The sequence below is a fragment of the Thunnus albacares genome, chromosome 17 (genome assembly GCF_914725855.1).
Source record: "Thunnus albacares chromosome 17, fThuAlb1.1, whole genome shotgun sequence".
Classification (NCBI taxonomy): domain Eukaryota; kingdom Metazoa; phylum Chordata; class Actinopteri; order Scombriformes; family Scombridae; genus Thunnus; species Thunnus albacares.
Genome location: NC_058122.1, coordinates 6,725,452 through 6,790,008, shown reverse-complemented (window position 1 = coordinate 6,790,008; position 64,557 = coordinate 6,725,452). Strand labels below are relative to the sequence as shown.

Below are 64,557 nucleotides of genomic sequence, written 5' to 3'. Positions count from 1 at the left end.
ATCTCTCTAGCTGTTGTTTATCCTCCAGTATGACTTGCTTTAGCTCTAGTTTATCAGGAGGATCTACCAGAGAACACTTTATGGAAAGGTTTGCTGGACCAAAACGACATTGTTTATAATTGCAGACATTGGGAAGATATTAGAAAGTGAAAACATGAGCATTTATTAATGGATTACCAAAATGTATGGCTGTATTATTACTAAAAAGTAATATAACAGATCTATAAAGTATTAGTCAATTATTTATTAACCATTAATCATGCCACTAGTGACTATTTTAAACCCTTTATAACTGGTGCCTATTACAAAGATGTACCATGTATCCAGAAAGTGAAGCGTTCTGTTTTGTTTCTTTGTTGTTTTTTACAAAACCTAATGAGAATTGTTTCACCATATTACATGTACAGTGCATATTACTGTATATGATAAAAACCCCAGAAAATATTGTCACTTAATGATTCATTTTTGCTTGTGGACATGATGATACAAGTCAGACCGGTCCAGTCTCTGTGTTATAGTGTCCTTGCATGAGCAACCACACCAAAGACAAAGACAGTAACTTTTTTTTACACTTAAACATATCCCTAAAAACAGAGAAAAGTGCAAAAGAAAATTGCTATTGCACTAAGAAGAGCATTTATTGTTTTTTAAGTTGCAGTTATAGGTCAAATTCTCTACTTTGGTTGTTGCTCTGCTTTCATACCCTGCAATTACTGCTTAGAATAGAATAACATGTTTTCAAGCAGAGTGGAAAATTGACTTTCCCTCACTAAATCATAAAAGCAAGACAACATGCAACATATACAAGTAACACAAGAACACGTGGTAACAAGATACCACTGAGACCGTATGAAGTACATTACAGTACACAAGTACAAAGACAAGAAAAAAGACATAATACTTAAATCAAAGCATAAAACAGTTGAACGTAATATAAAATACAATGGAGAGTTAGCACTATCCTCAGGATTAAAGGCTCATTCATATAACTATAAAGACAGCTGGGGGAAAGTGCTTGTTGATGAATAATGATCTTAACAAATTGAAAATTAAAAAATAAGCGTGACATTGATTTAACCTTGACCAGCCCAAGCTGAGAGAAAAGAGGCCTGTCATTCAGTGTCACAGCAAGACTAGACTAGACTCTGACACACTGTTAGTTTGGAAGTTTTAATGCACTTGTGTTGTCAGTTTTCTACTAAAATAATTTGAATCAATAGAAAATTAATTGATGACAGTTTTATATAGTGGATTTAATGTCAGTTATCAATTAAACACAGCAAACACATGGTCACAGCTTCTCAAATATGGAGTTCTGCTTTTTGGAGATAGATTTATCAATATTTAAAAAATATGTTAGTTATAGTTATCCATGTACAAAATTCAAATAAAGGGGCAAAGTGTCTTTTTAGCACACAATATATGGATCCTCATCATGGCATTTCTAGCGCTGAACAATAAAATTATTGCTATAGTCACATTTTGATACACATTGTAACAACTGCAGAGATAACTTAGCATGCAGACTCTCCTCTGTTTTATCTTTTCCTGATCCAACTTTCATCTCATTCCTTCATATGTGAAGACTGTGCTTGTGTCACGGTGTTTTCAAGTTCATCAATAGCTTTTCAATTTATTCATTCATGCATTTTTCCATGAAATTCAAAGCTTGATTTAATTAACCATTCGACATTTGGGGTCAAATGTTTAAAATAAAATATCCCAGCTAGTAAGTCAAATCTTTAATGTCCAATATCTCAGAAATAAATATATATTTTTTAAGTTATGCAATGGTGTATTTTACGTACGGGTACTTTTTAAGATGCTTCCTCTTCGCCAACTGTTCAATCACTCATGGACTTAACTCAAGCTCCTATGAATCTTAGTCCTCTGATCAGCAAGGAGTATGTCCTTTTATAAACGCATACTGTTCTTAAACCAGTACTGTATGCCAAGTTGCACACAGCAACATGTATATGGTTTATCAAGTGTCGTGACACAAAAGTTAGCAGCAGCTCTAACAGTGTGATGGCTGCCAGTCTAAGCAAACCCTCAAGACTCCATTTACTGGTTCCACCTGGATAAAAGGTAAAGCCAAACGTTCCTCATGTTATGTCGTTACACATACACCATTTTAACCAGTAAATATTTTAATTACCTTTTAATCAGGGTATATTAAAGGCTTTGCATGTATGTTCTCTGCTTCATGCAGTTGCAATGTTTATTTACAGGATCAGTATTTATATATTGTCTCTAGACATTCCACTGGTTTTAATAAGTGTAGTGTTGCATTTGAAGTTGAGTTAGAGGCACATTACAGCAGACAGTGATCTTAATATCAAATGAATAGTCATAAGTCAATGTGTACAAAACACTTTTATTGTTGCCACAGTCAATATTTTAAGACCAATCAGAAGTGGCACCACCCCAGTCAGAAGCCTGAGCAGTGGGAGCAGTGGACCAGTCCTCCGTGGCAGGCTGAGTGCTCCAGTCCTCTGCAAGGAAAAAACATTCAATTTAGCAAAGAGTGAGGAAAGCAACACTAAATACATCTTCATTTCATTTGTCATTTCATCTAAACTCACCTGAAAAGACTTCACCGGTCTTCACAGGCTGAGCAGCTGTAACGAAGATCAAAGTTGTTTTTTTGAAAAAGTTAAAATGTACAACATTCTAAATTAAAAAAGCAAACATACTGCAGTATTATATGGGTTGAAGATGAAGTTTGGTCAAAAAGGAAAAAAGTTCTTACCTGCAGGGAACTGCTGGATGGGCACTGATGGCACAGCAACACCCTCAGACCAGTCAGCAACCTCAGGCTGGGCAAACTCAGCTGCAGGAGCGGTCCATTCACCCTGGAACTCCTCCTTTCCAACAGCCTTCTCAGCTGCAGCCTGCTCCTCCTTCTCGATCTGCATCAAAAATATGTGCGTTAGCAAGTGTGTAAGCAGAATGTGCCAAAAAAAAAAACCCCGCACATGTAAACCCTTAACCTAAGGCCATTGTACATATGACATTGTACACTTTTTTTTACCTCTTCAGGATCCCTGTAGAAGTACAGATCAGGCATGACCTCCCATGGGTGCTCCCTGGAGATGGTTCCCCTCATCCTGAGAACCTCCCTGGCCAGCATCCACCACATCAGACCCACAGAGTGGTGACCCTGTAACAGTCAGATAGGCCATGGATCACCACTGAGTTAAACTCATACCTGCTGAACTTTCATAGTATCTACAAAGGCAGAAAGATCAAGATGTAGAAATTTGTCTGTGGCAAGACCTTTACCCCTTCCCCTCTGTGTGGTTCAGAGAGGAGGTTAAAAGGCCAAGCATTATTTTAGCACACATCCTACACCCAGCACTGCACAGACAGGACAGCGCCGGGCTCTAACAGTGTGCAACATGTGAAGTATCCAGAGAAGATTTCTGGGGTCAGAATTAGTCAATATGATTGCTTTTCCTGATTGTCTCACCTTGTTGTTACAGGGGATGGAAATGTCCACATATCTAAGTGGGGAGTCTGTGTTGCACAGAGCGATGGTGGGGATGTTCACATAGGAAGCCTCAGTCAGTGGCTGATGGTCAGCACGAGGATCTGTCACGATCAGGAGGCGGGGCTCCCTGAAAGCTGCCTGGATCTGATTGGTGAATGTTCCAGGGGTGAAGCGACCATGGAAGGTGGTGGCGCCGGTGGCAGAGGCAAACTTCAGCACAGCTCTCTACAGTGGGCAGAACCAACAAATCACAGTCAGTACTCAATTTAATTCTGTAGACTGCTTTAATTCAACTTCAGAAAGCAACAAATAGACATTGTGGCTCAGGTCACTATCAAACCCCAGTCATGGGACGACAGTCCTCATGGTGTTAGCGAAAACCCGGCCTGGTTTCTCTTGCACACTTCCGACACCTGAACACTGACAACAGTGCCCGGCTTTAACAGAGTGCATAACAAAAATTTATTAGTGATGTAGACATTACAGCATTTTACTTTACCTGTCCAGTGTTTCTGGAGGAGATGACACACACATCAGCTGGGTTCTCAATGGCAACAATGGCCCTGGCTGCCAGCAGCAGCTTCTCCCAGGTCTTCTTCAGGTTAATGATATACACACCTGGTGATTGAAGCAAGCATGTAGGGAAATTCTTAGTTTATATTTTGTGCATTAGTGGTAAGTTGCATGTCACACAGAAGTGAACTGATAAAGATGAGTATCTTAGTTTCCTGCTTAATTTGTCTATCATGATCATGTCAGTGTACGTCAAAGTACAATTGTTCCAACACTCACCGTCGCTTTTTCTCTTGTAGACGTACTGCTCCATCTGGAAGTCCAAGTTGGTGCCTCCCAGGTGGGTTCCTGCAGCCAGGAACTTCAGCACATCCTCCTCCTTCATTTGAAGGACATCCAGACCTCCGGACATCGTGACCGCTTTCCCTGCGTTACGATTAGATGGGAGAGCTGGGAAAAGGATTAAAAACGCATTGGTCAAATAGATTTAAAAAAAAGGCAAGTTTGTCATAATGTCAGCTTGCAGAGTGAATCCGACACCAACGTGATCTTCCGATTTGGGGTTAATGGGAAAGTTAAAGGAAACAAATGATATAAACAACTGATTTGTGAAATCTTTATAATGCTCATGAAAACCGAACACAACCACTATAGAACTTATATTAATATACAACTATATTAAGATTTGACAAGTCTGAATAGTGGTTCTTGATCGGTATCTGGATGGGGAAAATCACTTTTTTCTGTTAAGTAAAAAGGAGGTTTCATCTGAAGAGTGGGTTTTAACAGCGGTAAGGCTTTTGCTACGATGTCCAACACTTTCTCACAAGTGGTGAAAAAAGGAGAATCAGCCGCTAAATATCAATATTTACGTTTCCCTTCACTCGGAATTAAATAAACTCAGCTTGCAAAGTGAAATCAGTTAATGTATGCTATTGGCTCAATATTTGCAACGACAGCATAAAGTTACATAATGTATTTCACTGTTCAAGCATCACACGTTTTACTGAATTGATCTTTCAGACAATTTTAGTCAATCTAGAGTTTAGAGGGTATAATCTGCTAGAAGATGTGAAGCTAATGAGACTTCAGTCTCCTGCTAGAAGCACCCGGTTGACACGCGGCCTGTCTAAATGTGAAACCACACTAGCAATCAAATGTGCGCCCACTTTACGTTATTTTCACTTTGAATTCCAGATTCATAACACTTAATGAGTTTAAAATGACTTAAGATTAAGTCTTTAGACTCAGGCGCCAGAGGGAACATTGAAACGACCGCATGTCAGTGGCTAGCAAGTTAGCTACAGACGTTAGCATTAATTGTTACAGCGAAATTTAAGACGATAAAGACGTGACAGGTAGGGTTTATACAGCCCCGTCGGGTGCTTTTAGCTTAAGTTGCCGTTACTTTTCGTTCTCATCGATATTTATGTGTTTGTTAAGATAATATAACAGTTTTAAACTCACCACGAAACAACGCCGTATGGAAATCTGACCACACGGTGAAAAAGAGGGCGCTGGGAGGAAATGACGTAGTATTTATACCAATTTTCCAAGCGTGTGATTGGCTGATTTTTTTGCGAACGGAACGACTGTAGTTTTGCAATTTCACCACTAAGTGGAGTTGTATCCACATGCTGTGGTGACAGGATCAGGGAGGTAACTGCAGGTCGGATCACGGGTCGGATGGGGATCCCATATTAAGACAATGGCGATGGAAAGACCATATTAAGACAATGCTGAGACGCTGACTTCTCGGTGAAGGACCGACCTTGTGTTGCAAGTGTGTTTGCTGATGATAAAGAGTTCTAGGCCAAGGGACAACAATATGTACCCAATGTCAGGGAGCATATTGAGAAATAATTGAAATGAGAGTATGATGTTTAAGAATACATTTTACTTGGTCTTGCTTGCATACAAAATAAAATAAATGTATTGCTGACCATATCTACCCTCAGTTTTTATTACTTTGGAAAAATGTTTGGATTCCCTGAATATGACAGGAATCTCTGCTTGCAGTTCTATTTGACTAATTTGTTTTTACTATTTTGACCAAATTTTATATTCAAAATCAAAATTCTTAAGCACAAAGCCAAACTTTTCAGAGTTGACTGTACATTTCAAACAATACGTTTCTTCAAACTTGTTGTATACTTGTTTGAATAAATCTGTTTGATAAAAATTAAGAATACATGTTGCTAAGCATGTAAGGACTCTGTTGGCATAAATGACCCTAAAGGCCATTGTGGAGGGATACTGACCAGACACTCTGGCAGATTTTAATTGGTACTGATTATATAAAACTTTGGATGAATGTCAAGGACTTTAGAGATGATAGGACATACAAATAAGGCTACAGAAGGAGTGGGGTGCTGTGTGACACCCAAGCAGCATGTTCTGGAGTTGTGTTCTGGGAAAAGCAAGGGGAAACAACAATAAATGGAAAAAGCAATCTGGGTTGTCAACATATTCAAAGTCTGTTGCTTTGGACAGTAAGGAAACTACCTCATAATTCATGTATGAATTGTTCACTACCAATAAATGCATGGATAGCTTGTAATTTTGTAATTTTCACAGTAAATTCCATAATTCTGACACAAACTACTATTACTGCTTGATGAGAGAAACTACTAGTTCGGTTGGTGTCATATGAAGTTTAAAAGACATCCCAATTCATGTGTGTAAGCCACTGAGGCCTGTGCCATTTAATACCTAACATAACAGAGATATTCATTTTTAACAGACCGAAGTATCTGGTGTTTAATGAATAACCAAGTCACTTATTTCAGTGAAGACCACCCAAATTGGCTTAATTTCTCACCATGCTACTCTCCTTGTCCTTATTTCCTATTTGATGTTATGCCACCACTCCCCCTCTCCTGCTTATCTCTGTGTCACAGCACTGTGATAAGTCTCTGGCCTTCGTGTGTTCTCAGTCTGCTGCAATATGCTGAGCAACATGGCTTTCTAATCTCTTCAAAGTTTTACGCCACAGCTGAATCATCCAGTCAGCCATCGTTTAATATCGTATTTATTTAATGAGAGAAAAGGAACAAAGTACAGTTCATCAAGAGGAACTTAAACTTGAGTTTTTAAGACGAAATGTTTATTTTGTTGAGGGAGAGGTTATCCATTCTGGTATCAGTCCTCTTAATTTAATAAATAAAGATTAGAAAACAGATCCAAATAACATAATCCAGCATATTATTTCTGGTTCTGCACAAAGTAGGACACAGATGGAACGCTGGGTCGTGACATAAATGCATGACAGCCTTTCAGAGGTCAGGGGTTAATGTGAAGCTGTCACTTTCTTCTGTTGAATCATTTACAGTCAAGAAGGAAAGCAGTGAGATTCATGTTCCACATACTGTAGATACATCGTTTTATTTTATTAAAATCTGTAAGAAAACATCATTAAAACGTAAATACGTTAATAATGGTAAATGTATTTTTATTAAAATACAAACAAACATCAAAACAAAACAATATTCAATTTTAAGGCAGATTAATCAGAGAGTAAAATTAATACAAGGGCATATTACTTTATTTTACATAAAACATCACATTTTAACAGCATTAAAAAGGCACGTAGACATTAACACCTTTAAGAGACTCAGGTTTTAAACTATGCCAAGAGCCAAGACAGCGCTGCTGAGGTTAAAGTGCATTACAGAAGTCTGAGCTTTATCTGGGACACTGTCTTGAGTAATAATGTGTCAGTGCAGTCTTTCTGAGATCACATGGATGTGTTCCACAACTTTGAAAAACAGATGCAGGAATTCCCACTGAAGCATTTCTAAAACGTGCAAAATCTCATTTAATGTCTGAGTCCACATACTCATTAGGGAGCAGAAATTATGTACAACTTGTAGTGCAAACAGAACATCACAGCATCGCTGTGTTATTTTGAAATACTTTTCCCGAGGTCACGTAGTGCGGACAACAGCAAACAAAATTTGGGGCAGAAATCTGATTTCCAAACTTGAGCCCAGTAAAACACTTCATAGAGCCAACTCTCCACATATCTGTCTTGTAATGTCATGTCAGTCAGTTAGATAACAAGTGGAAAGTTTCTTTGCTCATCAGTCTGCATCACTTGTTTCCAAGAAATATTATAAGTCATCAAAGGTTTTTGAGCAACTCCACTGGAGCATTTTCTCCTTGTTCACTCACTCCTCTCGTCATTCAGTGACTTGACTACATGTCTTCTTTCTTTCACAAGCTTCTCAACAACTTTCCTCTTCAGGACTTCAGTCCCATATGTGCCATCATCTGCTCATACACTGTCCACGCCATGGCGGCCATCATGGTCCTCCTAAGCGACCGTGGAACTGCCCCTCTGAAGAACCCCTGGAGTCCATGTTCCTGAGAGAGAGAGAGGACGGGATGGAAGAACAAGGACAGACGTCAGATCATTACTGTTATTAATAGTATCATGCAGCCATTAACTGTGCTGTTAAATCTTATTTCTGTTCATGATGTGTTTAAGGTGGTTTTCCATGTTTTGCCATGTTGGAAATATCTTAACTGAATTCATGATGTTGGTCAAACATCCTAAAATCTAACATCTCCTACATACAAATCAAGTCAAATGCATCACACATCACACTGTTACAGCTGGTCTTTCCCCTAACAGAGCAAAGCTACTGCTCGTCTTAAATTCATAAATAACAAGATAATAAAGTATAAAACATTTGCCGTTGCTACCACCTGACCTGACAAACTGAGCGAAAGATGAGGACTTACCATATAGACGTATCTGATAGCCTCTGCTGTCCTCAGCTGAGGATTGACTTGGACGTGTGTTTTGACCACATCAGCAGGCTGAGTGATCAGAGAGGCCAACACACCAGCCAGGACCCCACAGCTGAAGTTAGCCAGGGGAGCGTAAGCAGACATGCTAATCTCTGAAAAGGAAAAAGACACGGTATAATTTGAATTTAAACATCAAAAACAATGCATCTGTTTAGCTCATGTTTGAATTTGAGTTTTCCAAGCGCCTTGTGCATCAACTCATGTACAAAAAAAATATATAATCTAAAAAAGAACAGCTTCAGCTATGATGATTTGAAATAATTACATGCTGCTGGTCATTACTGAATGACTCCTCTGTACTTACCCTTTGGCAACGAGGTCTTGGTCTGGCTGTAGAACATGACGTAGATACCAGAGAAAGGAACGTCTCTGAGGAGTGTGGCCATCAGGCCTGAGAACAGAGCTGCAGGACCCTCAGTCTGACACACACTGCGCAGAGCCCCGGTCACACTCCCGTAACTATACCTGCCACACTGAAGCACAATGACAAAAACACTTTGTTTAGTTACATACTCACATAACACAGTTGTCCAAATGTAGAAAAAACTCAAACTACGCTCTTCTGAATATAAGGCCAATAAAAATGTGATTTCTGGCATTTTGAGGTTTGTCTGGTTTAAACTCAATCACACAGTGGAAACATTTTACTATCGTCTCTTTCATAGGCACTCATCATACTGCATGTCCCTACATGCAGTTTGAAGTGAGATTAGCTTATTTCAGCTCAACTCATGGATATTAATGGGATCATTAAAGACTGTATTACCTTTAAACTTCTTCACACACACATACTGCTGTTAAGCTTTTAAGTATCTACAAGGTTTCTAATAAATATCTTTGTATCTATGACCTGCATATAATTTCACTCTGCAGCTCTGTGGTCTGTTTTTTGCCTTGCACCCTTATTATTTTCTGATCCTAACCCCTCCCACAGCAGACCCAACCACTGGAAGACCACAGTGCCCGTATGACCAACAGCTGTGGCCAATTAGTTTAACGTCACAGTTTTGGGGGCAAATGTTTGATTAGAGGACCCATTCAGGGAATTTTGATCTATTTCCCATTTGCTCTTCTTATCATGCTTCAAACGGGATACCACAGCCAACACCTCCTCCACACACACACACACACACACACACACACAAGCAGCTTACTTCAAAGCGAGTCTTGATGACAGTGACCGGCAGCATGAAGATCCCTGCCACCGTCCTGGCCCCGCCTCCCAGCAGCACAGCCTCCATGGCCCCCGGGCTCTTCTCCTGGAAGAAGTGCTGCTTTAGAGAGAAGTAGGTGCTGAAGTAAAGCCCCACACCTGGGATGGTCCGTGCAAAAGACTGGAGGAGCAGACGGATGAGAGAACAGAGTCACACGTGCATTCTGGCTCAGATATGAAAAAAACAGAAGGAGACTTTCAATAAGACAGGAGTGAGAGGAAGTAGTATGACTTTCTAACCGGTGAAACTCCTTTCCACAGTCCCAGCAGCTTCTCTGTCCGCACCACGTTCAGGAGCACCGTCACCATCCCCACTCTGCCCGAACTGAAAGAACGAGAGGAATATTCAGATATGCTGACAGAAAGATAATCACCGGTAAATAATCAATACTGTTCTTGTATGTGCTGCGTGTGTGATGTAAGGCAAGGTCAAACTCTCTATTATGTTCACTCAGTCAATAAAGCAATATTTGGAGGTCATAAGGCAAGAAAACAGGCGATGCAGTTACACAAACTGATGGTTAGCTACTTAATGATGATAATGCATGCTAGTGATACTGATAACTGTGTGTGTTTAGAGTGCACACTCACCCAGGCTGCATGCCGTTCTGCAGCGTCTGCAGACGGGTCTTGACGAGGTCGAGAGGCTGGAAAAGCAGCGTGGAGCAAGTTCCACTGAAGGAGCCACACATGAAGGCTTTGATAGCTGGGTGAGCCTGAGGGGTAGAAACAAGGAGAGAGGGAGTATAGCGTATGGAGGTGAAGAAGTGCGAGAAGAGAAAGAGAGAGGGAGGAAACAGTGAAAGCAAGACAAGAGGTGAAAAGAGGGGTAAGGAAGAGGGGATGCAGAGAGGAGGAGGTGGAAAGATCATTTTAATTTCAAATCAGAAAAAGGAACATAGTGAACCTGATTAAACACATTCTAAGGCTGATACTCTGGAAGCAAAAAGCACAGAGAAAACACAAGTGATAATGCTTGCTCTCTGCTTTTCTCTTTACTGAGATATTTTCCCCGCTGTATCTCCTTGATTATCTGTATTAAACGCCTTGAGTCATACAGAGATAGTGTGTACAGTTCATACATACACAGTAGTATTTTTACACCACACATGCAGCATTATCATGATTCTGTTCTTCAGGTCTTGCAAACCAAGACCATACAGCTACTGATTAGACACCAAGACATTACACAACACTATTCAATCTGAATGAGATAAGCAAATAAGTACATTTTTATTCTAATGTTGTGTCTTTAATTCTAAATAATTAAGACCGTTTTGTATTTCCCCAGAAAGGCATTAAGTGATAAATATAAATAATAATAATAAATAATAATATATAAATAAAATTAAATTGAATGTAAAAACACTGTAGTACTTTGCCACAGTGAACTTAATAATCCAGCAGCCTTTCACCTGCTCTCTCTTTTTTTGATTTGAATCTGCAGCCCTGCCAACACCTTCGGACTCCCCGTGTGTCCCAACAGGGAAAGGAGGCTGAACGTTATCAGTATGTCAGAATGATGTTATCAGTTAGTAGAAAGTTTTTTACGGAGTCAGACAGGATGCCCTGACCTCCAGTTAGTAACAAAAGGAGCAACGACAAGAATGTCCCTTCTGCTCAAACTCCCCCCAAAAAGTAAAAAAAAACCCCCATCACTAATAACTAATGACTTGAAAGGAAAAGGTTGCAGTTCCACCATAATATCAAGTACATGAATGAGTATTTTAATTGCACATCAGTCTCAACTGTGCACAACTGTTCCAGCTTTAAAACTTACCAGTGACAGCTCCATAGTCCTTCAGGATGATGAGAGATATAGAGAAGTTTTTTCAGCACACAAAATGTTCTGCTTCTCTTCCCCTCGTCAGTCTTCACTGCGCTTCTGTCCACTCTGCAACGTCTGCAAATCACTCCTGCCAAGAAGAGAAAGAAAGTAGTTACAGACTGTGTTTTTCAGTAATGGGGTTAGATGATTAAACCACACAGCTTAATTATTTTTTCAATGCAGATGCTGAAAGCCACAGCGTTGACCTACAGAGATGCTGGAACATGTGCACAGTTGCAGTGTCTGCACCAAGCTGCTGCTGCTCACTCACACAGAGCAGCCTAAATACACACATCACCTGACCGACGCTGTGTTTCCTATTTGCAACCACCTGACACAACACACAGCTACTCATTAACTAACCAAAGATCACTGCGCGACATATTAGGATGAGCATGGATCTGGTGCATATCACCCTACTGCCTGTTTTACACGTGAGACTGAGTTTGAACACATTATGTACTAATGCAATGTGTGTGTTATTTTCTATTTCACTTGGTTGAGTGAGTGAGTGATGTTTTTGTTTATTGTAATTTATCTCCAAATGGATGCTTGTGGGTTTAAACAGAACACAAGCAGTCTTAGTGTTATTTTATAAGGCTCCAGATCATTTAAACACTCTGCCAAATAGGTGCATAAGGAAATGAAAGGTGTGGAGAGACCAACAGACTAAGTCCATCATCTTAACAACCTAATAACCCCAATATTATTTGATAATACATTAATTGGATACAGGTCAACCGTATAAAAAGACAGAACCAAAGCTCAGGTGTTCTGTATTTGCTTTCTTATCACAATACTGTAAGTTTATGGACGATATGTGTGGTTATGGGGCTGCTGAAAGGTCACTGTGTGGTACCTAGGTGTGGTGCCATAATCATTAAATATTAAAAACACAAATTACATAATTACAGCAGGTCTGTTCTTCTGTGGCTTACCCTCAGTAGCCTCTCCTCGAAATGTCTGCAGTATGAGGAGACTGTTGCAGAGACGAATACTACAAGTCTGAATACATCGCTACGCTAATTGCATAATTAATCACAACACTGGTTAATAAGGTTCAATAAACGCAAACATGATGATTTCCGCGGCTTCGGCGTGTCTTCTTCATCTAACAGGCCACCTTGATATTTTGTCGCAGTGAAGTTTTCCTTTCCACCACCGAGGAGGTTAAATCTCTGCGTAAATCCCTCAGACCGACTGGAATAACTACTGAACAGACAAACTTGGACCCTACAGTAGACACAAGAGGTCTGCGTTATAACATAAAGGGCGATAACGTGCTGTCTCGCTGACATGTTAAACCGGCCGGTTCGAGATATTTTTTTCCTAGGAAGGCGAGGTCATTCCCCGCCCTGCTCTGCCTCTGATTGGCCCCTGATAGTCTTGCCCTAATCTTAACCAATCTCAGTCCTCATACCTAAATCTTACGGCTGTGAACCAAGAGCTGTAAAACCAACCCACCCAACGGGTATTAGCCAATCAGAGGCAGAGCAGGGCGGGTCACGACTTCGCCATCCTAGGAAATAAAATTGACGGCCGGTTCCTGTTTAACGACGAGGCAGACGTAACTACGAGGAAGTCGCGCCCACCCTGCGGCTGCTGCCTTCTGATTGGTTCTCCAGCTGACCGTAACGTTCTTGATGAAAGAGCACTACAAGGCTTTCACACTTGATTGATCTCTTAACTGGGGAAATAAGCACATACTGACCCAGAAATTAGTCAACATCATCTCAAAATACACCTTGTAGACAGAAGACATTTGTATTTAGTGAAATACAAAACTGCACCCAGAAAGTGTGGGTGCACTCAGTGTATAAGAGGAATTTAAAATGTTTTTTTCCTCTGACAAAACATGAAAATATCTCAAACTTCCTCGAAACCGTCGCCTGGTCGCCAGTTCAAACACTTGAGGTAAAGCTACTTAGTAAAAACCACCGAAAACTATTTCTAATATACTACATTAAACAATACCAGTAGCATGTATATGTATATTTGGATCACAAACGTAGTTCTAACACAAATTCTAATACTTATATCTTTTTGTTTCAATTAGTCTGTCATTTCTTGACTAGAAGTGTTCAACTAAAAGCTGCAAAATAACAGTAACATAAAAAATACAAAATACTTAGAAAAACAGCATTCTCACCCAAATTTTCTTGTTTACTATATTTTACTCCATACAGTCAGTGGGTGAAACCGGTTCTGACTTGCTATGCTCCGTTTGTCTCTTTGGAGTGAAAAAGTCCTGACTGCCCTCTGCTGGTGATCATGCATCATTTCAATAAAAAACAACTTTGTCCTCAGGAGGAGTCAAGTTTTGGACTTTTAGAACTCTTAACCCCTGCTCTCCGGACTTTAAAAAACCCAGCAAACAGACATCAGTGTGAAATTATTATAAAGACACAGGTGGGAAACATGTAGCAGTTTAGAAAGCTTCTTTAATTTGCAATACCAAAGACCAACATTGTCACAACATTGTTTCCATTCCAGAGGTACAGAGACAAACATTACAAAATAATTGAGGAGATGCAGTTTCTCTTGCTTTTTTTTTCAAATTTCCGTTCTTTTTAAGTGCGAAAGAGAATGATCCTTTTAATTGTGAGCTGTTATTCTTTAGTAACAACATGTTTCTCTCACTTCCCAGCAGTGTGAGCCCAAAGCCGCCCCTGAGCACAGCCTGTGAGGGGTTTACATCATCGTGACATAAAAAAAAAGAGCTGATCATCTGGTACATCTTCTCAATTAAACTCTCTAAGTCTATATTGAGCCCTATCCGCCAGTCAGAATATAGCGTACGTAGGTTACAGTGATGAAATATGTCCCCAGATCCGTGCAGTCCACCTTTGTTTTGCAGCCTCAGCTCTCTCTCCCTCCACAAGCTGTGCCCTGAGAATACAGTGTGTGCTGCGAGTAATAAACTACCCCACCACCCCGTTTAAACTTTACCCTGAACATGACCAAAAACACTGATAGTGATAAACATAAAAATCAATGATGTCCAGAAAAAAGAAAGCCATCAGCCCTGCTCAGTAGAATTCAGCGCTGCATTTAAGGCCTTAGTGTGTGTTGGCATTCAGTGCACTAAGTACATGAACATGTGCGAAGGCTTTCAAAAACTTCTGGGCTTCTCCATCAATGTTTCAATGAAACACACAAATGCAGTGGTTTATAATGTTTAGGCTAAAGTGTTTTTTGTTTTTTTTCCCTCAGTGCAAAATTAAGAAATTTCCGCACAGTCACAATCAAATGCCTTCAGTATACTTCATTGACTCTCCAATTGTTTTACTTGAAATCTGCCTCCAAAGTTCCACATGAAACGTGCGTATATCAAATTATTAAGCCCAAAAGCGTAGTCACGTGTCGAGTACTAACTGCAGCTAAATCGTTGGATACATTTCAGCATATAAACCTTCATTATAAAGGCGAGAGCGCGAGCAAGAGCTGTAATAAAAAGGTAGTACTTCCATTTTTAACCATTATAAAAACTTCTGCATAAAATACAATTCTATAGATGAGAATTACTTTGGTCCCCTTCCAGTAATCTGTCTTCATTTATGTATACTTCTTTCTTTTTCTCGTTCTTCAATTAGAAAAATAGATCCTACACCAGGACTATTACAACTGGAATGTTTCCTTATAAAAATATTTTCTTTTTTCTTTTTCCCAGAGACTGAAAAATGAAGCAAAAGAAAGTTTTGGCCCAAAGGTAATGTGTGTATTTGTCAGCATGGTGATTGTCCGAGTTTACTTGTTTTGTGTCAAAGTGTATTAAGAATGCATAGATTGTCAGTGTTAAAGAGATCAGACTGTCACAGGACTATACTTGGTCTCCGTCTCTAGCTTCGACAACATTCTTTTGTTTATGTTTCTCTGTTCAGTAGGTACAGTAATGTGTGGTCATGTGTGTGTTTGGGTCGGTCTATTTATGATGCAGTTCAATTGTCTAAGGAGTCAGGTGGCACTGTGGCTGTTCATTCAGGTTTGGGCTCGGGGGTCTCGCTCTTGGGCTCCCCCTCCTCGTCACTTTCAACGCCAGTGCGGGGGACAATGCGGCGCATGGTGAAGGGAAGATCGCCACGCCTAAAAAAGAAAGAAAAAAATTATTTGTTGGCACTTTAAAGAATACCATCTTGCACTTATTCTTGCTTAGAATTGCTAAATTCAAATAGGTTAAATAACAGATCTGTAGAGCTGCAGAAAAACTATGATATCTTTGCCCACCTGAGCTTGCTCTTGAGGCTGCTGACTTCACGGTTCATGGCGTCTGCCGACTCTGTGGCGTCCTCCAGCTCCCTCTGCAGTTTCCTTCGGTTGGCGTTGGCTCTCTGAGCCTCTTCCTCAGCCTCCTCCAGCTGACGCTTCAGCTGCTTCATACGAGAGTTTAATTTGTCCACCTAGAAAACACAAACGAGCACAGATAAAGTTAGATGTGCAAAAAGGTACCGATATTCTCTCTCCTAGATGTAAGTATGCAACACTGACGTCAATAAAACAGATATACAAATAGACAATGGTGATGGAAAACTGACCTGGTCTTTGTACTGCTCTGTGTTGCGTCTCTCGTCGTCCACCTGCAGGATGACTTCTTTCAGTTTCTTCTCTGTGCGTCTCACGAGCTTGGTGGCACCCTGCCTCTCCCTAAAATCAAGAGCACAACATTGGTCAGACTAAAGATGTTCTCCAGTATCACATACTGTAAGATAGTATAACCCGAACATCTGCACCATGAGAGTTTGAGCTTGGCAGTGAATCTTTGTCGAGCTAACAAAGTTTAGTTAGGTCTTACTTGAAGAATATTATAGAGCTCAAATACCTATCATACTTTTCTAAGCACTCGTGAAACAATTCATGAAATTGCTTTATTCGGTTAGCTCTGATTTCTATGGCTAAGGTTTTCACCTGGTCTCGATGTCCAGCTGTTCCTCCAGCTGAGCAATCTTTGCCTCCAGGGCGGCCATATTGGCCTTGTACTTGGACTTGACTGTTCCCTCCAGCTCCTGCAGCTTCAGTTTCAGCTCCTTGTTCTGACGCTCCAGCTGGGAACGAGCCCCTTCAAGGCGCTGAGAGGCACTGCGCTCTGCAGTCAGCTCCACGTTCATCTGGTCAGTCTAAAAAAGCGGGACAGGGACTCTTCAGTTTGTGCTCAACACTTCTCGATTGATATGTTGAGTCAGCATTTACTAACTTAAAAATGGTTCAACAACTTTTTAAAAGCTGCTTTCCCACAGTTGTGAGTCTACAGACCTGCAGCATTGCTTTCTTCAGCCTGTCGTTGACCAGCTCAGTGTTGCACTGCTCTTCCTCCAGCTCTTCCTCCAGCTGAGCAATACGAGCCTCAAGCCGTCTCCTCTCCTCTGCAATCTGAGCACTGAAATTAAATGTGGAAAGGGGAGAGGGAGAGGAGAAATGAAATAGGGTTACAGAAAAAAAGTGGGTCGATAACAGGTGATGTGAACGACTGACAGCGCTGGAGATTGACAGTCATCTTACTTCTTGGTGGCCTGGTTATTGATCTCATCCTGCAGTTCGTCTCTCTCCTGCTGGGCCTGTCTCTTTACTCGCTCTGCAGCTGCCAGCTCCTGCACAGGGATGAATGAGCTTGAATGAGTTCAGAGTTACAGCAAGTAAGTGTTTAAAAGACAAGGTTTGCTGCAACAGAGGCGGGGTAATAGAATAGAAAGTTGAAGAGGTGTGCATGCCGACCTCCTGCATCTGGAGCATATCAGCCTCCATGCCCTTCAACTTCTTCTCAGTCTCCTTGCTCTGGGCCAGAATCTCCTCTCTAGAGATGCGAGTGTCCTCCAGCTCCCTAACAAGGTCCTTCATCTGGGCCTGAGAAGAAAAAAAAAAGTGCAAAACGGATTCAGAAACTGGGAACAGACTATATGCTTGCTGGTCAAACACTCAGATGAACATTTTTGTTTATTTCAACAAATACTCACCTGGAGTTTCTTCAGCTGTTTGAGGGCTTCGTCACGGTTCTTGTTGGCCATGTCAATGCCTGCCTCCAGCTCCTTCAGGTCGAGCTCCAGCTTCTTGCGTGCTGCCACAGCTGCAGAACGCTGCTTCCTCTCATCCTCCAGCTCCATCTCCATCTCCCGGACCTGAAGGGCGCACACTTAATTTCAGCCAAGCAACTGAGCCTGTATGCTTACAACCTCTTAGCAGGGTTAAAATTTTTAGACAGTCATTCAAAGAATTTCATTTAGAAGTATCACTGATTTCAAATTAGTCAATTACCCAGTGACTAAATGGCATTTTAGTCTACAGCGATATTCTAGTCGATGACAGTACCTGTTTGACCAGAGCCCTCTTCTTCTCCTCGCCCATCTCATCTCGTCCTGCCAGGTCTCTCTCATACTGAGCCTTCATTGCCTGCATGTTGACCTCCAGACGCAGCTTGGCGTCCTCTGTGGCCTGCAGCTCGTCCTCCAGCTCCTCCAGCTGAGTCTTCATCTCTTCCAGCTGCTGCTCCATTGCACGTTTAGCCTTCTCAAGCTCGTGCACCTGTGGGACGAGGAAGATTTGTAATGACAGGAGGACAAAGACATGATTTTAAGTGCACAAACACCTCTGGAAGGAACTGTGTTGACTTACGTTCTTTCCAACATCATCCTTAGAGGAAACCAGGTCCTCCATTTCAGCCCGCAGCAGTTTGTTGTTGCGGTCCAGTTCATCCTTCATGTCCATCAGGGATTCCAGCTCGCGGGTTAAAGCCAGTGCCCTGGTCTCCTTCTCACGGGCCTCAGCTTCAGCTCGGTCACGCTCCTCTGCATAGCGTGCAGAGATGTTCTTCTCCTCTGCCAGCATCTGGAGAGAGCCAGGACGACAATGTTTAAATAAATGGTTTGTGGAGCAAAAAAAGAAGACAGACGTGACTGGAGCTCCCTCAAATCTTAATCATAATTTTTAAAGTCTATAAAAACTTAAAAGTGTGTCCTCACCTGGTCAAACTTCTTCTGCTTCTTCTCCAGGTTGGAGACGATCTGTCGGAGGTGGTCCTGGTCTACGAGCAGGTCATCCAACTCCTGCTGGAGACGTGTCTTGGTTTTGTCCAACTTCTCGTAGGCTGCACATTTCTCCTCCAGGCGCTGGTTGGTTGACTCTAGGTCCCTCTGAAACCTCTTCTTTCCTTCTTCAGCAGTCTCCAGACAACCTGCATCCTGCTCTAGCTTCTTCTTCATATCTGCGAGCTGTATGGAGAGAGGTGGTGTCACTCGAAAGTTGTTGCCAATTTTAATAATGAGCTAATCATAAAAAGTCATTTAACATAACTTTTGCTGTTAGCTGCACCTCCAAATGCTTTTTTTCTATTAGTTGTGACATTCTATAAACGTATTGATTTATCGAACAATAATTCATCTTTACTTGCAGCTAGTTGAAGTCTAACCTATTGGTCTGAACATCTAAGTTATCAGCAGACGATCTGTGTTTCTCCGTACCTGAGCCTGCACTGTTTGAAGCTGCTTCTCTACATTCCTCTTGGATTCTTCTTCTTCCTCCAGCTGTTCTTTCAAGTTATTCTGTTCGTCCTCCAGCTGGCGCAGACGTGTGCCCAGAGACAGTTTCTGGCGTGTCTCTTCCTGGAGTAGTTCCTGTTGTAAACAAAGACATGTAAAGCTGAATTATTAGAAGCAGACCATTTGATCAAGTAACAAGATGTTTGCAACAGAATAACGTTTTTAACATTAAAAATTTAAAGTACTTTTCCTTTACTGTTCATCTGACATTTGATGAATCTTTTACATCTTATGAAACAACAATGTGTGTTATTCCATGAATAAGACCATGTAACGACTAGAATGAGATATTTTTGCAACACTGATTTGAATGATAAATTAAAGTGAATGAATCCCTCTGTTCTGCCTCTCATTTCACAACAATTGGCCATATACATTTTTTAAAGATTAAACCTAATAATTCAGCAAAACTCAAATTAGATGAGATTTAAGTGCACTAAAAGAAAAGGGCTGTAACCTACAATATAACAATAAATGTTAGATAAAGAGCTGCGGGCGAGGGTTTAATCATTAATATCTCAAGTCAAATGGATATGGTCTGTGTGTCTCTTTTCCCTCTCCTGAGGGGAGGGAAAGTTTTATTTAGTTTTAGACCACAGCAGTGTCATTCCTGAACATATAGGAGGGTATAAAGTATGAAGTATGTATGTGTTTGCTCTGTGGCAGCGTACCTGAACATCCTGCAGCTGGGACTCCACAGCAGAGCAGTCTTTGGCTGCCTTGATGGACTTGCCCTCCACCTCACTCAGGACACCACTGACATTATCCAGTTCAGCCTGTGGACAAGAAAGGACCAACAAGTGAACCACTGAATAGAAAAGACTAATCTACTAAGTTTTCAGTTTGTGTGGACCTGTACATTTACAATGTGTGGAATAATCAGTCAGTTAAGGCTTACACTTATCATTTAGCACATAAAGTACCTGCACTTTGGAGAGTTTCTCAGCCAGCTCCACCCTCTGGCGTTCACTCTCTGAATGTTTGAGCTGCAGCTCCTGGACCTGGGCCTCAGCCTTCTTCCTGCGATGCTCTGAGTCTCCTTTACCCTGCATCAGCGACTGCAGCTCAATGGTGAGCTCGTTCCTCTCAGACTCCAGAGCCTGCTTGGCCTTCTCCATCGACACTTTGTTCTGCAGGGAGGGACAAGCAAAAAAATGAGGGGGAAAAAAGTCAAAGAAAGAAAGAAATTAAGGCGAATAGAAGGCTTACAAAACAAACAAACAAAAAAAAGATTTAAATTACCCTCTTAGCCTGCTCCAGCTGCTCATTCAGCTCGTCGAAGGCCTGACCGTGTTTCTGTCTCATCTCACCCAGCTGCTGTTCGTGGATTTTGGCTTCTTCGTCCAGGGTCTTTTTAAGATGTGCCACCTCTGTCTCACGTTTGCTCCTGAGCAGGGAGACGAGAGGTTAATTTACTTGTGTCAAGATGTAAAATGGCCTCAAATGGGAAACAGATTTATTAGTAATGCCACATAACATGATGGGCAGAAGTTTGTACAGTTCCAGCTATCAGAGTTATCCCTGTACAAACATGTCTACCTGAGTTCTTGCTGAGCAGCGGTGGAATCCAGAGTGTCCTCCAGCTCAGTCTTGAGGGCCTCAAGCTCCTCTCCCAGGTCCCGACGGTGTTTCTCTGCCTTGGTGCGGGCCTGCCTCTCCAGCTCCAAATCCTCCTGGAGTTCAGAGAGCTGAGCCTCCATCTCACGGATCTTTTTCTGGGCCAGGTTCTTCTGAGCTGCCTCCTCCTCAATCCTTCAGGGAGGAGTAGGTCAGAAAAAAATAAGTAATGGAGCAGAAGCTGGGGGAATCGCCATCAAACTACCATCCATCCATTATCCATTTCATTAAAATAATCTACAATACCACTACTGACTGATAACTGAGTATAGGACAACAAGTTCAAACACATACCCTTAAACTGTTTAAACCTCCAAATTACAACAAAACGATGAGTTGTAGAGTCCATACAGACCTGGCCAGAGCAGCCTGGAGCTCTTCCTCCTTCTTGGCTAGTTGGGCACGGAGCTCAGCAATCTGGGCCTGCAGCTCAGCAATCTGGTCGTGTATCTCAGTGAAGTCGCCCTCCAGCTTGCGCCGGTTCTTCTCCAGTTCCTGGCGCCCCTTCTCCTCCCTGCGCAGTCGGTCTGACAGAAAAGAAAAAGAACAAATATGAGATGAGAACATTAAAATCTGTGTAACAACTTCTCCTGTTAAAACCAGTGGGATCTATAGTGGCCATCATGTCCCCATTATGTAATCCTACCTTCCAGGTCGGTGATCATGGCCTCGTGTTTCGTCTTGAGTTTCTGCAGGCTCTTGGATTTCTCCTCCTCCTCAGCCAGGTTGGTTGTGAACTCAGAGATCCTCTCCTCCAACAGCTTCTTCTCCTGTATTCACAAATATGGTAAATGATAAGTATCCCCACAGGTGACACACACTTTTGTTATTCTCACAGAAAATTTGAAGAAGATTCAAATCAAGCACAGAAGTAGACACTAAGTCTGTAAAAAAGTGTAGCGTGTCACAATGCCCAGAAGCTGGGAAACCATAGTTATCGTTCTTTTCATTCTAACCTTGTTGAGTTTGCTGTTCTGGTCATCTAGAACCATGACATCGTCTTCAATCTTCTTCATCTTGGCTTCCAGGGTGACCTTCTCCAGCTGCAGCTTCTGTCTGGCTGCCTCCTCCTCATCCAGCTGCTGCTCCAAGTCCTATTTCCAGAAAAATGACAGCAGGGTTGGCAAGGCTGACAAATATGGATAGGATAATCTTACTCAAATCAAACAGTAACTATCCTATGAACTGTTCACAGTGTCTACTTAATTAGTGGGTGTATAGAAAGATTCATGTGTGTTTCGTTCTCACTCTCCCTACTTACTCCAATGTTTTGCTGCATCTTCTTTTTCTCTGCTGTCAGATGAGAGGCACGCTCTTCCTCCTCCTCCACACGGGCCTCCAGGTCGTGGAGGATCTCCTCCAGCTCCTGCTTCCTGGCAGCAAGACGGGCTCTCATCTCTTCAGCCTCAGCACACAGTTCTGTTTCTGCCTGGAGCTGCTCCTGCAGGGCCATCTTCTCAGCACTCAGCTGCAAGCAGAGCAAAATTATCAATATGGTATGGTGCTGAATACCTGACTCAGATGTAGAACATAGGTCAGAAGCGAAAAAGGATGACTTTAATGTTGTGCATAAGTTAGTTTAAGTCAAGAAAAGCATCTTCATTCAACATCTATCATTGAGTACAGTGTTTAGTCTAAACTCTACATTTCATATCAATTCCTGATATGGGACAGAAAACGAAATTAACCAAGAACGTGGTTTCTTAAAGTTTACCTGCTGCTGTTTCTCCTCCATCTCCTGAAGCTGCCGCTCAGCATACAGATGTTTCTCCTTCACCTTACTCAGCTCTTCATCCTTGGCCTGCATCTCCTCCTCCTGCCTGCTGACTTGCAGCAGGGGCTTCACCTAAGGACATAATGGTGACAAAAGACGGGGGTTAGAAAACACAAAAGGGATGAATGTGCAAAGAGGGGATAAGCTTGCGAAAAATACAGTAGCAAAGATGTTGGAGAAGATGTTATAGGAGGAAAAGACTGAGGTTCACCTTGGTGAAGAGCCTCCACCACTGCCAGTTCCTGAGTTTAAGATAGGCGGCACAGTTCCTCTGGATCACCTTCATGGCAGTCAGCTGCTGCTGTCTCTTGGCGAAAGCCCTATGGAGCAATATCAGATAAAGATTAATATGTGTTTCACAACAGACACAGTTTATAACAAATTTTCATTATATAATATCTATCAATACACAATTATTATTAATTAATTATGTTGATATTTTTGCTCAGCTGGATGTAGAAGGATTCACCGGGGTCAATTTCTTATAACAACCCTGAGCAAAATAAAGGCTGAAATGCAGGAAAAGTCTAGTTCCAGTTTGAATAAAAGTGTTTTGAAAATGTTGTCACTCAAATTATGCTCCAAATGATTTTGTCAGTAGCTACTGAACAGGATCGCAATAATGCTCGTCTCTTCCTACCTGCGGGCCACGTAGCCACGGCACCATGCCTGGAAACTGATGATGATGTCTGTGATCTTCATGTCCCTCTCCTCCTCCAGGTGAGCCAGGACTCCTGCTCTGAAGAAAACTTTACTCTGGCCAATCCGGTACAGGTTGGGATCCAGCTCCAGGCTTTTGATCTGACAGGACAGGAAACGTGCTGATCAATCCCACTGAACAGTGATGCATTTGGCTTTTCTAGGACTTGATATTGTGGAGCTTAGCCAGAATGTTGTACAGCCTTACCATGAGCACGCAGGCCTGCTTTCCATCCATGAAGCCTTTGGGGATGGCATTGGGAGTGAGGATTTCATATCTGGAGAGGGTAAGATGATAGGATTTTGTATTTTCTAACACATACCTGCCTGACAGCAAGCAGCAATGGGAACAATGCGCTCAACGTTCTGTTACCTCTGTCTGAACTCCTGGAAGACGATGCGGTTGGGGAAGCCCTGTCTGCAGATACGGATTCCCTCCAGCACACCATTACATCTCAGCTGGTCCAGAACCAGGTGGGGGTCCAGTTTACCAGCCTGGAGGAGGAGAAAAGAGAAGGGAGGAATATTTGCTGATCAGCAAACAGATACAGCACCAACTCAATTCAGCAGTATCATGAATGCCAGTATTTCTCTGATACCTTTTTCTCGTGGTTGGGGATGATGCAGCGGACAAAGTTGGGGTTTGTGTTCCTCAGAGTGGCCATGAGCTTGGACAGCTGCTCCTTGTACAGCTGACCCACTGTGCGGAACATGCCCTTGCGGGTCTTAAAAGCACCGGGCATCTCTGACATGCCAGACACCTTATCCAGACCCACAATGCGGTCCACTGAAAGAGGGAACAATAGAGAGAAATATAGAGAGGAGAGACTTGTTGTAAGAAGTCAGTGGGTTTCATTTAATGATTTGAATATTTAACCAGGCAAACTCAAACCAAATGCATGACCGCTGTCTCTCCACTTCCTCTTGGTAAACATACACCAGGAGAGAATAGAGGCAGTAATGTTCAAAAAACCAGAACCAGTGAGACAACACACAAACATTGAGTGAATGCGGAGGGAAACCAATGAGGAGGAGATGACGGAGGGGATTCACAAAATGCCAGTGAAGCGTGGGGAGATGACAGTCACACTATAATGAAAAAAATAAAAAATAGTGCTGTGAGTGGACTTAAACTGTTAACACTGCCAGTTTGTATTTCTGAGTGAAAATTATGTGTGGTGGTTCACTTAAATGTGTGTGTGTGTGTGTCGGAAAGGTGACAAACTTTGAGGGTTGCAGTGGGAATGTATTTTTGTGATGACAAAAAAAAAAAAAAAAAAAAAAAAAAAAAAAAAATTCAAATCAAACCAAGCCCATGCAGTATATACCCATCGCTGCAGTACCCATGACCAACACCAGGAGTCCCAAACAACACTATTACACAAGGGGAGAAAAGGAGAGTTCAATGACAGAGCTTCAAGTCCACCAGAAGATACGTTACTGCACACAAAAGCAGCTCACAAAATTTTACTGACATCTTTTGAAAGGAAGCTTAAAACCCAAACACAGCTTTGATCATTTAGGAGAAATGGATGGAAGCACCACGAACGGCAAAAAAGATTTAGGTGGAAATAAGCATGTTTAAACGTGACAAAGAGGCGGAGTAAAAGGGAAAGACTAAAGAAATGAAAAAGAAACCTTGTCACCTGAGTCTGAGTGTAGAATAGGAAAACGCTGATAAAAATAGGCTCTCTGACAATTCTGAACCTCTGAGACCCAGTAAAAGAAATTTGGAAAAGAACGACAGACAAAATGGGGCCGTACAGAGGAAGAAATGGATGGGATTTGAAAAAAGGTAAAAACAAAGGTCAACAAACCAGACAATAAAAAGAGAAAGAAAGCACTATGAAATGTAAAAACAGGAACAGGAAACCAACGTTAAACTATTCCCATATTAAGCACCACCCCAAGTGAAACAGTAGCTCCTTTTACACAGCCTGTTCAAAGCGGGAATGTTGTGCCGTTATTCTACCTCGCTGTTGTGTATAAAAAGGCATGAACATAGAATGGGGGGGGGGTATTGTTGTTCCGCCATTAAGTTGACAGGGGAGGTAGTTACATTGCCAGATTGACGTCTGTGTAAGAAGGTAGAGCTGGCATGACGGGATTACACACACTAAACACAGACGCTGCTGTGTTACATGTCACGCCTCTGATTCTGGAACGCTCGCATGCTATCTAAAAATCACACACAGGGGCAGCATTATGCCGGCTTTGTTTGGCAAATTTTCAGGATCTCTGTATAAAAGGGGCTAGTGATTCTTGGGTTACCACAACAAACTTTCATTTGCCTGAACTCACCGTCCTTCCACAGCTCAGAGACAAACTTGTCAGTGGACTGGTTGAGCAGTGTAGCAACGTTGTCATTCAAGGGGTCCATGTTCTTCATCAGCCACTCATCTGCTTTGTAGTCCACCTGAGGAGTAACAGGCAGAAATTGTTGTCTAGATGTCTTTACGACTTTTTTAGACTCTTATATCTTTGGAAAACTGCAAGTTCAACTGTAAAATAGGTCAAAATGCATGTAAATAATCATTAATGAGAAGGCAGTATGTGATGATGCAGCGTCATGAATTCTGCATGTTTACCTTGCCGGCGTAATGGATAATACAGAAGTCTGCCTCATCCTTCAGTTTCTTGGGCTTAAAGAACTTGGGGTGTGTGCCCTGCTCCTGGAGCACCTTCTCCACAAAGCTCTTGTCTGTGGCCTTGGGGAACCAGCACTCCTCATCCAGCAGAGCGAGGATACCAGGGGGGCTGGCCTGGACACAGTAGGGAGAGGGCAGGTCTTAATGCATGAAATAGAAAGACTCTGAAGTGCTGAACACATTGGAATAACAAATATGTACAAAAACCTTAAAGTCAAATACAAATAGTTGTGAAAAATACATGTTTGCATACATAATATTAATTAATGCTTGGTCAAATAAAGAAATGAAAGCTTGACAGGTGAGTAAAGTTTGCAAACTCACAGGTTTCTCAATAAGATCAATGCAGGGCTGCAGGTCGAGGCCGAAGTCAATGAAGCTCCACTCGATGCCCTCCCTCTGGTACTCCTCCTGCTCCAGGATGAACATGGTGTGGTTGAAGAGCTGCTGCAACTTCTCGTTGGTGTAGTTGATACACAGCTGCTCAAAGGAGTTCAACTGGAGGGACACATGAGACAAAAGGTTAGGAACACTGTTGATCTAAAGCACAAGTGTATGGATGCATACAGGGAGGCAAGTCATTTAGAGTGTGCCACTTGTTTACCTCAAAGATCTCAAAGCCAGCGATATCTAGGATGCCGATGAAGGAGGCTCCCTGTCTCTTGGTCTTGTCCAGGGCTTTGTTGATCCTCATGACCAGCCAGCGGAACATCCTCTCATATGTGGCCTTGGCCAGGGCCTCTACAGCAAACTCTGCTTGCTCCTGGGTCTGGGCCTTCTGGACATAGTCTCTGCCCACCTTGATCCTGGGTGACAGGATGGCCCTGGTGAAGTCTGTGACATTCATGCCCATGAGGTGGCACACCTTCTGAGCAGCTGTTGAAGAGAAAACGGGGGGAAGAAAGGAGAGCAGAGGGGGAAAACAGGGATGATGGGAGTTAAGAGGAAAAAGAGAAGAAAAATGAAACTTTAGGATCATCAACTTCTTGTAAACATTTTGTAAGGTTCTAGCACTGCCAGCTATTTCAGACCCATGATCCATAGAGAGTTAAGGTCGGACTTACCCGTGTTGTCAGGCATGGAGGCCTGGTCTGTGTGGCGCTCCTTCTTGAAGTTCATGTTCCCAAGCTGCAGCACAGAGGCCACCACCTTCAGCATGCCTGCACAAGAGAACAAACATGGTAACTGTTTTATGTTGCACTAACAATATGCAGGTAAACGCAGGCAAAGTCCAAATTAGAGAACAGAAGAGAAAACAATAATTTGCTCTCTGCCTCACCTATCTGCTCATCCTCTGGGATGCTCATGATCCTCATGGCCTCCAAGGTCTCTGTAAACAGGTCCTTGTCCTGTTGTCCAGGAATTGTGACATTCCCGTTGGAAAGGAAACGGTAGTTGTTGTAATTTTCAAGGAGAAGGTCAGCTGAAAGAGAATGATGGTCCGAGTGAGAAAATAGCCAAAGGGCAGGTAAAAATCTTTACAGGAATGTAACTTTTCAGAAGGAAACAATCACCACTACTGTGAAAATCCTTAAGGAATTCTTATATCTAATAGAGCGTCATATAATATGATGCTTACCACGCAATTTATCTCCAGCCCCTGTGAGCAAGTAGTAGAAGATATGAAAGGTCCTTTCATCCTTGGCCTGACGGATGGCACGGGATTTCTCCAACAAGTCTAGTGGTCAGTCAGTTAAGGACAAGTTTTCTGATACTAGGCACGACAAAGCTCTGCAAACCAATTTTTATGTTGTAGTGAGACACTTTCAAATTCTTGCAGTGATCCTAAATGCTTGGACTAATTGATCTTGCATTGAAAACAAGATCAAGTAATACAATGTCTTCGATTCAAAAGAGAAGCAGTGACCACACAGTATCAAGGATACAAGTTTCAATATTGGCACCGACAATGTAACCATTGACATCAAAGTTGATCCTGATGAATTTTCCCTTGAGGAGGAGAAAAAAAAAGGTGTTTTGAACAGTTCAGTTGGACAACAGGCAGTTTGTAAGAAGTCTTAAAAACAAGACGTGGCACTAAGTCTTACAAATCGGGAGGAGTTGTCATTTTTGACTGTCTTTGCATTTCCAAAGGCCTCAAGGATGGGGTTAGCCTGCAGCAGCTGCTTCTCCAGCTCCCCCTGATGGACATGAGGAGAACAGCAAAGCAAAATATAAAGAACACTTTTTTCCATTTTTCCATTTGCCCATCATTAAACACTACCTTTGGTTTTGTGTGAATTGCACTGTTGAATTGTTGCGTTGAGTAATTCACTGCGGTGTATTGTGGAAACTTTATATAATAATCTAGATTATGATCTAGAAATTACTAGAATGTTTCTTCATTGTGAGAAACTAATTAGTTTGGTTCATGTTGACATGGTGGTATGTGATAACTTACACAACATGTACTTACGTCCAAGGAGAAGGGACAACATTGTACAAAACATTTTTTTAAAAAGAGAGAAAAAAGTAGGGATACCATATATACACACACACACACACACACACACACCAGAAATACACACAAACACACACATTGCACCCAAGCATTTTCCCCCACACATAATGTCATGTTAGTGCCCAAATCTGCAAACACCCAGAGACCCTGTGAGCCTCATCAGTAACCCATCACCCGATACCCAGAGCAGAACAATCCAGAAAGAACAAGCATAATTTGTCACCTGGTTACATTAAATATCTACCAGCTTACAGTGAAGTCTCTGCATCTACTTCACACCAGGCTAAAGCATAAACTTGCATGTTTTTACCCAGCATTTTTCCAAAAACTGGTTTTCTAGGCATATGTGCTTTTTAGAAAGGCCTTTCTATTGCAGTAGATCTCCACAGATGCATAACTTCACACTCCCATTTGGCTGATGGTCGTTCATATCCATCCAGGAAAAATATGGAATTGCATCAGCTAAAATTTAAAAGCTACCATTCTACTGATTCATAGGTAAAGACCATATTACATGTTGAGATACATGAAGGTGTAAGAATTCATAGCAATGGCCTTCTGCTGTGTGTAAAAGTATTGAAAGAGACATATTTGGCAGTGAACCTGAGCGTAATTTATGAAGTTTTCCTGAGTGATTCTGAAAGATCACAGACTGAAGGCCGTGGATTATTAAATTCTTCACAAGCCATACAGCAAATCTGATTCTGTTTCTTCATCATGTCACTTTGTATAAACCTTTGATACCTTTGACATTTCGGCTCCGTGAGACAGCAGTGTGTCTGTCCAGAGCTTCTCATATAATCAGCAGGAATTGAGCAGGATGTTGGCAACAGATCTCATATGAACACACGCTTCTCAAGCAAAATTTCTTATGCACAAAGATAGAAGGACACTTAAATTTTGGATTCAGATGCACGAACAGAGTAACAGAGCAACAGAAATTATGAAAAATTCAACCAGACTATCAGCTCTTGACACACGGTCTAAAAAGCGCTGTATTTTTTCAGCGAAGACCCCTCCCCTCTTATCCTACTATTGTCTGGCTGAATTTTTCACAGGAACACATACGGTTGCCACTGATCTGCAAACAAACTTCCTCTTGACTTCCTATTGGCTAGCAAAACACGTCACCTCTGCCCCTGAATACAAAGCGACCACAAAAGTGCGCTCCAGTGAGAAGAGGATGGAGAATGAGGGGTGAGGGCGGGGTCGGAGGAAGAGGGTGATGACAGAAGCAGGTGGGGAGGAAGAGCGAATGGAGGGAGAGAGTTAACTCACATGTGACAGGATCGAGCTGTTCTGTTGATGGGAAAAGAGAAATACAACAACCTCAAAAAAAAGGATGATAGATACTGATGTGTTTTTTTTTATTGAACCCCACTGGGTCACTTTGAGCAGCATCTATCATACCGCTGGCAGTTCAGATAACAGTGGTGCAAGTTTTCCGGTGAAGTCTGACGTAATGCTCGACTCTTGGTGGTCGACTGAGTTTTATTTTTTGATGCGGTGAAATCAGCAAAACCGAATACATGACAGATGAAGTAAGGCCTCTGGTCTATATAACATGTCAGTGCCAGGAGTTTTTCAGTTCAGCCTTTAAAATCTGCACCACTGTTTTTCTGAACCTCCAGGGCTATTATCTTGATTGCCCATTTTTCCTTTGATGGCAGTTCTTTTTCTGTGGCAGCTACTGCAGAAAATAAACTGTTTGAATACAACAATGTAATGATGGATTAACAGTCATTTAATGTTAAGTGCCAGTAGCACTGGTGAACACTTACACACACACACACAAACACACACAGATACACATCATAGTAACAATGAAAAAGTTGGTTGGTGAAGTGAGCAGAGGACGAGGAAAATGTTGGTCCTGTGACTGAAGGACTGAAGGAATTAGGGCTTGTGTCTCCCTTGAAAATGAATCAAATAAAAAAGAAAGAGGAGTGGAGTGAAGTGAGAGATGAGAGAGTAAGATGAAAGATAAAAAAAGGCACAACTGGGTGATGTAAAAGAGTAATGGGAGGAAGGTTTGAAGGATGAACAGGGTAGATGAGAAGCAGGACTGACCTGATCTTTCTTGGTCTTGTGAGAGGAGGCCACGTGAGCCAGATACTGGATGACCTTTTTGGTGTTCTCTGTCTTACCAGCACCAGACTCTCCTCTATATGAGACAAACAGAGAACAATAGAGAGTCAAAAAACTAAACAGGGAGTAGAGGGACAGAAATAGATTGAGAAAAGTATGGTCTAACACACAAAATGTTGATTAAAATAAAGTTAATATAACAGAGGGATTGCTTCTTTAATGTGTGTATGTGATGTATGTAACTCACGTGCAAAGAATGGACTGGTCTTCACGATCTGCAGAAAAGAAATACAAATATTGATCATTCAAACTTTGCAAAAACAACAATGCTGCATATTCCAAGCGAGCATATGTTATCGCCACAGCGCATACAGTTCATCTGTACAACAGGAAGTACATTGGCCACAGACAGGAAATCAATATCTGGCTTCCTGTAACTGTAGGAGGTGCTGCTGGGTTTCAAACTTACTGGCTAATTACCCGTTGTGGTCTGAACTCTTTCCTGGAGCCAAAAATGGAGAAAAAGAGCACTAGTGGGAAGGGGAGTAGTTTGGGTGGTATGCATGACAGATGACAGAGCTCAGCACATCAGGGAAACAGGCCTAAAATGGGGATGTGCTGCCAAACTAAGACAATACATACAGGAGGTGCACTAAAGAATCACACTACAAAACAATAGCCCTGCAGGAAATACCAATTAGGTGCTTGTAATGTTCAGGTTTTTGTCACAACTGTTGATTCAACTCACTGGTGCGTCAGTCACAAAACACTGCATAATTACAAAATGCGGTAAGAGTAAGAGGGAGGAAAAAAAAAAAGGAAAAAAGTAAGATGACATACAGTATGCCAAACACAGGAAATGTACATTAGCAAAGGAAGAGGAGCACATGACAGGATATTTGTTTAACATAATGGCTGTAAACTATTGTCTTCAAAATCTGTCTCCAGAGCAAGAAATATGAGCTTAACAAAATTAATATCTATTGCAGATTTACTTTTTTCCATCCCCTGTACATTCTCCCGCACAAGGCCTCTTATTAAATACAACCCTTCTTAGCTAGAATTTAGAGTCTGGTATTTGCTGAGGCCAGTGGAGCCAGTAAATCATATGAAATACTCTGCTAGTATCAACTCCAATACTCTGCAGCTCCCTTGTCTTGTATTTGAAGGCTCAAACTCAATATAGAGGATACTCTCATACACCTCAGTTCATTTTTAAGAGGGTACTGATGCAAATAAGCTGCCATTATTACAGTATGTATGCATAAAACTTTGTTTCCTAGGAGCCCTGTGTGTCACCACTCAAAACAATGCAATATTAAAAGACATTCATATTACAAGCTTGAGAAAAAGTTTGAATCAAAAGGAAAAAAAAAACATTGTAGGCCAACAGACTTCAAACATCACTATAATATTTTCTTCAATAAAGCCTTTATTGTTCTTGTGCAAGTTTTGCAATGTCAGCGCTGCGACAGTGACTTACCTTGCATCATGCTTCTGTAAGATGTGTCAGTGATGGCATAGATATGGGGCGGCATTTCATGCCTCTTCTTGCCCTTGTACATGTCAACAATCTCCTCTGAGTAGATTGGCAGGTTCTTGTAAGGGTTTATGACGACACAGAAGAGGCCAGAGTATGTCTGCAGAACAGATAGAGGTGGTGGTTAAAAAAAAGCTGCACTTGAACATATCATAAGACCTGGAGGGTGAAGGTACCAGTGAAAGAGGGTGTTTGAGTTAAATGGGATAGATGAAATGATTTTAAGCCAAACCCTAGAAACTGGACATGTACCACAATGGAGATTTATATAATAGTGTGCAGTGCAGGATCAAGATCATGGATTGGGTTATTTCATATGCTGCTGTACAAGTTTCTCCATTTGCTGAGCCTACCCATCCCCCTTTAACACCAAGCTAAAAGTTTCTCATGAACTCTGATTTGGTCCTCTCCTACGTTATGCAATCTCAACCCCACCCTGCTACAAGTTAAAACCGATGAGCGATGTACGACTACAGTTACTTAACAGGCTAGCCAAGTGCTATCTCAGTTGTATATTGTAAATTGTCTTTTCTGCTTCGAGGCCAAAAGTAAATCCCTCCTTCATTCCTTCCTATAAACTCCAGTAAATCTTTTCTTTCTTCCACATTCGGATTGTGTATCTAGACTCCTAACATAACTTCAGATTTCTTTTTTTTTTTTTCTAAAACTTGCTGGATTCTTGTGCTGCCCTTCCAACATTTCTGCACCAGGCATATTCCCCTCTGCTGTGTACCCGCTCTCCCCTGAGAGATGGTTAATCTAATGACTACAAAGCGTAGAGGCACTCCAGCCAACCGTAGCCTGGATCTCTGGAGGGAGTGAGGAAGGGGTGTGTTGATATGACCTCGGTCACACCACACAGTCAGAGAGACCAAATCACTCCCAGCACAGGACATGGGGATAAATGGCATTAATTATGGGGGAAGTAATAGCAGTTACAACATCATTTACATTCCAAGTCCATTTGAAAAAAAAATGGACTGTGAAACCCCTCCCTCCTTCCCCAGCTATGTCTTCACATCTCATACCCCACACTGCATTGTTCCCTGCAGCTTCCTGTTTACAAGATAACTCCAAACACAGAGAGGGGGGAGGGGGAGAGGGAGGGGGAGAGAGAGAGAGAGAGAGAGAGAGAGAGAGAGAGAGAGAGAGAGAGAGAGAGAGAGAGAGAGAGAGAGAGAGAGAGAGAGAGAGAGAGAGAGAGAGAGAGAGAGAGAGAGAGAGAGAGAGAGAGAGAGAGAGAGAGAGAGAGCTAACAACATATTAGAGAGAATAAAAAAAAGAAGAGAGAGGCAGAGTTAGAGGGTGAAGGAAAAGAGTGCTTGCATACCATTCATACAATAACATATTGCACTCTTTGTTTGCTGTGACAGTTTGCACACAATGGGTTGTCTAAAACAATGGGGCCTAATGGAGGTAATTAGGAGGTTGGACAGAGAGATAAATTGGTTTGGAGAGAGGCCATGGTAGATCATTTTCTATAAGCCAGTGGGATTACATAAGAATTTAAAGGAAATGCTTTAGACCAAGCCAAAACATTACCCGGACAATGGTAACGTAACAGCAGGAACATAACGCTAGGGATGTGAAATATAACATGTAGCTGCATTTTATTCTAAAATTCAAGATAGGCATTAAAAATATTAATGAAGACTGCAAAGAATCGTCTTGGAAAAATACACTAGCGCTGGAACCAGAAGTGGGACAGAAACTAAAATTAGCCTCATGCATCACTGCTGCATTGCATTTCAGCAAACATGAGGTACAATCCAACGAAGAAAAGAGGTACGATGTATGAATCAATGCTTTGTTCAAGGCCTTTTGTGTTTAAGACAGCTCTATACTCACATAAATGAGACCAGAGTAGTATCTCTCCTTCAGGTTGTGCAGCACGGAGGCTTCGTTTAAGCAGGTGAGCTCGGCCATGTCCTCCACCTTGCTGAACTTGGGCGGGTTCATCTTCTGGATGTCGTCCTTGTTCACCCTGATCTTCTTACCAGAGTCTGCCAGCTCCACCACGCACTCATCGCCGCGCTCCTCCTTCACAGAGCCGGCTTCGAAGCCCAGGCGCTCCGAGGGCACCCATACCAGCTTCTTGGTGGCCCAGTCAGCCTGTGCCAGCGGGTTGTTGACCAGATTGCGGTCCACATACAGGAACTTGTCTGCGTCTGACATGGTGGCTGTTTCAGAGAGAGAGAAAGAATGTTTGTGGTCAGTGCTACAAAATTAAGACTATCATTGACAGAGGTCAGAAACTCTGACATCAAACCATTCGTTATGTTTGTTGCTTTAATATATATGTAGGGCATATTTGTTTATTGCTACACTTCTTCAATAATATCCAGCAGAAAAAAGGCAGAGTAGTTGTGTAAGAAAAGGTTGAGTTTACAGCACTAGACCTTTGCTATTCTTCCATCTTCACATGCTATCTGAGGAATGCAAAGGTCACCACTGATGTGATGTGCAACAGGAAATGTCTGCTCGAGTTAGGTTGGGTCGACATAAAGCACAACCATGTCAAACAAGGCTTCATGTTGCTCCCTGCTCAACTGCTGTGGATACTTAATCAAATTTCCAGCTGCTGGACCATCTGGGTGACAGAGGAGAAACATTTGCCCAGGATCACAGGGACTCATGTCCATCTCACAGCAGAGGTGCCTCCAGCTTGGCTGAGTGCTCCAACACACACACACACAATCACACACACACACACACACACACACACGTCTGTCTGCTGGTTCGGAAGCCTGTGAAGGAGCATGTCTTTATTAATGTTTCTACTGGGTTGGTCAGGGCGCCTGTTCAGAGAGGGGAGGGGAGTTCAGTGGGTGATCTTGGAGAGATAACATATACCTCTGCAGGAATGGCATGGCCCTTATCAAGTAAATAGTATCAGGAACCAAAACTGGTTACTAAATCAGGAATCAAACGTCTCTTTCTGCTTCAAAGAACTGTGAAGATCAAAGATAAGAGATGAAGGATTAAAAAGAGGAAAGCTTCATTTGAGTCACTACGTCTTGCAAACAACACCCAAAGTCGTCTTGTTCCTTTACAGTTTCTGGTATTCAAGTAATGATTCTTGGTTATTTTTCTTATTTAGTACATAAGAATTAGTAAATGAAGAATTGTTTGTCTTGTTCATTGTTTCTCTGTAGCCTAGTATCTCTTTGTGCTGCTCTTTTTTAGTCTAGTTGGGATATCAGGTGCTGTGTTTGTTTTAAAGTTAAAAACACTTGAATATATTCCTATCCTGAGTCCTATTATTGATACTAACAACAACCAATGACTCTGAATGAATGCTGTTAACAGCTGTGGCAGTATGTGGATCGTGAGCTGTGGCAGTCTTGAGGCTTGTGTTTAACCAGTAAGAGACGTTATGTACAGTGATCTCCACCCATCAGTGAATACTACATCTTGAGCAGTGACTTTTTAGGTGCAGGAACAGCTGGGGCTAGGTTATTGCAGTCACCGTGCAGGTAAAACTCTTTATTTCCCAACAGGTTTCTGCAGTGGAAAAGGGTCACTAGTGAAGCAGACTTGCTGAACGCTTTAAAAGACAGAACTTATGTAACAACTGCACAGATTCTGCGCTTTGAGGAGGACTGTCCTCAAACAATTTGTTTCTTAATATTGGGTTGATAAGCAGATCAGATTGAAGAGGAGGGTAATTGTCAAACTAGATTAAACGTCCTGATATTAAACACTACATGCTGAATTTTGGTATACATCTTGAGCCAGCATAAGTGCTCCACAAGCTGCTTTAATACACCTGAAAACTCATAAATAACATGTTGTCAGGGAGTACTGCGGTTCAACCCACATAGAAAGTGACTAGACAAGTATTACCAGTATTGAGGGAGAGGAAGACCGTGTGAGAAGCCCAACTAGAGCGAGTGCAGAGAGACTCTGGGCAATTAACTGAACATGGTGTGCTTTCACTGACACCGTTGCCCCAGACTTTACCATCTCAATTATCATTTAAGCACAGCGGGAGCGTGACACCTTTCTCCCACCACTGCCAGGGTTGTTATAGCCTTTCTCAATGTCCCCTCACCGCTGAGGGAAAACAGAGAGCAGTGCCATCTTTGCATATGCAAACACTTAGAAAATCACAGCAGAGGTCGGGTTCAGCCCGTTCTTATATTCATCATGACTAAAACAATCCATGGGAGTAATTTCGCATTGCAATGTGGTCCAGTGGGATGGGACACTGGTGCCTGATTCTCATGCTCAGCATTTTTAAAAATTGCTTGGAAACAACAGTGCAGTGTAGTCGATGCAAGAATAATACTTTTATTAATGAACATTTCTAAGCATTTCTAAGAAAGTTGACTGGGGAAAAACCACGTGTCTGCATAGCTCACACATTGTCTCTCCAAAATAACAGTGACTTTTATTTTAGTTACCATCATTGTAGTGATGGGTACTGGTAATAAATATTGCAAAGTTACATCAACTAGGGCAATGCTCTTGTCAAAATAGAAACTACACATTCCACAACTGTATTGAGAAGAGGTGACAGACCCTTGAGAGTCTTTCGAAAGAGAGGTCGCTGAATTTAATGGGGTTGCGTCTGTTCCAGCACATTAACCCTGATCTGTGAGAAAGAAAGCAGAGGCAGAGCCATTCTTCTCATGACCCCTGCCGCTCTCCATCCTCCATCAACACTGTCAGGCTGCGCTACAGCTGACGTCCATCACTGCTCACCCCCCCCCCCTCTAAACTCATCTCTAGTCTACAGACCCCATCCTGTAACAGAGCAGGGCAAATTAGTCCTCCTATACCTCTCAGCTGGCTCCACTCGCCCTCCTCTGCCTTCAGTCACACTCCTCTCCCTCTCCAGGATCCTAACACCCCCCGCCCCCCCACCTCCCCTCCCTCCCTCCCTCTTCTGTTTATCCAGTCTTTTCAGGGTCACATTCCTCCCATACTCACTCTTTATCAGAGGAGAGACGGCAAGCAAAGGAATTCCACAAATTTTTTGTCCTCTGTCCCATTATGTCCCCCCTTACATCTTTCTCAGACCTATTCTCTGGCTTTCCTTCCTGTTTTTGCCTTCCCCTTATTCCCATCACGTCAGAAGGTCATGTGTGCCTTCAGGGGTTTCATCACTCAGAAGAGATCAGCATCACCTCGCACTGAAAGCACACACCCATCCCATGGCTGCATGTATCGAACAGACCTGAGAGCTCTCAGTCCATGTGTGTGTTTGACTATGTTCCCATGCTCCTTTAGAGTCCATTTCGCCTTTACTTTTTCCAGTATATTTGGATCAGTTGGCCCCATGCAGGGTTGAATATGAGCCATGGCTGATTATAATCCCTGTTGCTTTGTTGTTTGCCAAAAACAAGATGTGAAATAGAACAGACTGAACACACCCACAGGCTCTGGTGTTGCTTTAGCTTGCTATGTTTTAACATCATGCTTCGAGTGCAGGGAGGCCACCATGAAAACAGCATCTCAAATACTTTTAACAAATACAGACACCATCTGTTCACTGTTCAAATGATTTAAGCATCTATTGCTTAAAGGAAGCAACCTTAATAAATCGTGAACCAAAGTTCATTCACTGCAGGGAGTTTTATGTTTCACTACAGAAACAGCTAAACTATATATTTCTGCAAGCTGCTGACATTATTTGTTAAGGAGAAAAAAAAGACAAGTCCAGTCTGTTGATGTCTGCCACACATGCTTGACACAGATAACGGTGACACACTTCAAGCTACCTCTCCAGAGAGTGGCATGAGGACTAAAATTACTCAGCTATTCTAGTTTGACAAGCGCTGCTCTATATTGAAAGTAGAGAGAAGAAGATGGATAAAAAACTCCCATCGGACAAATTTAGGACCCAGGCCTTTCCTTGTGGAGCCTGACATGGATGATGACTTGACATTGAGATAAAACGGTGTGCAATAAAATTAATCACGCCCACCCAACACTTCAAGTTCATGGCTCAGGTTCCCACTGCCTCCCTGCCAGGTTCTCCATAATCCTGTAACAATCAAGGTTTTCCCTGATTCCTTGTCACTTTGCAACACTGCTCAGCTGTGAAAGCATTCACCATCTATTCTGTTGAGACCCATTCATGATGAGATTAGCTGGTCGAGTTAATCATAACAAGGATTACCAATTAACTGAATACATGACAGTAGGTAGGACACTGTCATCCCGAAACTAACCCTTGCCAAAAATCTCGGAACTTTATGGAGCCTGACTGAAATACCATTAAGGGATTATATTTTAAAAATGCCCAAATGAAAACAGAGTTGGAAGTATCCAGTCAAAGCAGCTGCCTACATGAAAGAGGAAAAGGAACCATAAAATAAATAACAAGAGGAAGAGAGCGGAGGCCGGTTTTAGAAACTAGCCTCATCACAGAGACCAGAATGTGGTTACACAAGGAGGAAGTAATGCAGGACTTTGAGAGCGAGGTGGAGGAGGATCGAGGAGAGGAGAGGAAGAGGGAAGAGCTACGGAGCGTCCTTTTCCGTCACTGTTGTCCTGTTTAGAAATCAGGTCAACCCTGGTCTTTCTAAGTCTGAGTCCGTCCGTCCGTCCATCAGACTCCCTCTCATTCCTTTCCACCACACTGACTCTCCCTGAGTTACTGTAAAAACCCAAGAATGACGACTTTTACCACAGCATGACCATGTACAGTCAAATTTGTGCATCTCCCCTCTTGGCCTGGCTTAAGGGAGCCCATAAACTAGCTGTGCTGTGTTGACTGCCCCATTGACAGGAATATTAATAGCATGACAGCACAGTCAATAACACTCTACTGCATCCCATCACAACATCCCAGCTGGCTTAACCTGAGCCAGTCCTCAGCTGTCCTCCTCATGTTGTGAATATTGTTTTGTACTGTTGTCACTGCTTTCTGTTTATGTTCCCCCTTTCAAACAAATACTGCTGTCCCTCTTTTGTCTTGGCTGTACCACTTTCATCCCCCTCACTGTCCAATGATCTACCGACTGGTGGTTTGCTCTCTCATGCAACAGGGAGTGGGTGCCAGACAAAGACTGGAAGGGTACTGAGTCAGTCAAAATTCATTATGGGCTCACACATCAGCGCGCGCTCTCTCTCTCTCTCTCTCTCTCTCCCCTTCGCTCTCCTTCCCTGAAAGTGGGAAGGGTGTGGCAAGGAGAAGAGAGGGGAGGAAAAGAGGAAATGACAAACTGAGAAAACTATTTTGCCATTTGTGGAACTTGTTGTGGAGTCTTTCAAGGAGGAGGGAAGGTGGCGTTTTCTTGAGCGCACGCTGAGCGGCTCCGAAGACTGAGAAGTAAATTAAGCCCTTGCTGGAAAATAACCGCACTGCATGACAGATCTGCATCACTTTCCACATTACTTTTCACATTCCTGCCCCGACCAAGATCCAATTTCACTTTGAACTGTAAGCTGGCCAATGCCATCCACCATTTACAACTAGAGGCCCATTCAAGGTCTTACTAAAGCTCTCAGTACTTCACCTACACCAGTGGTTCCCAACTTTTTTTTTTGGTCTCATGTACCCCAACAGCCCTCTCAGATGTGCCCCTTCTTTGAAATGACCCATCATGTTCCAAATATGTTAAGTCTGAACTGATTTAATTGGATTTTATTTAATTATTGATGATAAATGGACAAATAACAGGGTTACATTTTTTAAATATAATTAAACAGTCAAAACCACCACTCGGGTCGAATCTTCTCTCTCTCCATTTCCTATTTTAAGCTCACTATTCAACTATTTATCCGTTACTTTTAGCTAATCAACCGTTTCTTCACTACTTTTAGCCACCTATTTCAGCCATATATCCATTAGCGCTCGCTTGCTAACTAGTTTTCACACACTCCTCCCTAATTAACTTTCTGCATACCGTCGGTTGCACACTTAAGTTAAATGACAGGGAAGACAGATAATTATAAAGAGGGTGTTGGTGAGATAAGCACATCATTTTCAGGGTCATAGAACAAATTCCATGTCTACCATTCAAACAGCTATCTGATTAAACCACTGAGTGCACAATTGACTGGTTCTTTGACAAAACAGAACAGATACTGCACAGTACCAGTTTGCCCTTTTACTAAAGCACTCCTGACAGTATTGACCCATTCAATAAATAGACAGAGGGTTACGTAAGCCTTTTAACAGACACTGAAAGAATGCAGAGGGGAGTTAAGATACACATTTCTGTTTGTCAGCAATAATTTTGTCAGCAATATTTTTTTTTTTTTCAGAGGAATGCTGCACTGGCACAGCTCGGTCGTTCATTTCTGACAGACCCAGTGAAGACAATCTGCTTTCAGTATTTCACCTCTAAACCTATATCTCCTTCACCCTTCTGGATTATTTTATGGCTCTTTTTAGCCTTATCACATGTTATCTCTATCTGGGATACTCCCTTTGAGTCAGTAAAGAAAGCAAACTCAGATGATGAACAGACAATATAAGTCTATCTCATTTGAACAATCTCATCAAATGATGCACTCACAGACCTCAGGACCACATGCTAGTTTGACAACCTTGGTATCAGATGTGCAGTGTGATTTAGATTGACATGGGAATATATTGTCTAATGGGCGCCAGAAGGTAGACGCAGCATGTTTCAAAGTTCAGTGACTGGTGAATGTGTTGCACAATCTCTGAGGTATCACTGACTTCACACAGTGACACGCCAGGTGTGCAACTCCCACACCTACACACACCAAACCATGGACAGACTCCATTTTCTGACACAGTAACACAACTGTGCTTGACAGCAATCACCACCAATTAGGTCTCTTCCTTCTGTAAAAATGTTTTACTTCACTTGGTATCACCTGTATTTACAGTAACGAGCCAAATGCGAGGCAACAGTAGTGTGTTAAGAATATCCCTAAAATGTTTGACAACTACAATAAACTTACTCTTCTCTACAAGGGAGTTATGTTGGCAAGTAGACAGCCAGGTGCTGACTGTGACCTAATCTTAAACGAACAGGAACTTGGGATCATTAAACTGGCACGCCGGAGAAGACTACTGACTGTAGGTCACTCTGATGGAGCACTACCTCATCTTTATTACCACAAAGCAGACAGCAGTATTATCTACTGGGCCACAAGTTATCATTAAAAGAGGCATGGTCAAGGTCCATCCTTGGGATCACAAGTCTGAATAACTCCTTTCTGTATGTGGTTGAAGTCAGAGCGCAGCCATTTCCTGGTATTGTTCAGTTCTATTGTACCCTTACAGGTGCGTGCTGTGAGGGAGGGAGGGAGGGGGAGGGAGGGAGGGGGAGTCCGGGAAGGGAAAATGAAGGAGAACACAGACAGGCAACAGGGGGCACTGAGAAAGGTCTGATGAAGAGACTGAGACAACAAGGAAATGTAAGAAATAAACAGCAGTAAAGGGAAATGGGAAACCAACAGCAGACACTGGTGCAAATGTATCCTCCAGCCAAGCCAGTTCAAGCATTCTGACTGAGGCAACTTAATTATGCTGTTCATGTCAACCCCAAGAAATATTTTTGGGCAGAACATAAATAGACAAAACATTCAAGAAAAAGTAGCTGTTTGAAAGACCTGAATTAAAAGACCAACATTAGTGAAATATGGCACAATGTAAAGAGTGCACACACTTCACGTTGAGTGTCCAAGTCTGTTTGATACCGTGTCCATTACCAGTCTGACAACAGACATTATGTCTACCTCTGGATAAACAAGTGAATTTCACCCAGTGTTGACTATAAGCAGCACAATAACTACATACCGAGGAGTGGCATGATCAGCTCTGCCATGGTTAATGGAGAATCTCAGCCGTCTCCGCTCAGACTGGAATGTTTTGCCTGCATGAATGAATCTCAGCTGACTGGGGCTTGTAGAAAACTAGGATATGCATGACATTTCCCTACCCTATCAATCATCAACAACAAGTATTACTAGTATTAAGTATTAAAAGAAAATGCACAAGCAATGTACTGAGAAAAGAACATTGGAACCATCCCATCTGACAGCCTCCTTTTCAGCTCTTTTCATTGTCTGGGACAAGCTGGTAGATATGTGGACATATTGTGCATTATTAAGACTGATTTGGCTCAGACTAGGGTTGAAACTAACGATAATTCTTATTGCCTACTGCTAGTTAGTTTTTTTTTGATAAAATGTCAAAAATAGGGAAATACGCCCATCACAGTTTAACAAATAGCTTTTATCATAAGAACAGTCCAAAACCTTAAAATATGTATTTACTATTGCAAATATTAACATTTAAGAAGCGGGAGCCAGTGAATTTTTGACATATTTGCTTCATAAATGACAAACGATGAATTCATGACCAGAATAGTTGTAGATTCATTTGCTCTCTATCGACTAATCTATCAATCCATTAATTGTTTCAGCTCTAGCTCAAGCTTTAGCTTAGAGCGGTTTTTGTGAGCTTTTCCAGCCTGTGTTATCATGTGTCTCCGCTGTCAGCCTCGTACAGACAATCAGAGGTGAAGATATAATTGGACCGGTGAATGCAGTTAAGAGGTCACATACACACAAACAAACAAAATGAGAAATACCTCACATATTTTAAAACCTCTTTGAAACTTCATAGCGGAAGACAACTGTGGTTTGCAGTGTGCCAAACTGTGTCACGCTGCCCTCCTCACATTGTGCTAACATTTACAACAAAAGCAAAGGGCCTGAAGGCAATCTGCCTCAGACAGGATGACTGCCCTTCAATGAAATCTAAACATCCACAGGCATGTTCACTCAGACTGTATCATTTTGAGAAGATTGAACAGCCAGCTCCTTGTTTCAGATTTTAAGATGTCTGTGTTTAATTTTGTCTAGCCTACAGTAAATCTCCCAGGGGGCCTCAAGTATGGACACTGCTGACACACAACTGATGGAATGTAACGCTCTCCGTGGGGGGCTCCATAACTGCACCAAAACTGGCAATGAGTGAGAATCACTGGCCTCTAGAGAAGCCATTGCGCAATACATGAGCTGAATTTAATTCATGACTCAAATGCAATAACAGGATATGACATACTACCTGTCACCCAACGTGCCCCTTTAAGGATAAGTATTTACCGATATGTCTTCCTCAAGCAGTAAATGACTAGCGCTGCTTTATGTAGGTGTGTCGTCTGAGACACACTATCATGAAAGAAAACCTTCATAAAGAAATGCTTACAGGCTACATATGACTACACACACACATATGTTTGTTTATTCATCTACTGTAATGACTATTTCACCATGAACCACTATGTGGATGCCTGAGTATCCAAAAGTTATTAATGTGGTATGTTCACACTGTGGTTTAATTGCATGTTGGCAAGCGTCAGCTGGATAGAAGTTTATGGCTCTGATTACAAGTGAAAGCAAAAAAGGTGCTGCTCTCACTCCCCGTGAGACCGCTAACACTTTGTACAATGAGAAGCAGGTTTGGTGGAGGAATACCAGAGTTGTTAGCGCTTTGATGCACAGTCTGACGTGAGGTTGAGTTCATGAGTAATTTTTTGCAAATAGTGAGCCACGCAGCGCCTTACTGACTTAAAATCCGAAGGGTGTGCAAGCATACCAGAGTCTGTTTGCTTCCCAAAGTGCAAATACAATGATGTCCCATCTGAGAGAGCAAACACAAATTGTACTGACATAGCATAACACTTGTGTTGTAGGTGTACAATAAAATGGCAGAGGTAGGCCGGAAGAGAATGTGAAACCTCAGATCTGAGACAAGTCTGAGATTATAAGAACCTTGCTAAGATTGGTCTGCATGAATAAAAAAAAATGGAGTTTGGTGCTGTAACATGTGCTTTTGTATGAGCCTGAATGAATAAAAATGAAATGCCTGTGATCACTTATGTCCTGACTGTTGCTGGGTAATATGGAAAGAAATGACAATAATCTGAAGACAAAGTTATCTGATGTTTTTTACTGATTCACATTCTGCGCTCCAAACACTTTTACACTTTACCTGACACTCAAAGATTTTTTCTTAATAATATGTTTGAACTAATATTTCCATATTACATTTGTACATTTACTGCATGTCTCCTCCTCTGATGAAAATCAACAGTCTAAGATTAGAGGGTTTTGTAGGTTTTACAGATTGTAAAGTTTGCTGGGGAAAATTTGTGATTTATTACATTGGGCTATGAAATATAATTGATTTAACTTGGCTTTATATTGATATAAAATCTCTTAAACCATGGAAAACTCTTTTGTTGCCTGGTTTATGTTTGTCACAGCAGACTGCATGGTAATTAGAAGACAAACCTGGTCATTTTCAGATGACATAATTGTGTATTTCAGTCATTATTCTGAGTAAAATCTGGCTAATTGATAAAAAAAAACCAAATTGTGTATGACAATACCCACTTAGTTCTGTTAAATGCGTTCTCCAGTTTCATTTATCAGACCAGGAACTCCACATGAATAATCTTCAGAGTCTCCAAATTCTGCTCTGAATTTGACACAACTGTAGTTTCACACTACACACCCAAACATCATCTGGAAATGTCTTTTATGAAGAATGCAACTAGGGCTGGGCGATATGGACAAAATCAAATATCAAAAACATTTTTAACCAAATACCTCAATATCAATATTGCAACGATATTGCAGGGATGACTGCTTTCACAAAATATTTAAACAATGAGATATTTGATAAATAATCATCAGTAATGTGTTTATAATGACTAAGTGAGTAAAGAAATACTAGAGCAGCTAGAACAGTCTGTTAAGTTCAGATAATGACATCACTTTACTGTAATGCAGCTTTTAAAACCAGGAAGAGACAACCCTTATGCCATATCCTGATATCCAATATCAAAGATGATATTTAGTCTCACATCATGATATCAACAGAATATCGATATATGGCCCAACCCTAAAGTGCAACTCTCAAGTCCTGTATTATGTTATGTGTGAATGTTCTAAATATTTTATGTGACTCTGGTATTCTACGCTGCAATTTTCAACAGGCCTCTCTTGTAATAGAGATCATGTATGTCAAGAGGCATCCTGGTTGAATAAAAGTTGAATAAATAAAAAGAAATGATGCAATGTTTTGAAAAATCACATATAACAATGACTGATAAACAAATAGATATACTGAACATGCAAAAATAACCATATCACTTCAACTCATGATTTTGTCCAATCTAATGAGCCATCTACATAAAATGGGAAGGAAACACATGGTGAGGATAATCAGTTTTCACCTCTTGTGAACTAAATCACAGCCAAATGTGTTCCTCTTTTTGTCAGAGCCTCTTGAAGGTTGCCCTGTAGGCTGGCATCGAAACTATAGGGACAGAAAGACAAAGTCCACAGACATGCAGATGTCATGCTTCACTGAGGTTAAGCTGATCAGCGGCGGAAAAGCGCAGCGCCGTTTTTTTTTTCTTTTTTCTTTTTTCTTCAGTCCACCGGTGAACCAAGTGACGTCATGCCGCCAGCAAGCAGACATATTACTGACCACACACACACAGCGTCCGTTTCTGGCCGCTGCACACCAAAAACTTTAACCACAAACTGACTCATACACTTCCCGCTGTGTCCATGTAGTCTCAATTCAACTTTTCTTCAGTTTGCTTCCCCGGTTGGTCTCAAAAACTCTTCACCGGCCTTTTTCTGTGACTCATTCAAGCGAATCACTTCCTGCTCTGCCGTTATGGCTTCAGCTTCTCGCCAGCTGCCACAATGCTGCTGCTGCTGTTGTAGTTTTGTCGAGCTTTAGAGCTCACATGTCGCACACAGGTGCGTGTTTAAAAGCTTGAATAACAACTTATATGTACTGTGGTGCTGCAAAGTTGAAGAAACCCCGGTTTAAATTAGTTCTGGAGGTCGGGTTGCTGAAGTTGCAACGATGAAGTAGCAACCCGTGCTTCCTGGTTCAGCGCACTTGCTGAGCAGATTGAATGAGTTATATGAAAGAGTACACAGAGGGAAAGAGAGAGCATGGCAGGCAGAAATAAGTTGAGAGTATTACCTGCTTTTTGGGTGCAGGACGCCTTTCAGAGGATGGCTAACAACAACCAAGTGGCTCAGTCAGCGTCGCCGTGAGTCAAACTTCTTTTCCTGTCGACAGCAGCTTCTCAGAGAGTTCAGGCTAAACTACAGTGCTCGTTTCCTCCCTCTCTTTCTCTGCTTCAGTCACTCTTTCTATCTTTTTTTTTTCTTTCTCCCCCTCTTCCTTCTGCCCTCCCTCTTCCACTGGCTGCTCACTGGTTCGCTTAATTTCCCTCAGTACGTAGCCAGCCGGGGTGCGGTCCTGGACGAGGCGGGTACCGTCCCGCTTGTACCGCCCCTCTGAACCAATGACTGCCGTGTCTTCTATAATTCTCCCACTTTGGACCAATCATGTTCTGCTGAAGGCGTACCCGGGTGGAGGGGTGACAGCCACTGGGCAGGGCAACAGGAGCAGAAAAAAATGAACTTGAAAGAGCTTAGAGGAGGGAGGGGGGTACAGATAAAGCTGTGTTTAATGAGAGAGGTATGTGCATACTAAGGATTTTTATGACCATATAAGTACCAGTCACTCTCAGGATGGACTGCATCATCCAGGTTTTCCCTCATGTGTCAACAGGGTCTAGTCTGGCTTCTGCTTTGAAAATAAGAGGCAGTGATGGCTCCAACTATTTGATACAGGGCCGCCCCTGACTATGTTGCTGTCCTAGGCGAGATTTTAGATTGAGGCCGCAAAAAATTTAGGTCAGAGCCCCCAAAAAAAGTGATAAATATGAATTCACACTAAAACAAATTGCCACAATGGCACCTCCAGCCCAGACAAAGTCCTCCAAGGTCCTCCAGACAAAAATTCAAGTGGGAGTCAAAGTGCCATTCAATGAGTGTTTGATGGCATTGTCTGGGGTAGCAAATGAAGTTTGGTAGCTGTCATGCTTAAACTGACTGAACAGTAAAGCTTTGGAAAATCAAACTCAATGAAAACTTATGCAAGTCAATAGGGAAAAAGACAGGAAACATTTTAAGAGGGGAGAACATGTCCATCTTTCCAAAAGCTGTATACAAGGACATCAGTTGGTAAGAAAAAAAAATCCTAGGTGACCACCTATGTTGCCCATGCCACAGACCAGCCCTGATTGGCTAGTACTTCTGCTGTAAAGCTGCCAAATCAGACAAACCCAACACACACAGGCATGACTGGGCTTTTCAATACTGCCACTAATATCACTATTGTGTGTTTTTGTTAGCTTAAATACTTTAACTCCACAGACAAAGAAGGGGGGTTTTTGTAACAAACACTCTGGCAGTGTTTTAAGCTTGTTGAAACTGTACACCTCTGCCGCCTCTCTCCGATACTGGACTAAAGATGATATAATCATAGGTGTTATATTAATAGTATAGGGCTTAATTTATGTCTTAATTTATGCCTGTATGTTGTTGTTTTCTTCCATTGAAAAGGAGGTCAGAGGTCACAGTCCACAGCAGAACAGGGCCACACAGAGCTAGTAAGGATTCAGTGTCAGGCCCAAGGACACGTCGGCAGGGTGGATATTGGCCTATAGGATCTGGAACAGCTCACTGCTGAAGTTCAAATTTAAAACACTCAGCAATTATGGTCGAGTCAAGTCAATTTTATTTATCATAGCACAAATCAGAAATTTTCTTCACATTGCTTTACAGTCAGTACAACATACAACACAATCTAATATATCAAAAATTACTTCCTTGCCTGAGTTCTTTAATGCAAGTGAAGAGAAGTGAAGGTGGATGAAATCTTAACGAACTATATGGAAATGTTTAAAATGTATTTTACATGTAAATTTAAGGATAGTTCAGTTAAAAACACTCTAATCTTGGTTCAATAAAAGTCAGATGATATGTATGTAATAAAGGTAGTGATAACTCAACATTCATGATATGCTAATTTGATCAGATTTTTCCACGCTCCTCTACTGTTTGATATAAGATTCATCAATTTCACTTGTGAAACTCTTCACTAAACTTCTCAGCATGTCTCTCAGTGCTCTTGTACTTGAATTAATGTTTTGCATATTTTTAACTGCACCAGTGCACCTCTCAGATGTAAAGTACAATTAGTTCAACAGAACGTACAGTAAAGCGCAGTACAGTTATGTGATTCACTCTCGCAGGTTCCCATAGTTCAAACAGGTAAGCCTGGATACATGACCAGACATGCTAACACAACATGGGAACCGCTGTGGGCGATGATCTAATTAATGTGGGGGAGAGAAACACTTGTTCAGTCTTTAAATCATGCTTGACATTTGTTTTCCTTGGCACTTCAAAAATACCTGACTTGTTATTCTCAAGAAGCAATGAGGAAGAGGAAAAGATGCAATATTTATATATAGAAAACAGATGTTTATGTAGGTGAAATCACATACAAAGCAACAGATATCTAGAAAATTATTGTTCCATTGGATGCAGAAAATGAGAAATAATAAGACTTGAGTGTGACACTAGTAGAAAAGAGGAAGGGTGGTGGGACAGTGCGTGAAAAGTGAGCAAAAAAAATAGATGAGTGAAATGATGGATGTGGAGATGAAAGTTCTGAGGCGTTGCTGCCAAAGTCTACACAGAAGAGTGGAACAGTACAATGTGAACCTGTTTACCTCACTTATACTCCTGGGATTCAGATTTGAGCCCAGTTTTGCGAGTGGAACTGAAGGCATGGGGCCAACGCACATGCCACAACCAGCAGGGAGACATTAGCAATAGCAAATAAATATTTTTCACTTTGTCAGTGGATTAATAAATCAGTAGCTCTAATTAAAGGGAGATCATCTAGATTATACTGTGGACTTTGTGACGAGTAATGACTTTAATGGCTGAAACAGGAAGGAAGTGTAAAGGTAATTCCGCTTAGACAGCCAAAAGCTTTGACCCCTTTCTGTTTTGTCTTCCCTTTGTCACTAAAGAGGGTGATTTCTGATAAGAGGCAGGAATACAAACCAGATGCTGTTGTGATGTCCAGAGATAAACAACAAGACCAGATGCAAATATTTCCTCTGTTGGTGACATCAACACACAGCGCCATCAGTTTACACATTCAGCACGGCACACAAAGACAACTTTTGTGCTGGTTTACCCCAAGAAGTCACATTATATGATAACGGCGCCTCAGGCATGGCTGGCATCCCCTGACAAAACATAGGAAAATCACATTTTCAGTACAATGTGTGATTTACGTTCGCTATGTGTCATTATGAAAGGAATGTGTCGGTGTGTTTTCCTATACGTTTAGCAGCTGGGCATCACATGTATGTGGAGCAAAACATTGAACATGTTCAGCGTGCCTGCCTGGAAAAATCAATAAATCTCACACTCGTTCCCTCTCTGGGATAGATGGGAAATATCCGAAATTTCAGCAGAGAGGTCAAAGGTCATCCTGTCCGATTACTTGAGCAGGAGCAGATGCCGAGAGAGGCAAAGAGGAGGAAGAATGATGGGGAGTAAGAGAAAGAGAGACTTGTCACATGACAGTTGTAAAAAAAAAAAAAAAAAAAAAAGAAGAAAAAAACTTTCAATTCAAAGCCAATTTCAAAATTAAAAAAAGGACACATAATAAAAAACGTGTGTCAAAAAAGTACATGAATTTCAGCTGGGTTTACATATATTACACTATTACACAATGACGGCACAAGACTCCAAATAAACAGAGCGGGGCACAGAAAGAAATGTAGGATTAAAATGCAGGCATGAATTACCAAATATGGACACTTCTGACCTCACTATCTCCCTCCCTCCCTCCCTCTCTCTGCTCTCCTTTTCACTGTGACCTAGTCTCTCTCTCTTTCTCTTTTTCCTTCAGTCGGTTGTAATAGCAGCAGGGTGTGTCTGTAATTCAGGGTGTGTAAAGCCATTATATCATCCAGTCAGAAAGAAAGAGACCCATTCAATGTCAGCATGTTAAAAGTGAGGCATGTTAACTCACTGACTGGGTAATTACTTGTGTGAATTCATGTGTGTGGGCATTCACGCTTGAGGGTCTTGGTGAGAACCTGTGTCCTCATGCATGCACACACATACATATAGATCTGTATGTACACGCTGCGGCTCAGATTTGTGTCAAATCTGATATATGTTGTAGGTTATATAATGCTCGTGTCTGACCCAGATCCTCTTACCTGACATACACTGAGAGGAAATTCAACACACACATGCTTGAATGTGAGTGTAAACACACCGCAGTCATACAAACCTCTGCCAAGTCTACAATATTTACGCAACTTGCTTCAATAAAACAAGCAAAGCTGAGTGTTTGTTTGTGTGTGTCTAAAAGGCCAGAACGAACAATCTAGAGCAACCTCCATTTTTAAAATATGCTATAATGGGAGTATGGCACTAACTGGCTGTTTATTCTCTCTTCTATCCTTTAGTCTCACCCTGTTTCTAACGCCTCCATCCTCCTCCTTTCCTTTAGTAATCAGTACACAGGAAGGAGTGATAAGACACATGTTGACTCACAAAACTCGGGAATGTGGAGCAAAGGGAAAGTACGCAAAGCTTTGCCTCTTTTGTTGAGATGTGTCTCCGCTCATTTATCATCTGTACTGCTTTGACGACACCTCTAACACGCGCTAAGTCGGTGTGGTATTGTAAGCCGTGTGTTATGTTGCATGGGAAAAAGACGGAATGATAGAAAAAGCAACAGTAGCAGCTTTGTCTGGTGTCTGCTTGGTATTTGTCTGGAACAGAATGAAGACCTAACACGGTGGAGGGCAGCATGTGTTTAAAATATAAATACAGTTATGTATTTACTATAAACACACAATACTCTCCGGCTGTGCCAGTTCTGGGTGTTGTTATGCAGTCTCTCTCTCTCTGCCCACACACACATACACACACTTCAACAAAAAAAAAAAAACATGCAATGCAAGCCCACAATCATGTAATTCAAACACACAGAGCAAAGGCATTTGGCTGAGAGTCAGGCAATTTCTTTTCAAACAAACACACAGCAAACATTAACAGCTTGAGGTTCCAAGGAAGGCAGGCAAACTGGGACTGGAAGTCACTAGAAGAATTCTGCAACTCTGCCTCTCAGCCCGTTTGTTCAGCAGCCGCTGGCTTCCCCTGTCTTTTTTTGCCTTATATGGTCACAAGAGTGGTTGAGTAAGAGAGAGAGACAGCGGGAGCGAGGATGGAGGTGTGGTCTATTGTTTTAGGCGGAAGAGGTGTAGGGTTACGTGCTGTTCTTGAACCTTTGGAGCCTGTCGTCATTTCTCTCTCAGACAAAGAGGATGAGACGGGTGTGTGTCTGCCTTGTCTGTCTAGGGGGGGCAGTTTCTTTCATGAGTGTGAATCCTGAAGTCTAAAGACCCCAGTGACTGATTATTAAGAGGCAGAGAAACACACAGAAGAGGAAGAAAATAGTTAAAAAATGGCAGATCATTAACAAAGGTGTTGCCATTTAGACATCTCAAAACTATGCAGGAATGTCTTTCATCCAGAGCACAATAATTGCATTTGTACATCTGGAGCATTTGCTGGTCCAACCCGCTTGCTTCACTCACACCTGCTTATGTAATGCCAGTGGAATTCCCCCTATTCAGAAAACCACTGGGCCTCTGCCTCTGGTTGCTACCGAGCAGCTCTGCATGTCCTGGGGCTCCATTTGCGATGATCTAATACAAGCTAGGACCACTAGAAATGCAGATCATGTCAAATGGTGCGCGCTTAATAAGCAGTCTGGAGGCTCTCGTCAGCTGCGGGCTCCGTAATGACATGCCAGGATGTTTTTTGGTTAGCATGTCATGAGAGAAGAAGGGGGATGACGAAATGATGAGCGGAGGGACTCTTGACTGCAGGTGCTCGCCTGTCTCCTTCACATCTCGGCCTTGTTTGACCTTGTTTACTCCGCTGTGTTTCTAGCAGGCAGTGACACATAAATGCTTTAATCCTACCCTGTACACACCCACCCACACACACACACCCACACACACACACAGTCTTTATAGGAGAGTCATTTGAATTTCCTTGTTGTTGATACGTGCTGTGCAAATAAACTTGCTATGCTTTACAATTACAATGAATGATTAACAGTGTGCAAAGATAACACACAACTGTATTGCTTTTGGTTTTATACTGTAATCAGGAACCATGGCAACTTCCAAACCAGTCAAAAATCAAAAAGTCTGAAATCTACAGTACAGATCTACAGTACAGAGGGATCTAAGGCCCCCACACTGTGTCTGTGTGATGTTCAGACTGTTCAAAGGCTGGATTCAATCACATGTGGTGAGAGACAGGAAGGTGGTCTGGCTTCTTATCAAGCAGGTGAAACTGAAAATAAAAGACTGAATGGGGACTGTGTGGTGGAGGGCCAGAGTCCGTCTAACTATAGTGTATTTTGGCACAGACTCAAGAGCTACAGTGATTAGCTGATTATCGATTGACAGAAATGATTTTTTAATCATTTATTAACTTAAAAAATACCACAATGCACAGGAACTGGCTTTTCAAATCTGCATATTTGCTCATTTTCCCAGTTTTCCATGATGGTAAACTCAACATCCGTTGTTGGTCAGACAAAAACAAGTAATTTAAATATAATAATTTGGACTTCTTCACTATTTTATGACATTTTATACACTGTTGTCAATTGTCAGACCTGTTGGTAATGAAAATCATTGTTGGTTGCAGCCTTACAGTACTCCTATGATGGAATAATACTACCTTGCCCTCAGTTTTGTGTGTAAATGAGCACAATATAAACTAAAACATTTCAGGTCTTAAAACTACATTTTGACACGGACCAGGGCCACAAGATGGAGGATGGAGCTCATACAGATTGGTGATAAATTAAAGGAAAAACCTGAATAAATGAGTGGAGACACATAATGAATGCAGATGCTTCCACACAGGTGCACTACATGGTACAATTAAGCAATTAACATCCAATCATGCTCTGTGGCATGTATAATAATGCTGAGCAGGCCCAGTTGATTCAGATTTTATATCAAGATGGCAAGAGGAAAATATCCAAGTGACTATGGTGTCACTATGGGAAAGACATCAATAAATAGGGTCGGAAATTGTGGTCAACAGCGCACATTTGATGACCATGATGCTCGCGCATTAGTGCATTATGTAAGGAAAAACAGAAGAGCAACACTTTCTCAGGTGACTGAGAATGTCAATGCAGGACGTGATCAGACTGTGTCAGCAAAAACAGTCCGTCGACAATTACATAGAGAGGGATTTTATAGTAGGGTTGCAGTGCATAAACCCCTCATTACAAAGATGAATGCACATTTGAGAGTTCAGTGGTGCAAAAACCATAGGCACTGGTCTACCGAGATGTGGAAAAAAGTGATATAGTCAGATGATTCATCCCTCATATTTTCGACAAGGCGGTGAGTGCATGTGAGGCGTACACCAAGAGAACAGTACAGGCCTAAGTGCATGACCCCTACAGTGAGGGGATCTGGTGGTTCTGTTATGCTTTGGGGGGCATTTTGTTCGCATGGTTTGGGTCCACTTGTCCCATTAGAGGGAAGCGTCACTGCAAATCAATATAAAGTTGTTCTGAGTGATCACCTTTATCCTATGATGAAACATTTCTATCCTGATGGGAGTGGTCTCTTCCAGGATGACAATGCCCCAATTCACAGGGCACGAGGGGTCACTGAATGATTTGATGAGTATGAAAATGATGTGAATCATATGCTATGACCTTCACAGTCACCAGATCTCAACAAAATTGAACACCTACGGGAGATTTTAGACTGATGTGTTAGACAGCGCTCTCCACCACCATTATCAAAACACCAAATGAGGGAATATCTTTTGGAAGAATAGTGTGCATGCTTCCAGTACAGTTCAGAGACTTGTAGAACTGAAGCTGTTCTGGTGGCACGTGGTGGCCCAACACCTTACTAAGACACTTTATGTTGGTTTTTCCTTTAATTTGTCACCCGTCTGTAGTTGACATTATACTTCAGTGTTGCAAATTTGCAGTTAGTAATAATTGTAAATACTAATGATTATTTTCATTATCAATTAATCTGCCAATTATTTTCTCAAAAAAGCTTTTCTACAAAACATTACAGTATAGAGAAAAAAAATGCCTATTATAGTTTCTTAGAGCCCAAGGTGACATCTTCAAATGTCTTGTCTGATCAACAGTCCAAAATCTGAACATATTCAGTTCACTATTAAGATACATAAAAACTTCATTTAAGAAGTTGCAACAAGCAAATGTTTGGCATTTTTCCTTTAAAAAAAATGACTAAAAACAATCATTCAATTGTCAGAATAGTTGCTGATTAATTTTCTGTTGATCGACAAATCAATTAATCAACCAATTATTGCAGCTCTAATGTAAACCTGAATGATATAGAGTAAACCTGGGCTTTTGGTGCCCCTGGACAGTTGCCCTCTTTGCCCTGTTGGTAATCCAGACTTGGGTCAGGTCACCTGACAGGTGTGAGACTGAATTGAAGACAATATAAAGTTGAGATTTGAGACAGACGAGATGGCAGACACTTTGATTTGAGGGGATGACAGAAGTGAGGTCATTTGGAAAGGAGCAATAAGTGGAGGGTGATGTGTAGGCGTTTCAGTTACACTGATAAGAGGGTTATGACAGCATGAGTAACACCTACATGTTCAGACAGAAGGCGGAGAGATGGGGCACACAGAGCACAGAAATTATGGACAATAAAGCTCAGATGCTTGACTTTCACAACCACAGACAAAAACACAATTCAAATACAGAACATCTTTTGACTCCTTTATTACTTCACTTGGTCATGTTTCTGGTAATTAGAGTTCATTTCAGTAATAAACTAAATCAAACTCATATTTGCAATTCCCGCTTGACATTAGTTTCACAGTCAGGACCCAGAGACGCACAAAGAAACATACACTCATACACACACATATTCCTTTCTCACATTATTAGGCATAATGGTGTAAAATGACCGTGTGTGGCTTTGTGATGATAGAGAAACGCCACCCTCGTGTGGACAAAAGCAGGAACTACAGGTAACACTGTCAAACCTCATTCAGTATCGTCTGGTTTTAAGTTAAATCTTCTTTACTGCTAAAACTATAAATGCTCATCCCTCATGTTATACAGTATAAGTGCAGTAAAACGGTGTATTTTTCATTCTATAGACTTTTACAGCAAAGTGTTACCCACTCTAGAGGTATGAAATAGAGCCGTGGAACTGTCACATTATTCAACAGAAGTGGAACTGCACGGCCTGAACTAAAAGATTAATGTAGGCACACACCCATTACTAGACAAAAGAAACAGGGACACAGAGAGACAGAAGCAATAATGCACAGCAGAAGCAGTGTGTCTAGGGATGGGTGTGAGCATTTGAAAGTTTGCCAGCTGGGATTGTGGCAAGATTTTTTTATGTGTTGGTTGTTGCTTAACAGGCTCAAAATGGCAGCTGACTGCTGCTGACCACGCCAGAATCATACAAAACGGCACCATGATGGTGGTGAACGGCAGGGCTGGGACATCTGGTTTATTGTCCAATGATCTTGCTGACAAATGAGTCCAGCTCATCATCATCTTTGATACCCACAAAATGGTCGACGACGTCACCTCCTCGCATGGCGATTACTGTGGGAACAGCAGACACCTGGAGACAGACCAAGTTACGTGTTATATGACACCAATAATAATAATAATAATAATATGACTTAACATCCAATACGCCAAGTAAAATTCAATTCATTACCCTCCTTTCACTGCGAATTATATCTCTCTACACACAACAATTTTATTTCTATAGCACTTTTCATACACAACGGCAGTTCAAGGTGCTTAACATTGGCATAAAAGCAATGATCAACATGATAAAATTGTTTTAAATCAAAGTTTAAAAATACAGATAAAAATATCAAGCACAAGTCAAAAAACAGTTGTTCAGCCACCCACACTCAGGTAAGAAATTGTCATAAGCCTGAGAAAAGCTTTTAAATTTTCTTTTAAATGTGGAAACAAGCATCTGATCTCAAGTAATCCGGTAATTTGTTCCAGAGAGCAGGACCAAAGCAACTAAAAGCTCTCTCTGAAGACCTGGATCTTATTCTGGGTACGGTTAGATGACAGCTGCCAGATGACCTGAGGGGTCTGGTTGGACTGTAGTCAGTGAGCAGGTCAGTAATATACTAGGGAGCCAAACCATTAAGTGCTTTATGGAGTATTAGCAGAATTTTGAAGTTGATTCTGCGCTGTACTGGGAGCCAGTGAAGAGATTTAAGAACTGGTGTAATAGGTTTGTATTTGTGTGTTCATGTAAGGACTCTAGCTGCTGCATTCTGAATGAGCTGCAGCCTTGAGATTGTCTGTTTTTGGTAGTCCAGTGTAAAGAGCATTACAATTGTCCAATCTGCTTGAGATTAGTGCTGACCAATAAATTGTCTTTTCATCGCCATCACGTTATGAACATACGTGATAATCACATTGCAAAAGACTGCCTGAAACGCCCTATGCATTCAGGCCTGTTCCTGCTGTAGTTCACCGCTCCGCTCCGCTAACGTTAGTCTTGGAATGATGGTGTAGAAAGTTCACAGTATACTTCATGTTCATCTTGCAAAAGGTAATTATTTAGACATTAAATCAAAAAATGCTTGCAACCGCTGCTTTTTTTAGAAGATGAGCTCTAGTGTATTGATGTTACGCTCAAAGCAGAAGTATTGCGGCAAGATGTTTCGAGCCTCGCTTCACCACGCCAAAAATCACGTGACCACCCCAAACGAAGCTTCATTACGTCACACTTGTATCAGAGAGGTGTGGTGCTGGTTTTGGATATGGGGACTGCTGGAATTGGAACCTACCTTCTTTGTTAATGGAATAAATATTTTAAGTCACATATGTACTAATACACATGTAGGAAATTATTTCTGCAGTAAAAGTTCAATTACTTCACGTGGGAAATGTGTGTAGAACTCCCATTTTTCTAACTATCACTGGGAAACAACAAGGCTTCTCTCATATACATTTGTTATCCCCAACAAAGTGCACCAAGTACGTTACAAAATAGTGCATAATATCTATCCCACCAACAAATTTGTCTCAAGATTTGTGGATATCGATACCAAATGTGAATTTTGTAAAAGTGAAGAAGAATCAATTAAACATCTATTTTATGATGATGCTGGAAAAAATTGAGGACTATTTTTACACTCAAACCAATCATTCAATTAAGCTGGGAGCTAAGAATATAATACTATACTATTAAACAAAAAACAGAAATTTGACCAGACTCCATTTATTAATTTTACTGGGAAAATTTCACATCCATAAATCCAATTTCTCACCCATTGTTTGAACTTGTCATGACTGAATTTAGAAAGTATTTATGAGTCTCTATAAATTATAAACAATAAGAAATGGAGCATACTAACTGTATGTGCACAAGAATTTTTTAAAGAAATTCTGATTTTACTGCCTACTTTTTCTGTTAAGTTATCTTTGTTTTTTTTAATTACTTTTACCCCATGTACTGTTGCCATGTTAAATTATCAACCAATTGAAAGTGAATTCATGCCTGTTACATTATCTTTATTTCATCATGATGCCTAAGTGTTTTCTGTTATTGTCTTAATGTCACACATGTTGCAAGTGACGGTTTCTATAAATAAAGAAATGAAAAAAAGGATACAGGGTGTGCTTCTCAATCTGTCACAATATCTAAAAAACAGATCAATAGACTGTTTGAAAGTGATCCGTTTTAATAATATTGAGTGTATTGAACAAAATAACAAGAATGACAGAAGTAAAAGCGCTTATAATCTGACTAACTGTTTCTTCCCGGGCTTCGATTTAATTCAGCCATGCAAATAAAATACCAATAGTTGCCCAGCAGATGTTGCCATTTCAACTGTATTAGATGCTTCAAAACAGTGAAGAATTTTTATGCCATTGTTTCACATTGATTCAGTACTTCAGAAAGCTGCGTTTCGACATAACTACTCTAGCGTGTGCGCGCTGTAGACTGTCCATGTGCTGCACTGCCCTCGCAGTTGAGTTATGCCTTCAGTTACATCACTATTAACTAACATTTAGAAACAAGAAAATCATCTTGCTGGGCCGAGTCAAGGGCCTTGATGATTGTAATAGGAGACATTACACTTATTTTAAATTGCCAATTTAGATTCATTTAATTTAAATTGTATTATTTTCATTTCAACACTGTAATATAAAGAGATGTTTTTGTTGAGTTTAGAAAAAAATATTTTAAAGGGAGCAGGGGAAGTTAATTTCTTATAGTTAGAATGTCTTATTTAAATGAATGTCCTGTGCAATTTGTTCAATAAAAGCTTGAAAATAATGTATTTCATTTCTTTATTCAGTGAGCACAGGCTTTTCAATATTTGGGGTCTATCCCAAATAGCAGTGTACCTATTAAAGCAGAAAGACATAAGAACTCTTATAGCTAATATTCAATATTTGTTTATTTATCGCAAGTCTTATCGTCATCGCAATATTTAACAATGTTATTGCAAATTAAGATTTTCCTTATATAGTGCAGGCCTACTTGAGATATGAACCCTCTAACTTTGGATATATTCTTTAAGTGACAGAAAGCTGTCCTAGTTATGCTCTTAACATTACTTTCAAAGTTAAGATGAGCATTAGGAATGACTCCAAAGTTCCTGACCTGCTCACTATATTTTAGAGACAGTGAATCTAAATGTGAATATATTTTCAGTCTCTGTTTTTGAGGGCCTACTATGAGTATTTCTGTCTTATGTGTATTTTATACAAACTGCAAATCTCACCCCATATTCGATAGCCAGGTCTGTGTGATCGTCAATGTCAACTTTTGCCATGGCAACACGACCTTTTTGTTTGGCTACAGCCTTCTCCAACCTTGGCCCAAGGATCTTGCAGGGACCACACCACCTAAAAACACACAAACAGAACAAATGTTAAAGCGTTCATTCCCTAAAAGACAGCAGTATTGAGTATGGCCAGCACAAGGAGTGTATGATAATGACTGCTATAGATTTTAAAGGGGTACAGCACACCATTGATTTAGTAATGCATTTCCATAAATTTGGGGGGCTTGTGAGAGACAAAATAAAGCAAAGAATGGTCAAAATCAAAGCGACAGAGGCTGAAATATCCTGTCTTTTAGTCTAGTATGGGTTGAGCTCCAGAAAAACTGCTTACTACATTTCCCACAATGCAATTTAATAGCGTCTTTGATTAGGCCTTCCATGACTGGCAAACCTCCATGTCTTCCATCATCCAAAGTCCACACCTCCAGTTTGTGACACAGGCTTTCTTTTTAAAGTGTCAGACCGTATTCGCCATAACCCCGATGACATCATCAGGGTTATTTTCTCAGTCAGAAGACTTTATACAAATGTTTTCATGGAATAGTACTTGTGACTCTTGATGAGTTTGAACCTTTAAAACACAGAGCACGTCGAGTTCAAAGGCTTGTCACTGTGCATTTAACTTTCAAATATCAATGAACTATAATAAAACCATAAAACATGAATAACTATGATGACAGAGCTGCAACGATCAGTCAACTAATCAATTAGTCGATCAATAGATGTTGACAGAAAATGTCAATATTTACTGGTTGCAGCTACTCAAATGTGAGGATTTGAATCTTTTATACATGATAGTAAACTGAATATCTTTATGTTTGGACTGTTGATTGGATAAAGATGATTAAAGATTAAGATGTCACCTTGGGCTCCAAGAAATTTTCGTGACATTTTTTAATGACATTTTAAAGATAAAAGCAATCAATAGAGAAAATAATCTTTAGTTGCAGCCCTGGATGATGTATTTGTATAACAACGTATGGTAACGTAGTCGTATGTCACTCAAAATGAGAGGGTTATAAAGAGCTGAAGAAAAGGAATAAAAACAAAAGAACACTGATACTGTAGGTAGAACATCTTTAGCAAGAAAACAATAAGTTAAACAACATTTGGCTGACACAATAATAAAAACTTTTAAATGATAAAGCTACTTGGTACTTTTCAGAGGAGGGAATTATATTCATTTTTGAAATATAAATAAATAATAAACTTAACAGCTTTGTTTTATAACTTAAATTCATGCTTCATGGAAATTTCTCAGACAGCTGTGAGTCAATGCTGATGATATCCAGGCTTCAGTCAAATGAAGAGTCTTTTGAAAATGTGTTCATAATTAGTATGAGATTAATGTCCTTTAATATTTTTTTGTGATGGGCTCCACCTTCCCGACCCTTTATCTGGCTAAAAATGATCTGAACCATCACCTGCTACCTCTTATTACATTAACTTTTAAGTATAACATCTAGCTATGCTCATGGTGAGAGTACAGAATTCAATTAGTTGTATAGCATCTCCTCAACAAAAACATAGATATACATTTACACAATACCATGCCAGTTAACAACTCGCATCAGAATGCATCTCACATACATTTTGTGTCAGATAATCTAAAAGCTATGGATATGAAGACCTCTCTATAGGACACTATATATCCAGTGGCGTCTTGCAATAGCTGCTGTGTAGCCTCACATGACTTGAAAGTGGAATCCCCACAGTCAGTTGTGTACATGTGTATTTATTTTTAACAGCGAGACACATGCTGTATGTAACATACTCTAGTCATTTAAAGAAACAGGGCAGCTGCAGCAAGGTCAGTGCTTGAATTCCTCAACTATACATACAAGTCAGCGTTCATACAGACATGTTATTAGAAACTTTGTGTTCAACGCTGCTCTTTTGAACACCTAAACCTGTTGGCCTGATCTAACCCACTTGTACACCATTTTACCACATCCACATGGTTTGTAGTGCTGCAAAAAGTTACAGAAACACAAAAACAATCTAATCACACATTACATGTGATCACTTTAATTAATTAATTCCTTCATACAGCTAATTAGTACGGTGGCCCTGAGAGCTCAATGCACTGCAACTTAAGAAAAGAACATGCATATAGACTAAACACAAGCAAATTAAGAAAATGTCTTCATCAATTTGACAACACATACGCAGCATTTAGAAAACGCGCTGCAAATTCATATTTTACAGAAACACACTGCAAATACAGACAACTCAACGGAAGTGTTCCCAGGGGGCGCTTAAAGGTGATGAACACCTCTGGACATGAGATCACAATGTTAAAATAAACCAAAAACACATTTTAGCTCATTTTCCAACACCACTGACAGATAGCCAACTTCAAAAACATCATGAGTCACAAACCATGGCAACAACTAGCGCGTCCATACGTGTTCATCACTTCTGTTGTGTTGTCTGTAATGTATTTGCAGCTGTTTTCTAAATGCTGCATCTGTGTTGTCAAATTGATGAAGATGTTTTCTTAATTTGCTTGTGTTTTTTTTTACAACCATCCCTCCCCGAGGTACTCACTGTGCGTGGAAGTCGATTAGCACGGGCAGTTCGCTGTTGATGACCCTCTCTGTGAAATCCTCGTGGTCCTGAACATTGAAGGAGACTTCACGGCGGGGGGTGTGAGGAAGGGCGCGAGTGCGTGAAGGAGAGAGGAAGGAGACCCGGGTTGTGGCGGACTGCAGGGAGGTGGAAAAAGAAGAGGAGGCGATGGTGGCGGTGGATGCTGGGCGGCAGTGGATCTCTTTCACAGAGAGCGTCCAAATTCTACGCGCTAGCAGCCTGTGAGCCATCTGTGCCAAAAGACATAAGATAAAAGAACAGAAGATGAATGTTGATTAATATAATTCATGGTGATTTCAAGCCAGTTTGACACTGCTTGAGTCAAAAGCAGAGGCACTGCACAATGCTCATACTGTATCACATGGGGACACTTATGTAAGGCCAGCGGGTCTACATGCAGGGGTGGGTGTGTTTCCTGTATGATTTATGTGTGTTTAGCTCAAGCACAAACAAGGTTTAACTAGATTCTCCCATGACTGTAATGTCACAGTTATGCAACATTAGAAAGTCTTAAATCTTAAAGATACTGCTACAGGTCTTATCTGATTTTAAATATAAAAGGCAAGATGTTAGGAATCCACTTTAAACTCTGCATGTATTTACCATGCAGGGTTAAAAGTTGGCACCAGTTTGCTAGGACTAGGATTAGAGCTCACAATTAGTTGCTTAAATGATACGCAACATCAATCTGCATCAATTTTAATAATCCATCAATCATTTAAGTAATTTCTTAAAGTAACTTGTTTACAACTTTACTGGTTGCAGCTTGTTGGATGAGAATATTTGCTGGTTTTCTTGGTCCTTTATGATTGTAAATTGAATTTCTTTTGAAAATGTTTGAATAAGTCAATTTATAGACAAAATGATTAGGGCTGCAACAATTTCTCAGGTGACAGGTTGACCTTTTAAAATGTCTTGTTTTGTCCAACAAATAATCTGAAACCTATAGATATTCAATTTACAATGATATATGACAAAGAAAAGCAGCAAATCCACACATTTGAGAAGCTGGAACAAGTGAATGTTCAGCTTTTTTTTTTGTTTTAAAAATGACTGAAATGATTAATCAATTATCAAAACGATTAATCGAATTAGCTATAATTTCATAATTTAGGCTGAAAAAAACGATTCAAGTATCCAATACTATGAATATTACTCATTCATGAATATAACTGTTAGTTGTAGCCCGAACTAAGATATTATTATCACAGATTGACAATAAAATCATTCAGCATCCCTTTGATGATTAAAAGTGATCAATAGCTCATAACTCAAAGCTGGCTGACAGAAGAAATAATGAATATCGCCATTAACATTTGACCTTCTGTTATCAATACATAACACCATCTCTTACACACCTCCTGGTTTACCTGCTCTCAGGTGTTAGTTTTGTACAATTAATTGAGTACATTTCTGTGACTGGTGAGATAGTGAGTTAGCCTACTAAAACAGTTCACATCGCTTTGTCAGGAAAACCAATATTAGCTTGTATTAAAATACTTATCAGGCTTGTGAACTGTCACAGTGTTTAGAAGAGAAGTTAAACGAGGTTAGCTTCCCTAACAGACGGTTTACAGCCATGTTGCTCTGCTGTTATACCACACTCACACACCAAAGACGAGGACACAAAAAACAGCTTCAAACATGAAACATTACAACGCTAGATAAAAATCTAATCCATTCCCCGCCGGCTTGGTCGGAGGTGTTGTCAGTCTCTTGTGTTGGCAGCTCGTTTCGTCCATTAACCTACGTTACGTATGACTTTGCCCTCTTCGTCCTCCTCCTCCTCCTCCTCCTAACCTTACCAACGCCGCCTCCTCTCGCCGTGAAACACACAAACTGTCAAGCCGGAGCCCACAGTCCGGCGACACATTCACATATGATACATACATTACAGATAAATTAACACAATACCAGACATTTTCAGTGTTTACCTTGCCGTTAAGCTGTAGTTGCACTTGGCCTCGCGGACCAACGAAGTGCTTCCGCTGTAGCGCCGCAGATGATAAGCTGCTTTTTATCCAGGCTGCTGTACTGTGAGCAGCCCCATCGCCTGGCAGAGTAGAGAAGCACATGGCGGTTTGTTAAAGAGATAGTTCGTATTTTTTTAAGCGGGGTTGTAATTATGAGGTACTTCAATGTATTACCTGCACTAGATTTGGGTCGGCAGCCCCCAATTTGGAGAAGCAGACAGGAGTAAAATTGCATGTAAGCTAAGCAATGTACTACTGTGGACGGGGACAGCAGCAAAATGTATTTTAGCCACCTAAATAAAGGCTCACCTAAAAAAAATCAACATCAGTTTAAGTTTACGCTATATTTAGAGTATTTTCATCGCTTTACCTTGCCGTCACACAGCCCTTTTCTTTGGCACTACATTTTCTCAGCCGTAGAACTTCCATATTCCTACGCATGGCGCGCACTGTGCAGCTGATCTGATCCCCTCCTCTCAAAAACATGTTTTTCTTCTTGTTCCCTCAGCTTCACTTTGCAGAATGATGTACCAGAAAGCTTTTTTTCACATTCATCTGCTGAAAGTGGAGTGTTCCTCTGAGCTCATTGAAAATCTGGTTTTTGAAGGGGTGGGCTTGCGAACATGATTTGTGACATCTAAAATAGTTTGGAAGCCAGTCCTGGTCCAATATTCAACTTGGCTTCAACCTTCCATTACACAAACACTGAGAATAGACTTTACAGTGAATTAGGAGACATCTTGTGTCCAGCAGATAAACTTCTGAAATGAAATATATTTCCATATTCAGAGATTCTGGAATTTTTAATGAGGGGGAAGAAGTAGGTGTAATGTTAAGGATTTTAACAAGACGTTCTTGTTTGTTTGTTTTTTGTGTGTGGAAAAACCATGTTAGACACAAAATATTATTCAAAATAGAGTATTTCATATACATCCTAAAATGTCACTTTAAAGGATAGGTTCATTATGCCTCAAATCTGTCTTAAAATAACAGTCAGTCAGGTGCCCAAATGAACAGTGA

General features: G+C 41.2%; 4 protein-coding genes across 8 annotated transcripts; all 4 read right to left on the bottom strand.

Moving 5' to 3' along the window:
• Positions 1-2,357: 2,357 nt before the first annotated feature.
• On the bottom strand, positions 2,358-5,579 carry rpsa (ribosomal protein SA). The gene is made up of 8 exons (XM_044331633.1): positions 5,474-5,579; positions 4,286-4,456; positions 3,993-4,111; positions 3,473-3,718; positions 3,035-3,163; positions 2,753-2,912; positions 2,586-2,621; positions 2,358-2,495 (listed from the first exon to the last, which is right to left on the bottom strand). Exons 2-8 carry the CDS (start codon positions 4,416-4,418, stop codon positions 2,401-2,403), a joined length of 918 nt encoding a protein of 305 aa, XP_044187568.1. The 5' UTR covers positions 4,419-4,456; positions 5,474-5,579; the 3' UTR covers positions 2,358-2,400.
• Positions 5,580-7,462: 1,883 nt separating this feature from the next.
• Positions 7,463-14,099, bottom strand: LOC122967146 (mitochondrial glycine transporter A-like). 4 transcript variants are annotated; one of them, XM_044331639.1, is made up of 8 exons: positions 14,012-14,099; positions 11,815-11,950; positions 10,626-10,750; positions 10,275-10,359; positions 9,976-10,155; positions 9,126-9,294; positions 8,753-8,913; positions 7,463-8,371 (listed from the first exon to the last, which is right to left on the bottom strand). In XM_044331639.1, the coding sequence occupies exons 2-8, from the start codon at positions 11,827-11,829 to the stop codon at positions 8,249-8,251; spliced, it is 858 nt and encodes a 285-aa protein (XP_044187574.1). In that variant the 5' UTR covers positions 11,830-11,950; positions 14,012-14,099; the 3' UTR covers positions 7,463-8,248. The 4 variants fall into 4 exon arrangements, with proteins under 4 accessions (XP_044187574.1, XP_044187576.1, XP_044187573.1 ...); XM_044331641.1 differs by lacking the exon at positions 14,012-14,099 and adding an exon at positions 13,455-13,931; XM_044331638.1 differs by lacking the exon at positions 14,012-14,099 and adding an exon at positions 12,801-13,250.
• Positions 14,100-14,283: 184 nt separating this feature from the next.
• LOC122967121 (myosin-9-like) lies at positions 14,284-46,451 on the bottom strand. 2 transcript variants are annotated; one of them, XM_044331583.1, is made up of 41 exons: positions 46,164-46,451; positions 34,061-34,392; positions 32,156-32,312; positions 30,920-30,947; positions 30,655-30,748; positions 29,863-29,883; positions 28,172-28,264; positions 28,010-28,073; positions 27,703-27,801; positions 27,403-27,546; positions 27,188-27,283; positions 26,728-26,999; positions 26,448-26,621; positions 26,064-26,237; positions 25,777-25,891; positions 24,075-24,262; positions 23,849-23,970; positions 23,684-23,753; positions 23,417-23,577; positions 22,988-23,096; positions 22,717-22,848; positions 22,264-22,470; positions 21,959-22,096; positions 21,649-21,772; positions 21,358-21,529; positions 20,925-21,137; positions 20,628-20,772; positions 20,309-20,515; positions 20,057-20,161; positions 19,308-19,460; positions 18,810-19,058; positions 18,463-18,675; positions 18,160-18,372; positions 17,808-17,969; positions 17,569-17,697; positions 17,356-17,444; positions 17,110-17,233; positions 16,765-16,973; positions 16,395-16,503; positions 16,087-16,259; positions 14,284-15,945 (listed from the first exon to the last, which is right to left on the bottom strand). In XM_044331583.1, the coding sequence occupies exons 2-41, from the start codon at positions 34,385-34,387 to the stop codon at positions 15,837-15,839; spliced, it is 5,883 nt and encodes a 1,960-aa protein (XP_044187518.1). In that variant the 5' UTR covers positions 34,388-34,392; positions 46,164-46,451; the 3' UTR covers positions 14,284-15,836. The 2 variants fall into 2 exon arrangements, with proteins under 2 accessions (XP_044187518.1, XP_044187519.1); XM_044331584.1 differs by lacking the exon at positions 29,863-29,883.
• Positions 46,452-54,883: 8,432 nt separating this feature from the next.
• Positions 54,884-63,993, bottom strand: txn2 (thioredoxin 2). The gene is made up of 6 exons (XM_044332191.1): positions 63,908-63,993; positions 63,712-63,716; positions 63,499-63,617; positions 61,523-61,794; positions 58,910-59,033; positions 54,884-55,761 (listed from the first exon to the last, which is right to left on the bottom strand). The coding sequence occupies exons 1-6, from the start codon at positions 63,976-63,978 to the stop codon at positions 55,645-55,647; spliced, it is 708 nt and encodes a 235-aa protein (XP_044188126.1). The 5' UTR covers positions 63,979-63,993; the 3' UTR covers positions 54,884-55,644.
• Positions 63,994-64,557: the final 564 nt, after the last annotated feature.

Bases quoted from the DNA above. Each gene is read 5' to 3' on its own strand.
- LOC122967146 (XM_044331639.1), bottom strand. The intron at 10,156-10,274 runs GTTAGAAAGTCA...CTGCTCCTCCAG, and splicing joins TGTGGAAAGGAGTTTCACCG to TCTTTTGCACGGACCATCCC. The intron at 8,914-9,125 runs GTAAGTACAGAG...TTTCCTTTTCAG, and splicing joins CAAGACCTCGTTGCCAAAGG to AGATTAGCATGTCTGCTTAC.
- txn2 (XM_044332191.1), bottom strand. From the start codon at position 63,978: ATGCGTAGGAATATGGAAGTTCTACGGCTGAGAAAATGTAGTGCCAAA. The intron at 61,795-63,498 runs GTAAACACTGAA...CTTTTGGCACAG, and splicing joins AACTACAGCTTAACGGCAAG to ATGGCTCACAGGCTGCTAGC. The intron at 59,034-61,522 runs GTGAGTACCTCG...GTGTGTTTTTAG, and splicing joins CTAATCGACTTCCACGCACA to GTGGTGTGGTCCCTGCAAGA.
- rpsa (XM_044331633.1), bottom strand. From the start codon at position 4,418: ATGTCCGGAGGTCTGGATGTCCTTCAAATGAAGGAGGAGGATGTGCTG. The intron at 4,112-4,285 runs GTGAGTGTTGGA...TTCAATCACCAG, and splicing joins CTACAAGAGAAAAAGCGACG to GTGTGTATATCATTAACCTG. The intron at 2,496-2,585 runs GTGAGTTTAGAT...TTTTCCTTGCAG, and splicing joins GACCGGTGAAGTCTTTTCAG to AGGACTGGAGCACTCAGCCT.
- LOC122967121 (XM_044331583.1), bottom strand. From the start codon at position 34,387: ATGTCAGACGCAGACAAGTTCCTGTATGTGGACCGCAATCTGGTCAAC. The intron at 22,849-22,987 runs GTGAACCTCAGT...TTATGTCCTTAG, and splicing joins GGTGGAGGCTCTTCACCAAG to GTGAAGCCCCTGCTGCAAGT. The intron at 20,516-20,627 runs GTAATTTAAATC...CCCTCCCTGCAG, and splicing joins AGCTGGAGCAGGCTAAGAGG to AACAAAGTGTCGATGGAGAA.